General features: G+C 42.4%; 1 protein-coding gene across 3 annotated transcripts; it reads right to left on the minus strand.

Annotated features, from left to right (window-relative positions):
• Positions 1-29,207: 29,207 nt before the first annotated feature.
• Positions 29,208-55,899, minus strand: LOC118965620. Of its 3 annotated transcripts, XM_036986860.1 has the most exons (8): positions 55,780-55,899; positions 54,584-54,676; positions 52,485-52,607; positions 44,750-44,836; positions 31,320-31,449; positions 30,970-31,214; positions 29,358-29,523; positions 29,208-29,297 (listed from the first exon to the last, which is right to left on the minus strand). In XM_036986860.1, the coding sequence occupies exons 2-7, from the start codon at positions 54,656-54,658 to the stop codon at positions 29,374-29,376; spliced, it is 810 nt and encodes a 269-aa protein (XP_036842755.1). In that variant the 5' UTR covers positions 54,659-54,676; positions 55,780-55,899; the 3' UTR covers positions 29,208-29,297; positions 29,358-29,373. The 3 variants fall into 3 exon arrangements, with proteins under 3 accessions (XP_036842755.1, XP_036842756.1, XP_036842754.1); XM_036986861.1 differs by having other exon boundaries at positions 29,287-29,523; positions 52,485-52,604; XM_036986859.1 differs by having other exon boundaries at positions 29,287-29,523.
• Positions 55,900-72,089: the final 16,190 nt, after the last annotated feature.

Below are 72,089 nucleotides of genomic sequence, written 5' to 3' on the forward strand. Positions count from 1 at the left end.
ACTGTATACCTTATACCCTCCATCATATCTACTGTATACCCTCCATCATACCTGCTGTATACCCTCCATCATACCTACTGTATACCCTACATCATACCTACTGTATACCCTCCATCATACCTTATGTACCCTCCATCAAAGCTAATGTATACCCTCCATCATACCTACTGTATACCCTCCATCATACCTTATGTACCCTCCATCATACCTACTGTATACCCTCCATCATACCTACTGTATACCCTCCATCATACCTTATGTACCCTCCATCATACCTACTGTATACCCTCCATCATACCTACTGTATACCCTCCATCATACCTGATTTATTCCCTCCATCATACCTACTGTATACCCTCCATCATACCTGATGTATACCCTCCATCATACCTACTGTTTACCCTCCATCATACCTACTGTATACCCTCCATCATACCTACTGTATACCCTCCATCATACCTACTGTATAGCCTCCATCATACCTACTGTATTCCCTCCATTATTCCTACTGTATACCCTCCATCATACCTACTGTATACCCCCCATCATACCTACTGTATACCATCCATCATACCTACTGTATACCCTCCATCATGCCTACTGTATACCCTCCATCATACCTGATGTATACCCTCCATCATACCTACAGTATACCCTCCATCATACCTACTGTAAACCCTCCATCATACCTACTGTATACCTTATACCCTCCATCATATCTACTGTATACCCTCCATCATACCTACTGTATACCCTCCATCATACCTACTGTATACCCTCCATCATACCTTATGTACCCTCCATCATACCTACTGTATAACCTCCATCATACCTACGGTATACCCTCCATCATACCTTATGTACCCTCCATCATACCTACTGTATACCCTCCATCATACCTACTGTATACCCTCCATCATACTTATGTATACCCTCCATCATACCTACTGTATGTCCTCCATCATACCTACTGTATAACCTCCATCAAACCTACTGTATACCCTCCATCATACCTACTGTATACCCTCCATCATACCTTACGTACCCTCCATCATACCTACTGTATACCCTCCATCATACCTACTGTATACCCTCCATCATACCTTATGTACCCTCCATCATATCTACTGTATACCCTCCATCATACCTACTGTATACCCTCCATCATACCTGATGTATACCCTCCATCATACCTACTGTATGTCCTTCATCATACCTACTGTATAACCTCCATCATACCTACTGTATACCCTCCATCATACCTACTGTATACCCTCCATCATACCTACTGTATACCCTCCATCATACCTACTGTATACCCTCCATCATACCTACTGTATACCCTCCATCATACCTGATGTATACCCTCCATCATACCTACTGTATACCCTCCATCATACCTACTGTATACCCTCCATCATACCTACTGTATACCCTATACCCTCCATCATATCTACTGTATACCCTCCATCATACCTACTGTTTACCCTCCATCATACCTACTGTATACCCTACATCATACCTACTGTATACCCTCCATCATACCTTATGTACCCTCCATCATACCTACTGTATACCCTCCATCATACCTGCTGTATACCCTCCATCATACCTTATGTACCCTCCATCATACCTACTGTATACCCTCCATCATACCTACTGTATACCCTCCATCATACCTTATGTACCCTCCATCATACCTACTGTATACCCTCCATCATACCTTATGTACCCTCCATCATACCTACTGTATACCCTCCATCATACCTACTGTATACCCTCCATCATACCTGATGTATACCCTCCATCATACCTACTGTATGTCCTCCATCATACCTACTGTATAACCTCCATCATACCTAATGTATACCCTCCATCATACCTACTGTATACCCTCCATCATACCTACTGTATACCCTACATCATTCCCACTCTATACCCTCCATCATACCTACTGTATTCCCTCCATCATACCTACTGTATACCCTCCATCATACCTACTGTATACCCTCCATCATACCTGATGTATACCCTCCATCATACCTACTGTATGTCCTCCATCATACCTACTGTATAACCTCCATCATACCTAATGTATACCCTCCATCATACCTACTGTATACCCCCCATAATACCTACTGTAAACCCTCCATCATACCTACTGTATACCCTACATCATACCTACTGTATACCCTCCATCATACCTACTGTATTCCCTCCATCATACCTATTGTATACCCTCCATCATACCTGATGTATACCCTCCATAATACCTACTGTTTACCCTCCATCATACCTACTGTACACCCTCCATCATACCTACTGTATACCCTCCATCATACCTACTGTATACGCTCCATCATACCTACCATATACCCTCCATCATACCTACTGTATACCCTCCATCATACCTACCATATACCCTCCATCATACCTACTGTATACCCTCCATCATACCTACCATATACCCTCCATCATACCTACTGATTAGCCCCCATCATACCTACTGTATACCCTCCATCATACCTACTGTATACCCTCCATCATACCTACTGTATACCCTCCATCATACCTACTGTATACCTTATACCCTCCATCATATCTACTGTATACCCTCCATCATACCTACTGTATACGCTCCATCATACCTACCATATACCCTCCATCATACCTACTGTATACCCTCCATCATACCTACCATATACCCTCCATCATACCTACTGTATACCCTCCATCATACCTACCATATACCCTCCATCATACCTACTGATTAGCCCCCATCATACCTACTGTATACCCTACATCATACCTACTGTATACCCTCCATCATACCTTATGTACCCTCCATCATACCTACTGTATACCCTCCATCATACCTGCTGTATACCCTCCATCATACCTTATGTACCCTCCATCATACCTACTGTATACCCTCCATCATACCTACTGTATACCCTCCATCATACCTTATGTACCCTCCATCATACCTACTGTATACCCTCCATCATACCTTATGTACCCTCCATCATACCTACTGTATACCCTCCATCATACCTACTGTATACCCTCCATCATACCTGATGTATACCCTCCATCATACCTACTGTATACCCTCCATCATACCTTATGTACCCTCCATCATATCTACTGTATACCCTCCATCATACCTACTGTATACCCTCCATCATACCTGATGTATACCCTCCATCATACCTACTGTATGTCCTTCATCATACCTACTGTATAACCTCCATCATACCTACTGTATACCCTCCATCATACCTACTGTATACCCTCCATCATACCTACTGTATACCCTCCATCATACCTACTGTATACCCTCCATCATACCTACTGTATACCCTCCATCATACCTGATGTATACCCTCCATCATACCTACTGTATACCCTCCATCATACCTACTGTATACCCTCCATCATACCTACTGTATACCCTATACCCTCCATCATATCTACTGTATACCCTCCATCATACCTACTGTTTACCCTCCATCATACCTACTGTATACCCTACATCATACCTACTGTATACCCTCCATCATACCTTATGTACCCTCCATCATACCTACTGTATACCCTCCATCATACCTGCTGTATACCCTCCATCATACCTTATGTACCCTCCATCATACCTACTGTATACCCTCCATCATACCTACTGTATACCCTCCATCATACCTTATGTACCCTCCATCATACCTACTGTATACCCTCCATCATACCTTATGTACCCTCCATCATACCTACTGTATACCCTCCATCATACCTACTGTATACCCTCCATCATACCTGATGTATACCCTCCATCATACCTACTGTATGTCCTCCATCATACCTACTGTATAACCTCCATCATACCTAATGTATACCCTCCATCATACCTACTGTATACCCTCCATCATACCTACTGTATACCCTACATCATACCCACTCTATACCCTCCATCATACCTACTGTATTCCCTCCATCATACCTACTGTATACCCTCCATCATACCTACTGTATACCCTCCATCATACCTGATGTATACCCTCCATCATACCTACTGTATGTCCTCCATCATACCTACTGTATAACCTCCATCATACCTAATGTATACCCTCCATCATACCTACTGTATACCCCCCATAATACCTACTGTAAACCCTCCATCATACCTACTGTATACCCTACATCATACCTACTGTATACCCTCCATCATACCTACTGTATTCCCTCCATCATACCTATTGTATACCCTCCATCATACCTGATGTATACCCTCCATAATACCTACTGTTTACCCTCCATCATACCTACTGTACACCCTCCATCATACCTACTGTATACCCTCCATCATACCTACTGTATACGCTCCATCATACCTACCATATACCCTCCATCATACCTACTGTATACCCTCCATCATACCTACCATATACCCTCCATCATACCTACTGTATACCCTCCATCATACCTACCATATACCCTCCATCATACCTACTGATTAGCCCCCATCATACCTACTGTATACCCTCCATCATACCTACTGTATACCCTCCATCATACCTACTGTATACCCTCCATCATACCTACTGTATACCTTATACCCTCCATCATATCTACTGTATACCCTCCATCATACCTACAGTATACCCTCCATCATACCTACTGTATACCCTACATCATACCTACTGTATACCCTCCATCATACCTTATGTACCCTCCATCATACCTACTGTATACCCTCCATCACACCAACTGTATACCCTCCATCATACCTACTGTATACCCTCCATCATACCTACTGTATACCCTCCATCATACCTACTGTATACCCTCCATCATACCTACTGTATACCCTCCATCATACCTACTGTATACCCTCCATCATACCTACTGTATACCCTCCATCATACCTGATGTATACCCTCCATCATACCTACTGTATACCCTCCATCATACCTACTGTATACCCTCCATCATACCTACTGTATACCCTATACCCTCCATCATATCTACTGTATACCCTCCATCATACCTACTGTTTACCCTCCATCATACCTACTGTATACCCTACATCATACCTACTGTATACCCTCCATCATACCTTATGTACCCTCCATCATACCTACTGTATACCCTCCATCATACCTGCTGTATACCCTCCATCATACCTTATGTACCCTCCATCATACCTACTGTATACCCTCCATCATACCTACTGTATACCCTCCATCATACCTTATGTACCCTCCATCATACCTACTGTATACCCTCCATCATACCTTATGTACCCTCCATCATACCTACTGTATACCCTCCATCATACCTACTGTATACCCTCCATCATACCTGATGTATACCCTCCATCATACCTACTGTATGTCCTCCATCATACCTACTGTATAACCTCCATCATACCTACTGTATACTCTCAATCATACCTACTGTATACCCTCCATCATAACTTCTGTATACTCCCCCATAATACCTACTGTAAACCCTCCATCATACCTACTGTATACCCTACATCATACCTACTGTATACCCTCCATCATACCTACTGTATTCCCTCCATCATACCTACTGTATACCCTCCATCATACCTGATGTATACCCTCCATAATACCTACTGTTTACCCTCCATCATACCTACTGTATACCCCCATCATACCTACTGTATACCCTCCATCATACCTACTGTATAGCCCCCATCATACCTACTGTATACCCTCCATCATACCTACTGTATACCCTCCATCATACCTACTGTATACCCTCCATCATACCTACTGTATACCTTATACCCTCCATCATATCTACTGTATACCCTCCATCATACCTACAGTATACCCTCCATCATACCTACTGTATACCCTACATCATACCTACTGTATACCCTCCATCATACCTTATGTACCCTCCATCATACCTACTGTATACCCTCCATCATACCTGCTGTATACCCTCCATCATACCTTATGTACCCTCCATCATACCTACTGTATACCCTCCATCATACCTGATGTATACCCTCCATCATACCTACTGTATGTCCTCCATCATACCTACTGTATAACCTCCATCATACCTACTGTATACTCTCAATCATACCTACTGTATACCCTCCATCATACCTACTGTATACTCCCCCATAATACCTACTGTAAACCCTCCATCATACCTACTGTATACCCTACATCATACCTACTGTATACCCTCCATCATACCTACTGTATTCCCTCCATCATACCTACTGTATACCCTCCATCATACCTGATGTATACCCTCCATAATACCTACTGTTTACCCTCCATCATACCTACTGTATACCCCCATCATACCTACTGTATACCCTCCATCATACCTACTGTATAGCCCCCATCATACCTACTGTATACCCTCCATCATACCTACTGTATACCCTCCATCATACCTACTGTATACCTTATACCCTCCATCATATCTACTGTATACCCTCCATCATACCTACAGTATACCCTCCATCATACCTACTGTATACCCTACATCATACCTACTGTATACCCTCCATCATACCTTATGTACCCTCCATCATACCTACTGTATACCCTCCATCACACCAACTGTATACCCTCCATCATACCTACTGTATACCCTCCATCATACCTACTGTATACCCTCCATCATACCTACTGTATTCCCTCCATCATTCCTACTGTATACCCTCCATCATACCTACTGTATACCCCCCATCATACCTACTGTATACCATCCATCATACCTACTGTATACCCTCCATCATGCCTACTGTATACCCTCCATCATACCTGATGTATACCCTCCATCATACCTACAGTATACCCTCCATCATACCTACTGTATACCCTCCATCATACCTACTGTATACCTTATACCCTCCATCATATCTACTGTATACCCTCCATCATACCTACTGTATACCCTCCATCATACCTACTGTATACCCTCCATCATACCTTATGTACCCTCCATCATACCTACTGTATAACCTCCATCATACCTACTGTATACCCTCCATCATACCTTATGTACCCTCCATCATACCTACTGTATACCCTCCATCATACCTACTGTATACCCTCCATCATACTTATGTATACCCTCCATCATACCTACTGTATGTCCTCCATCATACCTACTGTATAACCTCCATCAAACCTACTGTATACCCTCCATCATACCTACTGTATACCCTCCATCATACCTTATGTACCCTCCATCATACCTACTGTATACCCTCCATCATACCTACTGTATACCCTCCATCATACCTTATGTACCCTCCATCATATCTACTGTATACCCTCCATCATACCTACTGTATACCCTCCATCATACCTGATGTATACCCTCCATCATACCTACTGTATGTCCTTCATCATACCTACTGTATAACCTCCATCATACCTACTGTATACCCTCCATCATACCTACTGTATACCCTCCATCATACCTACTGTATACCCTCCATCATACCTACTGTATACCCTCCATCATACCTACTGTATACCCTCCATCATACCTGATGTATACCCTCCATCATACCTACTGTATACCCTCCATCATACCTACTGTATACCCTCCATCATACCTACTGTATACCCTATACCCTCCATCATATCTACTGTATACCCTCCATCATACCTACTGTTTACCCTCCATCATACCTACTGTATACCCAACATCATACCTACTGTATACCCTCCATCATACCTTATGTACCCTCCATCATACCTACTGTATACCCTCCATCATACCTGCTGTATACCCTCCATCATACCTTATGTACCCTCCATCATACCTACTGTATACCCTCCATCATACCTACTGTATACCCTCCATCATACCTTATGTACCCTCCATCATACCTACTGTATACCCTCCATCATACCTTATGTACCCTCCATCATACCTACTGTATACCCTCCATCATACCTACTGTATACCCTCCATCATACCTGATGTATACCCTCCATCATACCTACTGTATGTCCTCCATCATACCTACTGTATAACCTCCATCATACCTAATGTATACCCTCCATCATACCTACTGTATACCCTCCATCATACCTACTGTATACCCTACATCATACCCACTCTATACCCTCCATCATACCTACTGTATTCCCTCCATCATACCTACTGTATACCCTCCATCATACCTACTGTATACCCTCCATCATACCTGATGTATACCCTCCATCATACCTACTGTATGTCCTCCATCATACCTACTGTATAACCTCCATCATACCTAATGTATACCCTCCATCATACCTACTGTATACCCTCCATCATACCTACTGTATACCCCCCATAATACCTACTGTAAACCCTCCATCATACCTACTGTATACCCTACATCATACCTACTGTATACCCTCCATCATACCTACTGTATTCCCTCCATCATACCTATTGTATACCCTCCATCATACCTGATGTATACCCTCCATAATACCTACTGTTTACCCTCCATCATACCTACTGTATACCCCCATCATACCTACTGATTAGCCCCCATCATACCTACTGTATACCCTCCATCATACCTACTGTATACCCTCCATCATACCTACTGTATACCTTATACCCTCCATCATATCTACTGTATACCCTCCATCATACCTACAGTATACCCTCCATCATACCTACTGTATACCCTACATCATACCTACTGTATACCCTCCATCATACCTTATGTACCCTCCATCATACCTACTGTATACCCTCCATCACACCAACTGTATACCCTCCATCATACCTACTGTATACCCTCCATCATACCTACTGTATACCCTCCATCATACCTACTGTATACCCTCCATCATACCTACTGTATACCCTCCATCATACCTACTGTATACCCTCCATCATACCTACTGTATACCCTCCATCATACCTGATGTATACCCTCCATCATACCTACTGTATACCCTCCATCATACCTACTGTATACCCTCCATCATACCTACTGTATACCCTATACCCTCCATCATATCTATTGTATACCCTCCATCATACCTACTGTTTACCCTCCATCATACCTACTGTATACCCTACATCATACCTACTGTATACCCTCCATCATACCTTATGTACCCTCCATCATACCTACTGTATACCCTCCATCATACCTGCTGTATACCCTCCATCATACCTTATGTACCCTCCATCATACCTACTGTATACCCTCCATCATACCTACTGTATACCCTCCATCATACCTTATGTACCGTCCATCATACCTACTGTATACCCTCCATCATACCTTATGTACCCTCCATCATACCTACTGTATACCCTCCATCATACCTACTGTATACCCTCCATCATACCTGATGTATACCCTCCATCATACCTACTGTATGTCCTCCATCATACCTACTGTATAACCTCCATCATACCTACTGTATACCCTCAATCATACCTACTGTATACCCTCCATCATACCTACTGTATACTCCCCCATAATACCTACTGTAAACCCTCCATCATACCTACTGTATACCCTACATCATACCTACTGTATACCCTCCATCATACCTACTGTATTCCCTCCATCATACCTACTGTATACCCTCCATCATACCTGATGTATACCCTCCATAATACCTACTGTTTACCCTCCATCATACCTACTGTATACCCCCATCATACCTACTGTATACCCTCCATCATACCTACTGTATAGCCCCCATCATACCTACTGTATACCCTCCATCATACCTACTGTATACCCTCCATCATACCTACTGTATACCCTCCATCATACCTACTGTATACCTTATACCCTCCATCATATCTACTGTATACCCTCCATCATACCTACAGTATACCCTCCATCATACCTACTGTATACCCTACATCATACCTACTGTATACCCTCCATCATACCTTATGTACCCTCCATCATACCTACTGTATACCCTCCATCACACCAACTGTATACCCTCCATCATACCTACTGTATACCCTCCATCATACCTACTGTATACCCTCCATCATACCTACTGTACACCCTCCATCATACCTACTGTATACCCTCCATCATACCTACTGTATACCCTCCATCATAGCTACTGCCTACCCTCCATAAAACCTTTACCCTCCAGTGGGACTTTACTGGGCTCACTGGATGACAAATCTTGACAGAAGAGCATGGCTAACACACAGACATACGCATGCACTCACAGGTGAACACAAGCTGAGTGTGTCCTCTCTGTGGAATACGTGTGATGTCACCAGCATTCTTAGTGGATTGACAAATTAGATAACAAGCAGGGCTTGTTTGGGGGAGGGGCTTTATTACTTCTGTATAAGTGGAGAAACATACTCCTCTGTACTTTATGAAATGGCCCTTTATTACTCCAGGAAAGTAGTCCTCAGCTCCCCCCAAAACCCCAAACAACTTCCTGCGGCTATGGGTCAGGGGTCAATTTAGAATCCAATAGTACTTAGCTCATATTAGCAGTTGTCATCATATCACCTATTAGTGATCATGTAGTTATCACTTAGTTATAATTAGGTATCAGGTAGTTATCATTTAGTTATAGATTAGTTATCAGTTAGTTATCAATTAGTTATCATGTAGTTTCATTATAAATAGTCCACTGTAATACACGAGACCAGGGGTATCCAAAACTACCCTGGAGGTCCAGATTGCTGCAGGTTTTCTGTTCTACCTGATAATGAATTGCATCCACCTGGTGTCCCAGGTATAAATCAGTCCCTGATTAGAAGGGAAGAATGAAAAAATGCAGTCAAACTGGCACAAAGGTCCAGAATATAATTTGAGAGCACGAGACCAAAGGTATTTATGTTGTACATTGTCTGCCATCTAGTGTTGGGATTAAACTATTACATCAGTGATAATCATGTCCATGTGCTGCTAACAGGAATGTCTCCAACATTTCCTCATCTTCCAGTAAAACATCATATTACCAATAAATCACTTAACAATAAGTGAGTTATAACATATTTTAAAAAATGTAACTCTTAATTGACGGCTTACCCATTTAATAAAACAGACAGGAAACAGAATTCTTGCTCATGTTTTATTATTATTAAGACCTCACCTCATACAGAGACAGAGAGGATGGAAGAGAGAGAGAACATCTGAGAGGTTTAGACCTCACTTCATACAGAGACAGAGAGGATGGAAGAGCGAGAGAACATCTGAGAGGTTTAGACCTCACTTCATACAGAGACAGAGAAGATGGAAGAGAGAGAGAACATCTGAGAGGTTTAGACCTCACTTCATACAGAGACAGAGAGGATGGAAGAGAGAGAGTACATCTGAGAGGTTTAGATCTCACTTCATACAGAGACAGAGAGGATGGAAGAGAGAGAGAACATCTGAGAGGTTTAGACCTCACTTCATACAGAGACAGAGAGGATGGAAGAGAGAGAGAACATCTGAGAGGTTTAGACCTCACTTCATACAGAGACAGAGAGGATGGAAGAGAGAGAGAACATCTGAGAGGTTTAGACCTCACTTCATTCAGAGACAGAGAAGATGGAAGAGAGAGAGAGAACATCTGAGAGGTTTAGAACTCAAGCAGCTGGTGCACCCTGGTTGGCACGGGTTTCATCCTGTAGGAGACCAAGACCTCTTCTGCCACGCCCCCTCTTCTGATTCTTCTTGAGTGTTTCGGCAACTCTATTGGTAGCACAGCAGAATCTCGCCACAGTTTCAGTAAGTTGATTGGAACCTTGCTATGGACCATTGAAGGAGAGAAAAATCAGGCCAGCAATTCAGAAGGGGCCAACGTTGTACAATTTTTAATTGAATGGAAATGGTGCTGTACTGAAAGACCAGTTTAAAAATGCTGTGAATATGGTCTCTGAGAAGGCAATAGATTTCAGTATGACGCTGTTCAAGTTTTGCCATTTTAAATGGTCATACCCATATTAATCAGGACACACACCCCACCAGATGGGAGCAAACACACCTCAAAGAACATTGAAGAATGGTGCGCACCGTTGTCATTCAGTACAAACCGTTGTGAAACATAGTGAAATGTTTAATTAATTGAATGTGCCTGAGGTTATAAACATAATGCCGTCATGGTTCTAGCTACATTGATGGCTAGCCTTCACCTCATTTAAATATGCTCAGTAATAGATTGATCCATATCCAAAATCCCAAAAAATGCAGTTGTCAAGACAAGAAAGAGAGTTTGTGTTTGATGGAATGGAAGTTCACTACACACTTCAGTTGTTGTATTTTGCCTCTTCAGAGTCTGATTAAATAAATACACATACCTGCAAGCAGACAGCCTCACCGTAGCGAATAGTTGTGGCAATATGCTCACAATTGTTCTTGCCAACATGGTATCTCCCACAATCGTTATTCAGGGTCACAATATCTTGAATCATCTGAACAACCGTTCTGACATCTTTTTGTCCATCTAGATCATTTGCCACCACAGGGGAACTACTGCCTTTAACCACATCGAGTGAATCAAAGGCACATTTTGTAACTGTAGAGAATACTTCACCTGATAGAGAAATGGAAATGAAATCAGACATTTTGGTGACTTTATAGTAATATTTTGGATTGTATAGGCTCATGTTTTATATTGTTAATATTTTAAACTTACCTGGGAAGTGAAAAATATTTTGTCAATTTTTTCTTATATTGGGACTGCCAAACACTTCATCACCCACCCAAATTGCATAGTGGTTGAACCCAGTTCGATCAAATTTGATGATATCCCCAAAATGATACTAAAATATTATGAAATAAATAAATAGAAACATTATAGGAACAAGTAATACCTGAATTGTCTGACGCTAATTGCTAATCTTTGCCTGTAAATCACATAATCCATATCTTTAAAAAAGTAGTTACACTCAGAGCAGGCAACCATTTCACTGTATTCATTGACAATGTATAATGCTAATGCAACTGACAATTATGATACATTTTCACAAAGTGTAAGTGTGTTGGGGTCCCAAGTTATATATTCAGAACAAAAAACGACTTTTCAAATAAAAACATGTTCAGTTAGTAATTTACTGTTAATTACTTCAGAAACTTTTCTCTGAAAAGTGAATGAATAATAATAAACTAAATTAATAATACTACAAATGCTTTATCATAACGATATTACTTGAATAACTAGTTTTTAATTAAATGGACTACCAGCACACAGTATGTCATATTATTCAGTAAATCAATAATGTAGTGTTTGTAGTTCTGGTTGTTTTACCTGTTGAACCGGCCCAGACCCAGTCCCCTGTTCGTAAAACAGAGAGGCAATTGATTCATAACAAAACAGTAACTATTTTCAATAAAAAAAAACATGTTCAATTAGCCAAAGCGTTTCTCACTTTTGTTGGATACCTACTAACGAGACGGTATATATCATACTAGTAGATTAGGAGATGATTTATTTAAAGTCACTTACCCCTCCTTCAACCGAGATGGTCAGTCGAAAAAGCAAAATGGCCAAAGTTAAGGTCTGCTTAATTGTCATCTTCATGGCTGTCCAGGGGAAATGCTGGAAAGGATCAAACAGAGATGCAAATTAAAGAGGAGTCAAGCACATGTTAATTTCAGAGGGCACTAAGTGTCTTCGCATTCAATTTGGCCACTGTAACTATAACTCTTCAAATTACATTTGAATCTCAATAACCCATTTCAGGCTATAGGGTACAGTAGCTTACCACTGGAGTTAATGGAGTTATCTGAGAGTTGTAGGAGCTACAGTATGTCAAATGTCAGACTGACAGTGACTGAAACATGAACGTGTTGCTAAATTTATAGTAATACAACACAACCTCAAAATTACTGGTGAAAATAGATTGTTTTTATAAACAGCCCAAAAACGTTTTTAACACAGGGTTGTGTCCTCAGCCCTCTGCCCAACTCCCTGTTCCACCACCACTGGGTGGCTTTCACCAAATCCATCATCAAGTTTGCTAACGACACCACGACAATAGCCCTAATAACTAACAACAACGAGTCAGCCTATAGGGAGGAGGAACAGGCATTGAGGAACAGGCATCCCTCAACATCTGCAAAACAGACTTGACTTGAGGAAGCAGAGAAGGGAACATGCCCACGATGCACATCAATGGGACTGCAGTAGAGAGAGTCAGCAGTTTTAACTTCCTTATCATCTACACAGTTGTGTAAAGTACTCAAGTGAAAATACTTTAAAGTACTTCTCTAGTAGTTTTTTGGGGGTATTTTTATATTTTCATGTTTTACTTTTACTTCATTACATTCGTAAAGAAAATAGTGTACTTTTTACTCCACAAATTCTCCTTGACCCTAAAATGTACATTTTGAATGCTTAGCAGGACAGGAAAATTGTCCAATTCACGCACTTATCAAGAGAACATCCCTGGTCATCCATACTGCCTCTGATCTGGCAGACTCACTAAACACACATGCTTTGTTTGTAAATGATGTCTGAGTGTTCCTAAAGAAAATAATGTACTTTTTTACTCCACAAATTTTCCCTGACCCTAAAATTTACATTTTGAAAATTGGATGTAAATGATGTCTGAGTGTTGGAGTTTGACCCGGGGACTTTGACCCTTGACCCGAGAGGTGTGGGGGAAGGGTCTTCCCTGTTGAGAGGTGAGAGTGAAGGGTCTTCCCTGTTGAGAGGTGACAGTGATGAGTGTTGAGAGGTGAGAGTGATGGGTCTTTCCTGTGATGGTCAGAGCCTACTGAAGCTGGGAGAGGTGACCCTTTAAATACTGTTCTGACCAGACCTGTGACAATGGACCTTCAGTCTTTCTCCACCTGCTCTGACCTTAACAATTGTAACACTTTAATTAGTTATCAGCTGCTTTGAATATGTTCTGATTTTAGGTCCAGATGCAGAGAGACATGTATCCCATAAAGTCGTTATCAGCTGCTTTAAATATTATTGCTTTTAGGTCCTTTATTCTCCTCCATTTTAGATGGAGAGAGACACTATGGAGAATATGTTGTCAACATCTTGTACATTTCTGTTCAACTGCACAAAAGTTCAAGTAAAACAAAAAAGTAATATTGTATATTTTGGGGGAATGATGCTTCTCATTAGCATAATGCCATGTTAATTTAGGCTACTATACAACTGAACTTTTTACAGGTTTCAATTTTAAATACATTTTAATTCATTATTTTGAAATGGAAGGAATCCCAAACAAATTTCTCAAAATTAAATGGATATTTCTGGTGTTTAGTTAAGTTCAGAGCATACACTTCATTAGACAGGTGTTTTATTATCATTAGCAGACGGGGTAACGGGCAGGAATGGGGGGAGGGGTAGAATACAGAGGAGGGGGGTAGAATACAGAGGAGGGGGGTAGAATACAGAGGAGGGGGGTAGAATACAGAGGAGGGGGGGTAGAATACAGAGGAGGGGGGTTAGAATACAGAGGGGGGGTAGAATACAGAGGAGGGGGGTTAGAATACAGAGGAGGGGGGGTAGAATACAGAGGAGGGGGGTAGAATACAGAGGAGGGGGGTTAGAATACAGAGGAGGGGGGGGGTTAGAATACACAGGAGGGGGGTTAGAATACAGAGGAGGGGGGTTAGAATACGGAGGAGAGGGGTTAGAATACAGAGGAGGGGGGTTAGAATACAGAGGAGGGGGGTAGAATAAAGAGGAGGGGGGGTAGAATACAGAGGAGGGGGGTTAGAATACAGAGGAGGGGGGGGTTAGAATACAGAGGAGGGGGGTTAGAATACAGAGGAGGGGGGTTAGAATACAGAAGAGGGGGGTTAGAATACAGAGGAGGGGGGTTAGAATACAGAGGAGGGGGGGTAGAATACAGAGGAGGGGGGGGGGAGTTAGAATACAGAGGAGGGGGGGTAGAATACAGAGGAGGGGGGGTAGAATACAGAGGAGGGGGGGTAGAATACAGAGGAGGGGGGGGTAGAATACAGAGGAGGGGGGGTAGAATACAGAGGAGGGGGGGGGGGGTAGAATACAGAGGAGGGGGGGTAGAATACAGAGGAGGGGGGGTAGAATACAGAGGAGGGGGGGTAGAATACAGAGGAGGGGGGTTAGAATACAGAGGAGGGGGGTTAGAATACAGAGGAGGGGGGTTAGAATACAAAATAACCAATCATGTATCATGAGAAGGTGGCTGATGCCGGAGAAGGTGGCTGACGTTTTACGTGCACCTAACCAACTGTGATTTTTAAATCGTTATTTTGCGTTGTTTGTAACTTGTTTTTTTGACTTATTGTGTACATAATGTTGCTGCTACTGTCTCTTATGATGGAAAATAACTTTTGGACATCAGAACAGCGATTATTCACCACGGACTGGCAAAAGCTTTTTTTTCCTTTATCGAGTCTGACTAGCCCAACGTGAACGACATACTGCTTTCCCGGGAACAGGACCAAATCCCCATCATTTGCGTGAAGAGAAAACGGAGAAAAAGAGGACATGACATTAAAAACTGTACTATCTTGTGTTTCACGGAGTTGTGGCTGAACGACAACATCATCAACATACAGCTGGCTGGTTATGCGCTGTATCGGCAGGATAGAATAGCAGCGTCTGGTAAGACAAGGGGGGTGGTCTATGTGTATTTGCTCACATGAGGTAGAGTATCTCATGACAAGCTGTAGACCACACTATCTACATAGAGAGTTTTCATCTGTATTTTTCGTAGCTGTCTACATACCACCACAGACTGATGCTGTTACTAAGACCACACTCAATGAGCTAAGCAAACAGGAAACCGCTGAACCAGAGGTGACGCTCCTAGTGGCCCGGGGACTTTAATGCAGGGAAACTTAATTCCGTTTTACCAAATTCCTATCAGTATGTTAAATATTCAACCAGAGGGAAAAAAACTCAAGACCACTTTACCTCCACACACAGAGACGCAGACAAAGCTCTCCCTCGCCCTCCATTTGGCAAATCTGACCGTAATTCTAACCTCCTGATTCCTGCTTTCAAGCACAAACTAAAGCAGGAAGCACCAGTGACTTGGTCAATAAAAAAAGTGGTCAGATGAAGCAGATGCTAAGCTACAGGATTGTTTTGCTAGCACAGACTGGAATATGTTCCGGGATTCCTCTGACACCATATCAGTCATTGGCTTCATCAATAAGTGCATTGATGACGTTGTCCCCACAGTGACTGTACGTACACACCCCAACCAAAAGCAATGGATTACAGGCAACATCCTCACTGAGCTAAAGGCCAGAGTTGCCGATTTCAAGGAGCGGGACTCTAACCCGGACGCTTATAAGAAATCCCGCTATGCCCTCCGACGAAACATCAAACAGGCAAAGCGTCAACACAGGACTAAGATTGAATCGTATTACAGCAGCTCCAATGCTCATTGGGATGTGGCAGAGCTTGCAGACCATTACAGACTACGAAGGGAAGCACAGTCAAGAGCTGCCCAGTGATACGAGCCTACCAGACGAGCTAAACTACTTCTATGCTCGCTTCGAGGTAAATAACACTGAAACATGCATGAGAGCACCAGCTGTTCCGGACAACTATGTGATCACGCTCTCCGCAGCCGATGTGAGTAAGACCTTTAAACAGGTCAACATTCACAAGGCCGCAGGGCCAGACGGTTTACCAGGACATGTACTGTGAGCATGCGCTAACCAACTGGCAAGTGTCTTCACTGACATTTTCAACCTCTCTGTAATACCAACATGTTTTAAGCAGACCACCATAGTGGCTATCGATCTGTAGCACTCACGTCTGTAGCCGTGAAGTGTTTTGAAAGGCTGGTCATGGATCACATCAACACCATTATCCCAGAAACCCTAGACCCACTCCAATTTGCATACCACCCTAACAGATCCACAGATGATGCAATCTCTATTGCACTCCACAATGCCCTTTCCCACATGGACAAAAGTAACACCTATTTGAGAATGCTATTCATTGACTACAGCTCAGCGTTTAACACCATAGTGCCCTGGATCCTGGACTTCCTGACGGGCCGCTCCCAGGTGGTAAGGGTAGGTAACAACACATCCGTCACACTGATCCTCAACACAGGGGCCCTTCAGGAGTGTGTGCTCAGTTCCCTCCTGTACTCCCTGTTGACTCATGACTGCTCGGCCAGGCACGACTCCAACGCCATCATTCAATTTGCCGATAACACAACAGTGGTAGGCCTGATCACCGACAGCAACGAGACAGCCTGTAGGGAGGAGTTCAGAGACCTGGCCGTGTGGTGCCAGGACAGCAACTTCTCCTTCAACGTGATCAAGACAAAGGAGATGATTGTGGACTACAAGAAAATGAGGACCGAGCACGCCCCCATTCTCATCGACTGGGCTGTAGTGGAACAGGTTGAGAGCATTAAGTTCCTTGGTGTCCACATCACCAACAAACTAACATGGTTCAAATACATCAAAACAGTTGTGAAGAGGGCATGACAAGACCTGTTCCCCCTCAAGAGATTGAAACGATTTGGCATGGGTCCTCTGATCCTCAAAAGGTTCTACAGCTGCACCATCAAGAGCATCCTGACTGGTTGCATCACTGCCTGGTATGGCAACTGCTCGGCCTCTGACCGCAAGGCACTACAGAGGGAGGTGCTTATGGCCCAGTACATCACTGGGACCAAGCTTCCTGCCATCCAGGACCTCTATACCAGGCGGTGTCAGAGGAAGGCCCTAAAACTTGTCAAAGACTCCAGCCACCCTTGTCATAGACTGGGCCACCCTTGTCATAGACTTCTCTCTGCTACCGCACGGCAAGCTGTACCGGAGCGCCAAGTCTAGTTCCAAGAGGCTTCTAACCAGCATCTACCCCCAAGCCATAAGACTACTGAACATCTAATCAAATGGCTACCCAGACTGTTTGCATTGCTCCACCCCCCTACTCTCTGTTTTTATCATCTATGCATAGTCACTTTAATAACTCTACCTACATGTACACATTCTCTCAAGTATCTCGACTAACCGGTGTCCCGCACATTGACTCTTTACTGGTACCCCCCGTATAGAGTCTCACTATTGTTATTTTACTGCTGCTCTTGAATTACTTGTTCCTTTTATTTCTTATTCGTATTTTTTAAAACGCATTGTTGCTTAGGGGCTTGTAAGCAAGCATTTCACTGTAAGGTCTACACCTGTGGCATTCGGCGCACGTGACTAATACAACTTGATTTCATTTGACAGACCATACATGGACTTCCCTCTTTCTAACAGGTCACATGAGATTGGCTTAATGCCAATGGGAGCGGACCAATGAAATGAGATATGATATCCACAGTGTGCATAACCAAATGAGTTATTTGATGTCTGAATAGAGAATGGAACATGATTAAACTCTTCTAGTAATACAACTGAGAAATAACATAATGAAATACTAGCAAGGTGAAAATGAATGAACAAAGACATTTGATTAATATTTATGAAATCAGACTTATTAACGTAACGAACACAGAACCTTCTATGCCATAATTGTGGATACACCATTACATTCTGCTGTGGACTGAAGAGGAAGCCATGACATCTTTGGAAAAACTTTTACTTTGAGGTTTTATTTAAATAGATGAGTTAATATGTTCAGGGTCCAGTGTGGTTTAATGTATCAGTTCCTGGTGTTAACCTTCATAGTCCAGGTGAAGAGCTGAAACAGAATCAGACTCTATATACACTATCTATATACACTATCTATATACACTATCTATGCACACTATCTATGCACACTATCTATGCACACTATCTATGCACACTATTCAGGCTGCATCACATCCGGACATGATTGGGAATCCATAGGGCGGTGCACAATTGGCCCAGCATCGTCCGGGTTTTGCCGGGGTAGGCCGTCATTGTAAATAATAATTTGTTCTTAACTGACTTGCCTAGTTAAATAAAAAATTAAAATAATTCATACACAGGTTGTCAGCATACAGAGCAACAACATGTTACTTTGTGTTCTGTTCATCAACACTCTATAACTCTATTGGACACTGGTGTGGTGATATTGATCCTTCACACACTGTCCAGATGAACTTGTTACACCTTTTACTCTAGAGTCAAGAACACAGAGGAACTGATAAAAATACCTGACTCCTCCCCAGAGGTTACAGCTGATTGGCTTGATGCCCATGAGACACAAGTCCCAACCAATGAAATTAGAGTTTATACCCACAGCGATGGTATGCAAATGATAATCATTGCAGTGAATGTGTGAGGGTGGATAGACCATGGGTTTCATAGTGTAGTGTAGTGATACCATGTAGTGTTGGAGGACAGCCACTACAGTATTGATATGAGACACTCATGTCTCTGTCTTCCCTGTACTGTCAGAACCTGTATGTGGAGAGAGGAAGGTGCTGGGTTCCCCTCTCTCTATAGTTCATCTGAGGGTCTTCACTGAGTTTCCTACTGTTCACACTCTGTTTCAAAACGTTTTCTCTATACTGAACACACCCTGGTTTAGTAAATCCTGTTGCTACCCATCAACATGACCAAAGTTGATGAATTTGCTACCATCTAAAAATGAATAATGGAAACTGCATGAGTGATATTCATAAAGGACATAAATGAATGACACCCTGTCTGCTCTTAAGTTGTTGAGCTTTGGGATCAGAAAGTCTCTACAGTCACAATTGCACTATTCACAAAGTCATCTATAAGCTTGGCACATCTAGCCACTGGGATTTTGGCCCATTCTTCAAGTTACAACTGCTCCAGCTCTTTCAAGCTGGATGTGTTATGCACGTGAGTGAGGACCCAAAAGCGGTTTAACAAAAACAGAGTCCTTTAATGTCAAAACACAGGTAAGACATAGATCCTCTTCAAATGTATATGATGGCAAAAATAAACAACCCGCAGAGAGGGCGACAAATGAAACATAAAGTCCTTCTGAATATCACAGAAGAGTCCGCCCCAGAGTCTATCAAGGCACTACAGGAAGCTGACGAACCGGTCCAGCGTAGATGGACCGACAAGGTAGTGCAGGATCTTGAAGGAGAGACCAGAGTAGTAGCGCTCACCAGTAGCCCTCCGCTTACTGATGAGCTCTGGCTTTTACTGGACATGAAGTGACAAAATGACCAGCGGAACCGCAATAGAGACAGAGGCGGTTGGTGATTCTCCGTTCCCTCTCCTTAGTCGAGATGCGGATACCCCCCAGCTGCATAGGCTCAGCACCCGAGCCGGCGGAGGAAGATGGTAGTGATGCGGAGAGGGGGGCAACGGAGAACGCGAACTCCTTTCCACGAGCTCGGTGACGAAGATCAACCCGTCGCTCTATGCGAATAGCGAGTTCAATCAAGGAATCCACGCTGGAAGGAACCTCCCGGGAGAGAATCTCATCCTTTACCTCCGCGCGGAGACCCTCCAAAAAACGAGCGAGCAAAGACGGCTCGTTCCAGTCACTGGAGGCAGCAAGAGTGCGAAACTCAATAGAGTAATCTGTTATGGATCGATTACCTTGACATAGGGAAGACAGGACCCTGGAAGCTTCCTCCCCAAAAACAGAACGATCAAAAACCCGTATCATCTCCTCCTTAAAGTCCTGATACTGGTTAGTACACTCAGCCCTCGCCTCCCAGATTGCCGTGCCCCACTCACGAGCCCGTCCAGTAAGGAGAGATATGACGTAGGCGATACGAGCTGTGCTCCTGGAGTAAGTGTTGGGCTGGAGAGAAAACACAATATCACACTGGGTGAGGAACGAGCGGCATTCAGTGGGCTCCCCAGAGTAACACGGTGGGTTATTGATTCTGGGCTCCGGAGATTCGAAAGCCCTGGAAGTGGCCGGTGGATCGAGGCGGAGATTGTGAATCTGTTCTGTGAGGTTGGAGACTTGGGCGGCCAGGGTCTCAACGGCATGTCGAGCAGCAGACAATTCCTGCTCGTGTCTGCCTAGCATCGCTCCCTGGATCTCGACGGCTGAGTGGAGAGGATCCGAAGTCGCTGGGTCCATTCTTGGTCAGATTCTTCTGTTATGCACGTGAGTGAGGACCCAAAAGCGGTTTAACAAAAACAGAGTCCTTTAATGTCAAAACACAGGTAAGACATAGATCCTCTTCAAATGTATATGATGGCAAAATAAACAACCCGCAGAGAGGGCGACAAATGAAACATAAAGTCCTTCTGAATATCACAGAAGAGTTCCCCTTCTAGCAGCAGAGGAGAATAGCTGGGTTAGAGTCCACTTCTAGCAGCAGAGGAGATTAGCTGGGTTGTAGAGGACAGAGGTACCTGATCACACGTAGCCTCAGATGAACAGGCAGATTCCGACAGGACAGGACAAGGTTGAAGCAAACAAGACGATAGTTTGGTTCTGGCATGAGAAACTCAAACGAGAATCTGACAAAGACAGAAGCAGGAACAGAGAGAGAAATAGAGACCTAATCAGAGGGAAAAAAGGGGACAGGTGGGAAAAGGGTGAACGAGGTAGTTAGAGAAGATGAGGAACAGCTGGGGGAAGGAGGGGAAGAGAAGGTAACCTAATACGACCAGCAGATGGAGAAGGAGTAAAGAGAAAGAACAGGAACAAGACATAATATGACAATACATGACAGGATGGGTTCCGCTGGTGTACAGCAATCTTAAGTCATACCACAGATTCTCAATTGGATGGAGGTCTGGTCTATGACTAGGCCATTCCAAGACATTTAAATGTTTCCTCCATAAATTGCAAATAAATTCATAAAAAATCCTACAATGTGATTTTCTGGATTTGTTTTCTCTAATTTTGTCTGTCATAGTTGAAGTGTACCTATGATGAAAATTACAGGCCTCTCTCATCTTTTTAAGTGGGAGAACTTGCACAATTGGTGGCTGACTAAATGCTTTTTTATCCCACTGTAGATATCTGTTATATATTTACACGATCTAAGGATCAGGAATGACATCGATCCATCGAAGTGCGGATCGAAATCGATCCATCGAAGTGCGGATTGATGTCTTTCCTTTTCCATAAATATAAGGAAACAAATATCTATAAAATTGCTGAACCACAACTTTATAAGAGACATTCAAAATAAACCCCTTCACCTAAAAGGATCTGAAATTTTATGATAGTTTTAAAGGGCAGTGCAGTCAAAAATATATTTCCACACCATGAGGTAAAAAATGACACTTAGAAATTATGATAATGGAATTTTATTGTGAGCTACATATTTTTATTTATTTATATACAGTATTTAAAACATCTGGAATTTCACCCTGTTCAGGTGGGATGGGGTTTTTGGCCCAGAGCATGACATCACAATCTGATCTGATTATTCTGACCAGTGACCAGTCATCTTTTATTTGCATATGTATCCTCCTACTTTGAAGGAATAAATGGGATAGGCTCTAGTCTAGAGTCTAGATGATCCTATTTGCCAATCCGGGCTGTGTATGTATATGTATTTAAATTTGTATCAACACGCCCACATGAAGAGACTGAACATTTCAATGGCAAAAGGAGTGTCAGGGCAATAAATCCCCATTGAGACAGTGTCTGTGCCTCGACCTAGGTTGGGCAAAACGAAACATGGTGGTATTCGCCTTAATTATGTCGACCCCCTACTTTTTCGAACATTCTGTTAAAAATCGTGCAACATTTCAGCGTCCTGCTACTCATGCCAGGAATATAGTATATGCATATGATTAGTATGTGTGGATAGAACACACTCTGAAGTTTCTAAAACTGGTTAAATAATGTCTGTGACTATAACAGAACGTGAACAGCAAGCGAAATCCCAAGAAAAACCTGGTCACAAAAACCACAGAAAAGTATTAATCCGCCAGTCTCTGATTTGTTTATTGCAAGCAAAAATATATAGCCGGGAGATGGCAGTTCCTACAACTTCCACACGATCTCGCCAAAAACGTCATTTTCGTTGACAAAAATCCTTTGTGTAATGACAAATAGATCCTTCATTTCGTCCAGCATACAGGAAGAGAAAGGACAACGTTTTCTTGAGTAGCTGCTATTGAATACAGATCGCCCAGTGATCAATTTGATAGATTATTAACATTTACAAATACCTAAAGTTGGGTTAGAAAAGTAGTTTGAAGTGTTTTGTCAAAGAATATAGGCAACTTATATAATTTAAAAAAATGACGTTGCGTTTTGGAACTGAGCTTTTTCCTGAACCAGACAGGCTATACAAATGGATATTTTGGGCATACATGGACAGATTTAATCGGGAAAAATACCCAATTGTGATGTTTATGGAACATATAGGAGTGCCAACAAAGAATATCATCAAAGGTAATGAATGTTTTATATTTTATTTCTGCGTTTTGTGTAGCGCCGGCTACGCTAATTATTTTGTTTACGTCCTCCTTCAGGTATTTTGGGGTGTTGCATGCTATCAGATAATAGCTTCTCATGCTTTCGCCGAAAAGCATTTTAAAAATCTGACTTGTTGGCTAGATTCACAACGAGTGTAGCTTTAATTCAATACCCTGCATTTGTGTTTTAATGAACGTTTGAGTTTTAACGAGTACATTTAGCATTTAGTGTAGTGCATTTGCATTTCCAGGTGTCTAGATGAGACGTCTGCGTCTCGGGTGGGAGTAAGAGGTTTTAACAATCTCACTGGAATAAAGACCTCCTCCATTCCTGCCATTATTGAAAGAGATTGTGATACCTCACATCTCAAAATAGGGCTACTTAATGTTAGATCCCTCACTTCCAAGGCAATTATAGTCAATTAACTAATCACTGATCATAATCTTGATGTGATTGGCCTGACTGAAACATGGCTTAAGCCTGATGAATTTACTGTGTTAAATGAGGCCTCACCTCCTTGTTACACTAGTAACCATATCCCCCGTGCATCCTGCAAAGGCGGAGGTGTTGCTAGCACAAATTTCAATTTACAAAAAAACAAAATGTTTTGTCTTTTGAGCTTCTAGTCATGAAATCTATGCAGCCTCCTCAATCACTTTTTATTGCTACTGTTTACAGGCCTCCTGGGCCATATACAGCGTTCCTCACTGAGTTCCCTGAATTCCTATCGGACCTTGTAGTCATGACAGATAATATTCAAATTTTTGGTGACTTTAATATTCACGTGGAAAAGTCCACAGACCCACTCCAAAAGGCTTTCGGTCCATCATCGACTCGGTTTTGTCCAACATGTCTCCGGACCTACTCACTGCCACAGTCATATTCTGGACCTAGTTTTGCTCAGTGGAATAAATGTTGTGGATCTTAATGTTTTTCCTGATAATCCTGGACTATCCTGGACTATCCTGGACTACCAACCAAGGGTTGGGGTCTGAGCGACAAAAGTTATAAATTCTCGGACAACCCAAAGATCCCTAATGTCTTTCCAGACTCCCTCCGCCTACCCAAGGACGTCAGAGTATAAAAACCAGTTACCCACTTAAATGAGGAACCCAATTTAACCTTGCACAATACCCTAGATGTAATCGCACCCCTAAAAACAAAAAACATTTGTTATAAGAAACTAGGTTCCTGGTATTCAGAAAATACCAGAGGAACAGAAATGGTGCTACTCCAAACTGGAAGTCTTCCAACTAGCTTGGAAAGACAGTACTGTGCAGAATCGAAGAGCCCTTACTGCAGCTCGATCATCCTATTTTTCCAACTTAATTGAAGAAAATAAGAACATTCCAAAATGTATTTTTGATACTGTCGCAAAGCTAACTATAAAGCAGCAATCCCCAAGAGAGGGTGGCTTTAACTTCAGCAGTGATAAATTCATGAACAACGTTGAGGAAAAGATCATGATCATCAGAAAGCAAATTACGGACTCTTTAAATCTGCGTATTCCTTCAAGCTCAGTTGTCCTGAGTCTGCACAACACTGCCGTGACCTAGGATCAAGGGAGACACTAAAGTTTTTCAGTACTATTTCTCTTGACACATTGATGAAAATAATCATGGCCTCTAAACCTTCCAGCTGCATATTGGACCCTATTCCAACTAAACTACTGAAAGAGCTGCTTCCTGTGCTTGGCCCTCCTATGTTGAACATAATAAACGGCTCTCTATCCACCGGATGTGTACCAAACTCACAAAAAGAGGCAGTAATGAAGCCTCTCTTGAAAAATTCAAACCTTGACCCTGAAAATATAAAGAACTCATCCCATTCCTTTCAGAAAAAGCTGTTGCATCGCAACTCACTGCCTTCCTGAAGACAAACAATGTATACGAAACGCTTCAGTCAGGTTTCAGACCCCATCATACCACTGAGACTGCACTTGCGAAGGTGGTAAATTACCTTTAATTGGCGTCAGACCGAGGCTCGTTATCTGTCCTCGTGCTCCTAGACCTTAGTGCTGCTTTTGATACCATCGATCACTACATTTTTTGGGAGAGATTGGAATCTCAAATTGGTCTACACGGACCAGCTCTGGCCTGGTTTAGATCATATCTGTCGGAAAGATAACAGTTTGTCTCTGTGGATGGTTTGTACTCTGACAAATCAACTGTAAATCCCAGTGCTAGCCTCTCTACACTGGCTTCCTGTTAAGGCAAGGGCTGATTTCAAGGTTTTACTGCTAACCTACAAAGCATTACATGGGCTTGCTCCTACCTATCTTTCTGATTTGGTCCTGCCGTGCCTACACGTACGCTATGGTCACAAGATGTAGGCCTCCTTACTGTCCCTAGAATTTCTAAGCAAACAGCTGGAAGCAGAGCTCCCTTTTTATGGAATGGTCTGCCAACCCATGTGAGAGACGCTGACTCGGTCTCAACTTTTAAGTCTTTATTGAAGACTCATCTCTTCAGTAGGTCCTATGATTGAGTGTAGTCCAGCACAGGAGTGTGAAGATGAACGGAAAGGCACTGGAGCAACGAACCGCCCATGCTGTCTTTGCCTGGCCGGTTCCCCTCTCTCCACTGGGATTCTCTGCCTTTAATCCTATTACAGGGGCTGAGTCACTGGTTTACTGGTGCTCTCTAATGCCATTCCTAGGAGGGGTGCGTCACTTGAGTGGGTTGAGTCACTGACGTGATCTTCCTGTCTGGGTTGGCATCCCCCCTTGGGTTGTGCCGTGGCGAGATCTTTGTTGGCTATACTCTGCCTTGTCTCAGGATGGTAAGTTGGTGGTTGAAGATATCCCTCTAGTAGTGTGGGGGCTGTGCTTTGGCAAAGTGGGTGGGGTTATATTCTGCCTGTTTGGCCCTGTCCGGGGGTGTCCTCGGATGGGGCCACAGTGTCTCCTGACCCCTCCTGTCTCAGCCTCCAGTATTTATGCTGCAGTAGTTTATGGGTCGGGGGCTAGGGTAAGTTTGTTATATCTGGAGTACTTCTCCTGTCCTATTCGGTGTCCTGTGTGAATTTAAGTGTGCTCTCTCTAATTCTCTCTTTCTCTCTTTCTTTCTCTCTCTCGGAGGACCTGAGCCCTAGGACCGTGCATCAGGACTACCTGACATGATGACTCCTTGCTGTCCCCAGTCCACCTGGCCGTGCTGCTGCTCCAGTTTCAACTGTTCTGCCTTATTATTATTAGACCATGCTGGTCATTTATGAACATTTGAACATCTTGGCCATGTTCTGTTATAATCTCCACCCGGCACAGCCAGAAGAGGACTGGCCACCCCACATAGCCTGGTTCCTCTCTAGGTTCTTCCTAGGTTTTGGCCTTTCTAGGGAGTTTTTCCAAGCCACCGTGCTTCTACACCTGCATTGCTTGCTGTTTGGGGTTTTAGGCTGGGTTTCTGTACAGCACTTTGAGATATCAGCTGATGTACGAAGGGCTATATAAATACATTTGATTTGATATTTGGGGAGTTTCTCCCATTCTTCTCTGCACATCCTCTCAAGCTCTGTCAGGTTGGATGGGGAGCGTATCTGCACTGCTATTTTCATGTCTCTCCAGAGATGTTCGATTGGGTTAGAGTCTGGGCTCTGGCTGGGCCACTCAAGGACATTCAGAGACTTGTCCTGAAGCAACTCCTGCGTTGTCTTGGCTGTGTGCTTAGGGTCACTGCCCTGTTGGAAGGTGAACCTTCGCCCCAGTCTGAGGTCCTGAGCGCTCTGGAGCAGGTTTTATCAAGGATCTCTCTGTACATTGCTCCGTTCATCCTTGCCTTAATCCTGACATGTCTCTCAGTCCCTGAAAAACATCCCCACAACATGATACTGCCACAACCATGCATCACTGTAGGGATGGTGCCAGGTTTCCTCCAGACATGATGCTTGGCATTCAGGCCAAATAGTTCAATCTTGGTTTCATCAGACCAGAGAATCTTGTTTCTCATGGTCTGAGAGTCTTTAGGTGCCTTTTGGAAAACTCCAAGCAGGCTGTCATGTGCCTTTTACTGAGGAGTGTCTTCCGTCTGGCCACTCTACCATAAAGGCCTGGCTGGTGGAGTGCTGCAGAGATGGTTGTCCTTCTGGAAGGTTGTGAAAACTTCAAAGGGTGTGAATACTTATCTAAAAAAGTTTTTTAATTTAATACACTTGTCATTATGGGGTATTATGTGTAGATTGATGAGGAATTGTTTTATTTAATCAATTTTAGAACAAGGCTGTAAAAGGACAAAATGTGGAAAAAGTCAAGGGGTCGGAATACTTTCCGAATGCACTGTACAGACGTTTTGTTAGATTACTGATTTACGGGATGCCTCATGGTCTGACCAACATCGCTGTAGCTTTGCCACCTTCCAAGATGAGTAGGCTGCTGTAACACACTAGAGTCCAAAGGTCTTTATGTTGTACATTGTCTGCCATCTAGTGTTGGGATTCAACTATTACATCAGTGATAATCATGTCCACATGCTGCTGACAGTAATGTCTCCAACATTTCCTCATCTTACAGTAAAACACCAATAGAAATATTATCCAGTCCGTTTTAGATTATTATATTTCTATTAACCCCATATTACCAATACAGTACTTTGTTAACCTTTCTAAATTCACACCTGAAATTGTGCGACCATAAACTCAGTAACACTGGATAATCCCTTATTTCTAAAATGTAACAGTTAATTGACAAACCCTTTATAAACTATATGTAGATTCTACCCTAAAGTAAAGTCTGAATATATTCTGCTTCTCTCAGCAGTGTACCGTCTCACTCTAAAACATGGATGTGGATGCAGCCAACAGACAATAAAACAGACAGGAAACAGAATTCTTGCTCATGTTTTATTATTATTAAGACCTCACTTCATACAGAGACAGAGAGGATGGAAGAGAGAGAGAACATCTGAGAGGTTTAGACCTCACTTCATACAGAGACAGAGAGGATGGAAGAGAGAGAGAGAACATCTGAGAGGTTTAGACCTCACTTCATACAGAGACAGAGAGGATGGAAGAGAGAGAGAACATCTGAGAGGTTTAGACCTCACTTCATACAGAGACAGAGAGGATGGAAGAGAGAGAGAACATCTGAGAGGTTTAGACCTCACTTCATACAGAGACAGAGAGGATGGAAGAGAGAGAGAACATCTGAGAGGTTTAGAACTCAAGCAGCTGGTGCACCCTGGTTGGCACGGGTTTCATCCTGTAGGAGACCAAGACCTCTTCTGCCACGCCCCCTCTTATTTGTGAATAGGGGTGAGTTAGCTTTGCACAAGATTTTGGCAAAACATTCGATGAACTCATTGGTATCTTTCTATGGAAGGTTGACAAAGAGACAAAATCAGGTGTTACACAATGTCTCCAGGGTTGGGATCAATTATTTCAATTCAGGAAGGTTACTGAAATTCCAATCACAATTATAATGTATTCTCCTTTAATGACGAAACAGGGATTTTTAGGGGTAATTGACCATAGAATGGACTGGCAGCCATTTTGAGTGTCCCCATGCTAAGAAGTAAAAGCAGGAAGTGTACCCTTCAATCTGTGCTGTGATTTTTTTGAGTCAACTAAACTGACATTACCACAAATACAAGTTTAGCTTAAAAAAAATATATATATAAAATCATATTGTATCACACTGCCTCTCATCTTTCTAAAGATCAACTGTAACTGTATATAATAACATGAATATGTATATATGAATATTGAGTAAATAGTATCTTCGTTGTCTCTTGGTGTCTTTCCAATGTATAACTCTAGAGTTCGATTGGTCTCTTTATCTATAGATACAGTAAAGGAGTCAATTAAGCTCAACCAAAACAATGGAGTTGCCATGGATACTCCTGCGTGAAAGATCCTCAGTCTCGTCATTGCCCCACAGCAAAATCTATCTACATTTAGGCTATTGTTTATAAGTTTATTTCACACTATGTTGAGGTAAAAATCAGAGTATAATGCTTGTTTGGAGTCACTTCTTCTAAACCTGAAAAGGGACAACTTCTGTTACACAGCAAAAACAGACAAATATATCCAAATTGGACTTAAGTAACCACATTGGGGCAACAGGTAGCCTAGTGGTTAGAGCGTTGGGCCAGTAACCAAAAGATTGCTGGATCAAATCCTCAAGCTGACAAGGTAAACATCTGCTGTTCTGCCCCTGAGCAAGACAGTTAACCCACTATTTCCCGGGTGCTGAAGATGTGGATGCCGATTATGGTAGCATCCCACACCTCTCTGATTCAGAGGGGTTGGGTTAAATTCGGAAGACAAGTTTTAGTTGAATGCATTCAGTTGTACAACTGACTAGGTATCCCCCTTTTCCATTGTGGGCATGCTACAACACATAAATATCCACTTCAGATTCAGATAGTTCTGATTCAGATAGTTCAGATTTGTTGATTGTGCCCCAATCTAGTCAATGGAACGGCTGCCTTCCATTGACTACTTTACCGCATCTACTGCGAGTGTACCCATGGGTTTACCGGTAAAATTGCCTTAGATCTTCCAAGCCCATTCTATTCATTCTATTTCTATGGAATGGACTGATTCATGGTTGATAAGGGGTTACCTACATTCACTAACCATCTTATAAGAATTCATATCAAGTAGCCTACAGAGTTAATTTGTTTTTAAATTCCAGTTGATGTTAAAACAATTATCAAAGTCAAATACTTTTGAATGCATTTGGTGGATTATAATAGTGATTTCAAAAGTTACATTGTTGTTGAGTCTCAATATTGGATTAAATAATTAAACGTACCTGTTCGCAGACTGGAGAACCAAATTGAATGAATGTCACAAGATGCTCACAATTAGCAAAAATCACATTGTATTCTCCTCTACAATTATTGTGAAAGCGTTTAATTTGCTCAATCATGCCGGCCTCTGTTCTTCTAGGCAAGTGTACAACAGCCCATTCTGTTTGTACCACAGGAGTGCTGTCTTTTGTAACATCCGCCAGACTGTCAAACACACAATCTGCATTTCCTGGATCAGTAATTTCACCTGATGAATGAAAAAGACAGGTATTTGACATGATTAAGGGAGTAGAAATGTTTAACATAAAGGATTTAAAAGGCTTAAGTTTTATTTAAACTTTTGTAAACTTACCTGAGAAGTGAAAAATATCCTGTTCAGGTTTTTTACCTGTGATATCATGGTTGCCCACATAAATAGCATAGTGGTTATATGGTATGGTACCCTTCTTCCGATTAAATCTGATGATATCCCCAAATGTATACTGTTGAATAGGTGACACATCATTAGTTATTTTGAGCAATCCAATATTGGCTCTCATTCAGGCAAATGAGAAATAAGTGCACTCAGGCTATCTGGATGGCCATTATTCATGTACTGTAGCTTACCCTTCTAACTATGTAGCTAACATGTATTTTTACCTGTGCAATTACATGGTAACTAGAGTGCAATGGATTGTTGTTCAATCTTTACTAACGACATGCCACTGGCTTGTCAATGTGTCTGTATGCGGATGACACAACACTATACACGTCAGCTACTACAGCGACTGAAATGACTGCAGCACTTATTAACAAAGAGCTGCAGTTACTGTAGTTTCAGATTGGGTGCAAGGAAAATCGTTAGACCTAAATATAAACTGGGGGGGGGGGATTGTCACGCCCTGATCTGTTTCACCTGTCTTTGTGCTTGTCTCCACCCCCCTGCAGGTGTCGCCCATCTTCCCCATCATCCCCTGTGTACTTATAGCTGTGTTTTCTGTTTGTCTGTTGCCAGTGTGTTTTTTTTGTCAAGCTTCCCAGACTTTTTTCGTCTGTCAGCTCCTGTCTTTTCCCAGCCTCTTTTTCTCACCCTCCAGGTTTTTGACCCTTGCCCGTCCTGACCCTTAGCCTGCCTACCCCTATCTGGATTTCCGACCTCTGCCTGACCTGACTCTGAGCCTACCTGCCGCCCTGTACCTTTGCCTTTGTTTGCAGTAATAAACATTGTTACTTCGAAACGGTCTGCACATGGGTCTTATCTGATTCCTGATACACACAAAGGTACAAACACACGCATACACACACAAGCTTTAGCACACTGACTCTACACACACGTACATTGTAATATTGTTTTATGGCGGAATTATACAATTTGTATTGTAGATACAGTTGAAGTCGGAAGTTTACATACCCTTAGGTTGGAGTCATTAAAACTCGTTTTTCAACCACTCCACACATTTCTTGTTAACAAACTATAGTTTTGGCAAGTCGGTTAGGACATCTACTTTGTCCATGACACAAGACATTTCTCCAACAATTGTTAACAGACAGATTATTTAACTTATAATTCACTGTATCACAATTCCAGTGGGTCGAAAGTTTACATTACGTTACGTTGACTGTGCCTTTAAACAGCTTGGAAAATTCCAGAAAAGAATGTCATGGCTTTAGAAGTTTCTGATAGGCTAATTGACATAATTTGAGTCAATTGGAGGTGTACCTGTGGATGTATTTCAAGGCCTACCTTCAAACTCAGTGCCTCTTTGCTTGACATCATGGGAAAATCAAAAGAAATCAGTTAAGACCTCAGAAGACAAAAAAAGTGTAGACCTCCACAAGTCTGGTTCATCCTTGGGAGCAATTTCCAAACGCCTGAAGGTACCATGTTCATCTGTACAAACAATACTATGCAATTATAAACACCATGGGACCCCACAGCTGTCATACCACTCAGAGAGGAGATGTGTTCTGTCTCCTAGAGATGAACGTACTTTGGTGCCACCAGTACTTTGGTGCCACCAGCTCTGTCAGGAGGAATGGGCTCCCCAAAACGTTTATCCCAAGTTAAACAATTTAAAGGCAATGTGACCAAATGCTAATTGAGTGTATGTAAACTTCTGACCCCCTGGGAATGTGATGAAAGAAATAAAAGCTGAAATAAATCATTCTCTCTACTCTTATTCTGACATTTCACGTTCTTAAAATTTAGTGGTGATCCTAACTGATTTAAGACAGGGAATTTGTCAGGAATTGTGAAAAACTGAGTTTAAATTAATTTTGCTAAGGTGTACGTAAACTTCCGACTTCAACTGTGTGTAGTGGTGTAATAATATGATGTACTGTTTTATTTTTTGTTTTATATGTAATTTGTTTTATTTGTAATAAGTGCCTTAATGTGTTGGGATCTCAGGAAGAATAAATACAAACATAAATACAAATATAAATGGCAGCTTTACTCTTTTCAAAGTATTACATTTTCATCCAAATATCAGATGGGTACTGTTACGGATACAGGTATCCTGTGTGTGTATTTGTTTTCTCTCCTTCTCCCCTATTCACAGGTGGCAATCATCGTTCCCTAATCAGTCGCCAATCAGTCGCTAATCAGAAGACACACCTGCTCCTTTTCCCTTACCCAGTCACATCCCCTTACCCTTGGTTTAAAAGTATCCCAATCAGTTCTCTCTTTTGTACTTGTACCTACCTACATGTCACTTTGTCCGTTAGCCTGTGTGTATTGTATTGTATTGTTATGGTGTATGACTGTTTGTTGGTGGGAAACGGGGATAACCAGCCAAGTCGCCCATGGGCCTACATTACCCATAGGAAAACAGTGTCTAAATACCCTGGTTAGAACTGGGCGGACCACCCACTGTATTTTCAATGGGGACAATAAAAGGACACTCTAAATTGTACAGTTTTGTCACACAACACAATGCCACAGATGCCTCAAATTTTGAAGGAGTGTGCAATTGGCATGCTGACTGCAAGAATGTCCACCAGAGCTGTTGAGAGAGAATTTAATATTAATTTCTCTACCATAAGCCACCTCTAACGTCATTATGGAGAATTTGGCTGTACGTCCAACTCAAACCGCAGAACACGTGTAACCATGCCAGCCCAGGACCTCCACATCCGGCGGCTTCACTTGTGGGATCGTCTGAGACCAGCCACTCAGACAGCTGATGAAACTGTGGGTTTACACAACTGAAGAATTTCTGCACAAACGGTCAGAAACCTTCTCATGGAAGCTCCTCTGCGTGTTCATCGACCTCACCAGGGTCTTGACCTGACCGCAGTTCAGCGATATAACCGACTTCAGTGGGCAAATGCTCACCTTCAATGCCCACTGGCACACTGGAGAAGTGTGCTTTTCACAGATGAATCACGGTTTCAACTGTACAGGGTAGATGGCAGACAGCATTTATGGCATCGTGTGGGCAAGCAGTTTGCTGATGTCAACGTTGCGGACAGAGTGCCTCATGGTAGGGTAATGGTATGGGCAACTAGTTTCTGCCAATATCTAGCAACTTCGCACAGCCATTGAAAAGGAGTGGGACAACATTCCACAGGGCAAAATCAATGGCCTGACCCACTCTATGCAAAGGAGATGTGCGCGCTGCATTAGCCAAATGTTGGTAACACCAAATACTGACTGGTTTTCTGATCTAATCCCATACCTTTTTTAAAAGGTACATTACATGGCCAAATGTAGGTGGACACCCCTTCAAATTAGTGTATTTGGCTATTTCAGCCACACCAGTTGCTGACAGGTGTGTAAAATCCAGCACACATTCCATGCAATACCTATAGAAAAACATTTGCAGTAGAATGGTCCGTACTGAGGCGACAGGTACCCTAGAGGTTAGAGCGTTGGACTAGTAACCAAAAAGTTACAAGATTGAATCCACGCGCTGACAAGGAACTGTCATGACGTTGGCCTGGGGGTAGGTTTATGACAGTCATAAATACGTCTTCCCCCCTTTTTCCTCTCTCTACCCTACTGATGTGACATTAGAAAACCCCTTGGTTAACATAGAGATTCTGGGAACATCAGAAGGTGGGGGGAAATTAACTATATTCTGGTAATCCGACCAATTGAACATATGCGGTGATACTTAATGAATATGATGTCAGTTCGGTTGTCATCTGAGACATTCTCATCAATGATAAGATGACAAACTCTACAGTGGAAAGTCTACACATCAGAGTTATCAGACTCACATGGAATTGTTGTTCAATTTAAATGTTTGAATATGAAATTATTTGTGATGGGATAAGTGAATTAGGCCCGACTCAGTGGCCCGCCCACGTGAAGAGACATAGGTTGTAAACTATGAAACACACCCCTTTTCTCCCTCCACTAAACTAAGCCCTTGACGAAAATGTAACCTCCTGTTCCAAGTACGTGAGGTCTGCAGCCTCTGCGTTAAAAGGACTAACATGTCAACTACAGAACTAAACCTACCTCAGCGTGAGCTTTGGTTGCGAATGGTATGAACTTTGAACTCTTATTCACTACAGAAGTGATACCTCCTAGCCGTTGAGATAGCAACAGCAGCTGCAAACGAGGGCTAGGAAAGAACAGACAGAGTATCCCGTCTACCACACAAAGACGTTACTACAACGTATTCAATTTACCACCATAGACATTCTTCAAAGGATTCGGTTGGGCAACACGGTCTTCCATCGACCACCAACCTACTGAAGCTCAGAGTAAAGAGTAAATATTTATTGCATTTTCCTTTTCCAAATGGGCGGTAATTTAGAATGCATAATATATTGTATTTACGATAGCACAGCTTCTCCCTTTGGTCCTCAGTCTTCCTGCATTTCGCTACACTCGCATTAACATCTGCTAACCATGTGTATGTGACAAATAACATTTGATTTGATTTGATTTGCTCTTTCACTCAAACCCAGCCTCTTTTGTTTAACCAGCTGTCATATCTGTTCCGCCCGCTAGGGACGTTTTACTTTATGACGTAATTTGTAATCAAGTTATAATTCATTCTGTGTATATGTAATTCTGTGTGATTAGTTAGCTATTTAGTAAATCAATAATTGAACCCAATTTTGTATTGCTGATTCAACTTGTTAGCCAGGGTTCGTGAAGACAACCAAGAATTTACAACTTTCAGATGAGACTGAATTAAGGTGACGATTAATATTGACTGCTATTGATGTAAAATATTACTAGGTCTTTAAGAGTTTATTCAGAAGATAACAGCTCTATAAATATTATTTTGTGGTGCCCCGACTCTCTAGTTAATTACATTTACATGATTAGCTCAATCAGGTAATATTAATTACGGGAAAAGGATTTTATAGAATAGCATGTCATATCACTTAATCCGGCATAGCCAAAGACACGACAGTACAAATCTGTTGTTCTACCCCTGAACAAGGCAGGTAACCCACTGTTCCCCGGTAGGCCGTCATTGATAATAAGAATTTGTTCTTAACTGACTTGCCTAGTTAAATAAAGAATGTAAATCTGAGGAGCTCAGTGACTTTCAACGTGGAACTGTCATAGGATGCCTGACCGGTTCACCAGACATGCTACCTTGTCCCGGACATGCTGAATGATCGGCTATGAAAAGCCAACTAACATTTACTCCCGAGGTGCTGACCTGTTGCACCCTCTACAACCACTGTGATTATTATTATCTGACCATGCTCGTCATCTATGAACGTTTTAACATCTTGGCCATGTACTCTTATAATCTCCACCCTGCACAGCAGGAAGAGGACTGGCCACCCCTCATAGCCTGGTTCCTCTCTAGGTTTCTTCCTCGGTTCTAGCCTTTCTAGGGAGTTTTTCCTAGCCACCGTGCTTCTACGTCTGCATTGCTTGCTGTTTGGGGTTTTAGGCTGGGTTTCTGTATAGCACTTTGTGACATCGGCTGATGTAAGAAGGACTTTATAAATACATTTGACTGCTTGATTGATCCACCTTTCCAACATTTTAGTTTGTCAAATGTCTGCTCTGTTAGGGCTGAGGTGAAGTGGAAATGTCTAGGGGCAACAACGTCTCAGCCATGAAGTGAAAGGCCACACAAGCTCACAGAACGAGACCATTGAGTACTGAAGCGCGTAGTGCGTCAAAATCGTCTGACCTCGGTTGCAACATTCACAACCGAGTTCCAAACTGCTTCTAGAAGCAAAGTCAGTACAATAATTGTTTGTCTGGAGCTTCATGACCACAAGCCTAAGATCACCATGCACAATGCCAAGCATTGACTTGAGTGGTGTAAAGCATGACGGCATTGGACTCTGGAGCAGTGGCAACGCGTTCTCTGGAGTGATGAGTTATGCTTCACCATCTGGCAGTCCGATGGATAAATCTGGGGTTGGTGGATCCCAGGAGAACACTACCTGCCCCGATGCATAGTGCCAACTGTAAAGTTTGGTGGAGGAGGAATAATGGTCTGGGGCTGTTTTTCATGGTTCGGGTTAGGACCCTTAGTTCCAATGATGAGATATCTTAACACGACAGCATACAATTACATTCTAGATGATTCTGTGCTTCCAAATTTGTGGCAACAGCTTGGGGAAGGCCCTTTCCTGTTTCAGAATGACAATGCCCCTGTGCACAAAGCGGGGTCCATACAGTAATGGTTTGTCGAGATGGAAGATCTTGACTGGCCTGCACAGGGATGAACTGGAATGCCGACTGCGAACCAGGCCCAATCGCCCAACATCAGTGCCCGACTCACCAATGCTCTTGTGGCTGAAAGGAAGCATAATCTCTTCCCAGAAGATTGGAGGATGTTATAGGATCAAATGGGGGACCAACTCCACATTACTGCCTATGATTTTGGAATGAGATGTTCAACGAGCAGATGTCCAGATACTTGTGGTCATGTAGTGTGTAATAAAAAGCCTTTGACGACACCAGCACACAGTAGCGTAGCCAATTTACAGGAAAGGAAGCTGTGATACAAGTGTGCATTTTCGATTCGGTCTTTCAGGTGACCAGGGTGTGGCCTAACAGGGTGAACACACAACATAACCAGTAGTGGTTGTAGTTCAGGGGCCTGACCAGGTTACACAACTATCTGGTCTTTCTTGGGTACTGGTTGTAGTTCAGGGGCCTGACCAGGTTACAAAACTAACTGGTCATTCTGGGGTACTGGTTGTAGTTCAGGGGCCTGACCAGGTTGCACAGCTAACTGGTCATTCTGGGTTCATTCTGGTCATTCTGGGCAAGCTGCAGTGACAAGGGCAGTATCCTTCCTGCATGACTGGCGGAGTATTCAGGGCTGTGTGGCTTCCATTTCTACAACAGTTGGGTGCAGGCACTCAGCAGATGTAGCTTGCATGCTAATGAGACCGATTGACTAAGTGGAATGTTATCTCAGCCTGAATGATGCTGGGATACTCCAGTGGTGGAATGGTTGGTTTGTCAAGGAGAGTTGTCACAAACAGACCTGCCCTTAGATCTTTCCAACTCCTAATTGGCCTGTAGTTTCTGTGTTGAATGTGGCAGATCACATCCTACATATTCCTTTGGAAGTTGGGGTAGGATGATAATTTGGTTGATATTTACTGTAGTTGGTAGGATGGGATTACAGTCTGGAGCTGAGGAGAGTGACCGAACCCTTAGGTTACTTAGACGTTGGTGAGAGCGTAGGTCATAGACTACGACTAAGAAGCCTTAGTTTCAGGTTGTGATGGTTCATTGTGATGAACACCTGCCTTATGCGCTTGTCATTATGTGGTTGCATCCTCCTTATACAACATAATGTCACAACATACATCAACATACAGTGCATTTGGAAAGTATTCAGACCCTTTGACTTTTTCCACATTTTGTTACATTACAGCCTTATGGGCTCCCAAGTGGTGCAGCGGTCTAAGGCACTGCATCTCAGTGCAAGATATGTCACTACAGTCCGTGGTTCAAATCCAGGCTGCATCACATCCGGCTATGATTGGGAGTCCCATAGGGTGGAGTACAATTGAGGTGACTCGGTTGGGGTAAGCTGTCATTGTAAAAAATAATTAATTAATTAACTTAATTAACTAATTAACTTAACTGACTAGTTAAACAATTACATTTATTCTAAACCTTTTTTTTATCCCGCTTATCAATCTACACACAAAATGCGAAAACAGGTTTTCAAAATGTTTGCAAATGTAAAAATAAAAAATATCGTATTTACATGTACATAAGTATTCAGAACCTTTGCTATGAGGCTCTAAATTTAGCTCCGGTGCATCCTGCTTCCATTGATCATCCTTGAGATGTATCTACAACTTGATGGGAGTTCACCTGTGGCGAATTCAATTGGTTAGACATGATTTGGTGAGGCACACACCTGTCTATATAAGGTCCTGCATGTCAGAATAAAAACCATGCCATGAGGTTGAATGAATTGTCCATAGAGCTCCGAGACAGGATTATGTCGAGGCACAGATCTGGGGAAGGGCACCAAAAAATGTATGCAGCATTGAAAGTCCACAAGACCACAGTGGCCTCCATCATTCTTAAGTGGAAGAAGTTTAGAAACACCAAGAATCTTCCTAGAGCAATCGTGGAGAAAGGCCTTGGTCAGGGAGGTGACCAAGAACCTGATGGTCACTTTGACAGAGCTCCATAGTTCCTCTGTGGAGATGCAAGAAACTTCCAGAAGGACAACCATCTCTGCAGCACTCCACCGATCAGGCCATTATGGTAGGGTGGCCAGACGGAAGCTACTCCTCTGTAAAAGGGACATCACAGCCTGCTTGGAGTTTGCCAAAAGGCACCTGAAAGACTCTCAGACCATGAGAAACAAAATTCTCTGGTCTGATGAAACCAAGATTGAACTCTGGGTTGTGCGGTGGCGGACATCTTAGCGGGCTATACTCAGCCTTGTCTCAGGATGGTAAGTTGGTGGTTGAAGATTACCCTTTAGTGGTGTGGGGGCTGTGCTTTGGCAAAGTGGGTGGGGTTATATCCTGCCTGTTATATCCTGCCTGTTTGGCCCTGTCCATGGGTATCATCGGATGGGGCCACAGTGTCTCCTGACCCCTCCTGTCTCAGCCTCCAGTACTTATGCTTCAGTAGTTTATGTGTCGGGGGCTAGGATCAGTCTGTTATACCTGTAGTATTTCTCCTGTCTTATCCGGTGTCCTGTGTAAATTTAAGTATGCTCTCTCTAATTCTCTCTTTCTCTCATTCTTTCTCTCTCTCGGAGGACCTGAGCCCTAGGACCATGCCTCAGGACTACCTGGTATGATGACTCCTTGCTGTCCCCAGTCCACCTGGCTGTGCTGCTGCTCCAGTTTCAACTGTTCTGCCTGCGGCTATGGAATCCTGACCTGTTCACCGGACGTGCTAACTGTCCCAGACCTGCTGTTTTCAACTCTCTTAGAGACAGCAGGAGCGGTAGAGATATTCTGAATGATCGGCTATGAAAAGCCAACTGATATTTACTCCTGAGGTGCTGACTTATTGCACCCTCTACAACTACTGTGATTATTATTATTTGACCCTGCTGGTCATTTATGAACATTTGAACATCTTGGCCGTGTTCTGTTATAATCTCCAGAAGAGGACTGGCCACCCCTCATAGCCTGGTTCCTCTCTAGGTTTCTTCCTAGGTTCTGTCCTTTCTAGGGAGTTTTTCCTAGCCACTGTGCTTCTACACCTGCATTGCTTGCGGTTTGGGGTTTTAGGCTGGGTTTCTGTATAGCACTTTGATATATCAGCTGATGTAAGAAGGGCTATATAAATTAATTTGATTTAATTTGATATTGAATGCCAAGCATCACGTCTGGAGGAAACCTGGCACCATCCCTATGGTAAAGCATAGTGGAAGCATCATGCTGTGGGGATATTTTTCCGTGGAAGGGACTGGGAGACTAGTCAGGATCGAGGGAAAGATGAATGGAGCAACCTGCTCTAGAGTGCTCAGGAACTCAGACTGGGGCAAAGGTTCACCTCCCAACAGAACAACGACCCTAAGCCCATAGGCAAGACAACGCAGGAGTATCTGAATGTCCTTGAGTGGCTCAGGCAAAGCCCGGACTTGAACCCGATCGAACATCTCTGGAGAGACCTGAAAATAGCTGTGCAGCAACGCTCCCCATCTTACCTGACAGAGCTTGAGAGGATCTACAGAGAAGACTAGGAGAAACTCTCCAAATTCAGGTGTGCTAAGCTTGTAGCGTCATTCCCAAGAAGACTTGAGGCTGTAATCGCTACCAAAGTTCCATCAACAAAGTACTGAGTGAAGGGTCGTAATACTTATGTAAATGTGACATTTGTTGTTTGTTTTTTTAATACATACGCAAAATGTTCTATACTTGTTTTTGCTTAGTCATTATGGGGTATTGTGTGTGTATATTGATGAGGGGGAAAAAACTATTTAATGAATTTTAGAATAAGGCTTAATGTAACAGTGGAAAAAGTCATGGGGTCTGAATACTTTCCAAGTGCACAGCAGGGCTGACAGTCAGGATGGTGGACATCATTTTCTGGAAGAAGCAATGTGCCAGCTCAACCCAAACACGATAAGAGTGCAAAGGAACATTCCAATGTGCATCACAAATGTAGTGGGCCAGCAGAAGGTCATGTTGAATTCAGGCAGTCAGTCATATTAGACTAGCAATGAATGCAAGCTTAAATATAAATAAGGAGGTGACTTGATAGCCCAATCCTGGAGGCGCAGGTTATACCACCAAGTTGTATAGCTAGGGAGCGAGAGTCTGAGTACAGGGTTGGATTTTATTTAATATCATTGATCCTCAAAGAAGCTTGTGACTTAAAGAGATTCTCTGGTACTTTTTTAATACTTTTTAGCCAATAGGTCTGATAATAGCACTCACAAGCCAAAAGTGGTCCTCGAAAATTACGTACCACGTCACATATGTGCACCATATCATTGCTATCTCTCTCTGCTGTGTGTGCATCTTGCTAACTGTCACTAATTTGGCAACAGGCTGAAGCTCATTGGCTGAAACTCGAATTGCTAGGTGGCAGAAACACATGGGGATAATGTAGGGAAAATGACACAGCACAATTTCCAGAAAATAGTTTCCTTTCTAATTGAGGTAAACAGTAAATCTGCTCATAGACTATGCATATATGAACTAACTACATATTGACAAATCCAGCCCAAAGCGTGAGGTTTAAAAAATACTTAGTAGTTGCATGTCTTTAAAATACTTGGTGTTGCCATGACAAGCAGTCTCCTTTATTTTCTATATCAAGACAAAGGTGTATGAGTGTAATTATGGCATATTGGATTCCCAACGTCATTGAGATACATCAGAATAGTCTTGACTACAGGTCATAAGTACAGTACACAAATCTGAAAGATGTCTCTCGTTTAAAACATGTAGAGCTGATTTGCAGGTTTTAACCACCATTTAATGGTATTGTGGCAGCTATATTGGATTGGGGACACCATATTCAATTTGGAGTCAAATCTAGGGGGCCCCCTAACATAATTGTACGAGTAGGGGCTGAACATAAAATCTACAGAGGAAAAAACGTGTTTTCTGTGTCTGAGCGTGTAACTATGTATTTTTGTCAGGCTGGACTATACAGCAGTGAATGATAAGATATTTGACTTGGAAAGTTGTCTATTAATCAGCTACCAAAAAGTGAATCTTACATTCATCATAAATATTCATAGTTGATATTGCAGCCTAATATTCATAGTTGATATTGCAGCCTAATATTCATAGTTGATATTGCAGCCTAATATTCATAGTTGATATTGCAGCCTATTGTGTGTCTGTGTACATAGGTTTATATTTTTAAGATTAATTAAGATATCCTAATGCTGTTTGTTTGTGTATGTTTTGCAGACAACATGTTATATGAAATATATCCTGACCATCTTCTCTACTTGTTCCAGGGAATTTTGTGTCACCCACATAAATGGCATAGTGTTTGTTGATATATTCTATTCCGTTGCATGTATGAACAGGTAAACGTGGGAAGGCAATCATATCACCAAATTCATACTGTACACATGAAATGAAGCAATGTTAACAACTTTATTTCTCTTTCCCTTCAGTGTCCATTTTTGCCCTGAAAATAAATATTTAGGAGGATTATTTTGGAATTTAAACTGTTTTAACTTCTTTGCAGGAGTTTCTGGTTCTGTCTGATGGAATCCCCTGTTTTTTCTAAAACAGAAATTTACTTCATACAGTATAAAATATATATAAAATATATATATATATATATAAAAACAAGTTCACTCGGATATCTGCAATATACAGACAGGCGTGTAAGTGACTGCAATGGCATTTTCTGGGCTGGTCAGCATGTGAAGTGTCCTCGGGTAAGACCATTTTTTGGTTTCCTAAGTCCATCAGTTAAGCACCTTTTCCCTTTTTTTAAAGTGGGTACACTAATTCTACACTTCATAACGTATATTAATATGTGTTCACTATTATACAATGTAGAAAATCGTTTTTAAAAACTGGAATAGCTGTGTTCCAACTTTTGACTGGTACTATATAATTATATGAACAGTTGACATTCCCTAGTTGTCAGACAAACCTTCTGATGTATTTTTTGGCCATGTATGAATGTGTTATGCATTTCTATGGGCTATAGTAGTAAAGGCGAATTGAATATTTTATATATATTTTTTATGCCTAAAGGGGTCCTAAAATTCTAAATCAAATAGCTAAATGATCCATTGTATGACCATCTGAAAACAATTCCATATGTTAGATGAAGTTATTGTACGAAGAGTGAATCCATTCAATTCATGTGATTCGTTAAGCACATTATTTACTGCTGAACTTGCCATAACAAAGGGGTGGAATACTTAATTTAATCTTAATGTTTTATTTGTAAACATTTTGAAATACATAATTCCACTTTGACATTATGGAGTATTGTGTAGGCCAAAACATCTAAATGTAATAGATTTTAAATTCAGCCTGTGACAACAAAATGTGGAAAATGTCAAGGGGTGTGAAGACTTTCTGAAGGCACTGTAGCAAACGAAATAAACTAGCTACCTAGCAATGCTGCCCCAAGTTGGTGAGCTTCATACTCTGGCTAGTGGTTTGCTTCAGCAATCAAATACGAAAACTGTCATATCAAATGCAGCTGTATTCAGACAATGACACCTAGATAGGTAACTAACTAGCTATACTGGAAAAGATCATGTCATTTTGCAATGTTTTTGTTGATTTCTTGTGGATAAGAACCATGTTTGCATCTGTCAACGGCAGTTTCAGAGCGTGGGGAAGTCTGTGTCTGCCTTGTGCATAAGCAGCAGGTGGGGAAGTCTGTGTCTGCCTTGTGCATAAGCAGCAGGTGGGGAAGTCTGTGTCTGCCTTGTGCATAAGCAGCAGGTGGGGAAGTCTGTGTCTGCCTTGTGCATAAGCAGCAGGTGGGGAAGTCTGTGTCTGCCTTGTGCATAAGCACCAGGTGGGGAAGTCTGTCTGCCTTGTGCATAAGCAGCAGGTGGGGAAGTCTGTGTCTGCCTTGTGCATAAGCAGCAGGTGGGGAAGTCTGTCTGCCTTGTGCATAAGCAGCAGGTGGGGAAGTCTGTGTCTGCCTTGTGCATAAGCAGCAGGTGGGGAAGTCTGTGTCTGCCTTGTGCATAAGCAGCAGGTGCGTGAGACAAAACTCAAAGCAAACTAAGCAGTGCACTGTGACATATGCATTACTAGTCATAGTGTACTCACAATGTAAAAAGAATATGTACGTGTTCAATTATTAAGTGATGGACATGCAGTGATTTTCAAGTCCTGGTTGGTCAAAAGGCTTTCTCGACACTTCAATTGGTCTTTAGTGTTATTTGACATACAGTATCAGATAACAAGACTGGTACTGACCGAAACGGCGATAGACGGGGCAGCAGGAGTAGAATTCTGGTGGCTAGGAGCAGGTGTCCGGCAAGGATCAGCACAATGTTTCGTTTTCTGGTGGGGAAAAGGAGGATTTTGCTGTGAATTAAGAATATGCAGTTGAAGTCGGAAATTTACATACACCTTAGCCAACTACATTTAAACTCAGTTTTTCACAATTTAATCCTAGTTAACATTCCCTGTTTTACGTCAGTTAGGCTCACCCGTTTATTTTAAGAATGTGAAATGTCAGAATAATAGTAGAGATAATTATTTATTTCAGCTTTTATTTCTTTCACCACATTCCCAGTGGGTCAGAAGTTTACATACGCTCAATTAGTGTTTGGTAGCATTGCCAAATGTGAATTTTGTCCCATTCCTCCTGACAGAGCTGGTGTAACTGGGTCAGGTTTGTAGGTCTCCTTGCTCGCACACGCTTTTTCAGTTCTGCCCACACATTTTCTATAGGATTGAGGTCAGGGCTTTGTGATGGTCACTCCAATACCTTGACTTTTTTGTCCTTTTTTGGCCATTTTTGCCACAACTTTGTAGTATGCTTGGGGTCATTGTCCATTTGGAAGACCCACTAGCGACCAAGTTTAACTTCATGACTGATGTCTGAGATGTTGCTTCAATATATCCACATAATTTTCCATCCTCATGATGCCATCTATTTTGTAAAATGCATCACTCCCTCCTGCAGCAAAGCACCCCCACAACATGATGCTGCCACCCCCGTGATTCACGGTTGGGATGGTGTTCTTGGGCTTGCAAGCCTCCCCCTTTTTCCTCCAAACGATGGTCATTATGTCCAAACAGTTCTATTTTGTTTCATCAGACCAGAGGACATTTCTCCAAAAAGTACGATCTTTGTCCCCATGTGCAGTTGCAAACTGTAGTCTAGCTTTATTATGGGGGTTTTGGAGCAGTGGCTTCTTCCTTGCTGAGCGGCCTTTCAGGTTATGTTGATATAAGACTCGTTTTACTGTGGATATAGATACTTTTGTATCTGTTTCCTCCAGCATCTTCACAAGGTCCTTTGCTGTTGTTCTGGGATAGATTTGCACTTTCTCTAAGAGACAGAACACGTCTCCTTCCTGAGCGGTATGACGGCTGCGTGGTCCCATGGTGTTTATACTTGCGTACTATTGCTGGTACAGATGAATGTGGCACCTTCAGGCATATGGAAATTGCTCCCAAGGATGAACCAGACTTGTGAAGGTCTACATTTTTTTTCTGAAGTCTTGGCTGATTTCATTAGATTTTCCCATGATGTCAAGCAAAGAGGCACTGAGTGTGAAGGTAGGCCTTGAAACACATCCACAGGTACATCTCCAATTGACTCAAATGATGTCAGTTAGCCTATCAGAAGCTTCTAAAGCCATGACAGCATTTTCTGGAATTTTCCAAGCTGTTTAAAGGCACAGTCAACTTAGTGTATGTAAACTTCTGACCTACTGGAATTGTGATACAGGGAATTATATGTGAAATGATCTGTCTGTAAACAATTGTTGGAGAAATGTCTTGTAGATGTCTTTGTCCTGGACAAAGTAGATGTCCTAACACACTTTTAATTTTTTATTTCACCTTTATTTAACCAGGTAGGCCAGATCACCTTTATTTAACCAGGTAAGCTAGTTGAGAACAAGTTCTCATTTGCAACTGCGACCTGGCCAAGATAAAGCAAAGCAGTGTGAACAGACAACTTGGAGTTACACATGGAGTAAACAATAAACAAGTCAATAACACAGTATAAGAAAATAAAAAAAGAGTATATACATTCTGTGCAAAAGGCATGAGGAGGTAGGCGAATAATTACAATTTAGTAGATTAACACTGGAGTGATAAATGATCAAATGGTAATGTGCAGGTAGAGATACTGGTGTGCAAAAGAGCAGAAAAGTAAATAAATAAAAACAGTATGGGGATGCGGTAGGTAAATTGGGTGGGCTATTTACCGATGGACTATGTACAGCTGCAGCAATCGGTTAGCTGCTCAGATAGCAGATGTTTAAAGTTGGTGAGGGAGATAAAGGTCTCCAACTTCAGCGATTTTTGCAATTCGTTCCAGTCACAGGCAGCAAAGAACTAAATGACGAATATGTAGCGAGGACCAGCCGACTAGAGCATACAGGACGCAGTGGTGGGTGGTATAAGGTGCTTTAGTAACAAAACGGATGTTACTGTGATAAACTGCATCCAGTTTGCTGAGTAGAGTATTGGAAGCTATTTTGTAGATGACATCGCCGAAGTCGAGGATCGGTAAGATAGTCAGTTTTACTAGGGTAAGTTTGGCGGCGTGAGTGAAGGAGGCTTTGTTGCGGAATAGAAAGCAGACTCTAGATTTGATTTTAGATTGGAGATGTTTGATATGAGTCTGGAAGGAGAGTTTACAGTCTAGCCAGACACCTAGGTACTTATAGATGTCCACATATTCTAGGTCGGAACCATCCAGGGTGGTGATGCTAGTCGGGCGTGCGGGTGCAGGCAGCGAACGGTTGAAAAGCATGCATTTGGTTTTACTAGCGTTTAAGAGCAGTTGGAGGCCACGGAAGGAGTGTTGTATGGCATTGAAGCTCGTTTGGAGGTTAGATAGCACAGTGTCCAAGGAAGGGCCAGAAGTATACAGAATGGTGTCGTCTGCGTAGAGGTGGATCAGGGAATCGACCGCAGCAAGAGCAACATCATTGATATATACAGAGAAAAGAAAATTTAACCCTGTGGCACCCCCATAGAGACTGCCAGAGGACCGGACAACATGCCCTCCGATTTGACACACTGAACTCTGTCTGCAAAGTAGTTGGTGAACCAAGAAAGGCAGTCATTAGAAAAACCGAGGCTACTGAGTCTGCCGATAAGAATATGGTGATTGACAGAGTCGAAAGCCTTGGCCAGGTCGATGAAGACGGCTGCACAGTACTGTCTTTTATCGATGGCGGTTATGATATCGTTTAGTACCTTGAGCGTGGCTGAGGTGCATCCGTGACCGGCTCGGAAACCAGATTGCACAGCGGAGAAGGTACGGTGGGATTCGAGATGGTCAGTGACCTGTTTGTTGACTTGGCTTTCGAAGACCTTAGAAAGGCAGGGCAGGATGAATATAGGTCTGTAGCAGTTTCGGTCCAGGGTGTCTCCCCCTTTGAAGAGGGGGATGACTGCGGCAGCTTTCCAATCCTTGGGGATCTCAGACGATATGAAAGAGAGGTTGAACAGGCTGGTAATAGGGGTTGCGACAATGGCAATGGTTGCGATAGTTTCAGAAATAGAGGGTCCAGATTGTCAAGACCAGCTGATTTGTACGTGTCCAGGTTTTGCAGCTCTTTCAGAACATCTGCTATCTGGATTTGGGTAAAGGAGAAGCTGGGGAGGCTTGGGCAAGTAGCTGCGGGGGGGGGGGGGGAGCTGTTGGCCGAGGTAGGAGTAGCCAGGAGGAAGGCATGACCAGCCGTTGAGAAATGCTTGTTGAAGTTATCGATTATCATGGATTTATCAGTGGTGACCATGTTACCTAGCCTCAGTGCAGTGGGCAGCTGGGAGGAGGTGCTCTTGTTCTCCATGGACTTTACAGTGTACCAGAACCTTTTTGAGTTAGAGCTACAGGATGCACATTTCTGCTTGAAAAAGCTGGCCTTTGCTTTCCTGACTGACTGCGTGTATTGGTTCCTGACTTCCCTGAACAGTTGCATATCAGGGGGCTATTCGACGCTATTGCAGTCCGCCACAGGATGTTTTTATGTTGGTCGAGGGCAGTCAGGTCTGGAGTGAACCAAGGGCTATATCTGTTCTTAGTTCTGCATTTTTTGAACGGAGAATGCTTATCTAAGATGGTGAGGAAGTTACTTTTAAAGAATGACCAGGCATCCTCAACTGACGGGATGAGGTCAATATCCTTCCAGGATACCCGGCCAGGTCGATTAGAAAGGCCTGCTCGCAAAAGTGTTTTAGGGAGCGTTTGACAGTGATGAGGGGTGGTCGTTTGACTGCGGACCCGTAACGGATCCAGGCAATGAGGCAGTGATCGCTGAGATCCTGATTGAAGACAGCAGAGGTGTATTTGGAGGGCCAGTTGGTCAGGATAACGTCTATGAGAGTGCCATTGTTTACAGATTTAGGGTTGTACCTGGTGGGTTCCTTGATGATTTGTGTGAGATTGAGGGAATCTAGCTTAGATTGTAGGACTGCCGGGGTGTTAAGCATATCCCAGTTTAGGTCACCTAACAGAACAAACTCTGAAGCTAGATGGGGGGCGATCAATTCACAAATGGTGTTCAGGACACAGCTGGGAGCTGAGGGGGGTCAGTAGCAGGCGGCAACAGTGAGAGACTTATTTCTGGAGAGTCATTTTTAAAATTAGTAGTTCGAACTGTTTGGGTATGGACCTGGAAAGTATGATATTACTTTGCAGGCTATCTCTGCAGTAGACTGCAACTCCGCCCCCTTCGGCAGTTCTATCTTGACGGAAAATGTTATAGTTGGATTTGGAAATCTCCGAATTTTTGGTGGCCTTCCTAAGCCAGGATTCAGACACGGCAAGGACATCAGGGTTGGCAGAGTGTGCTAAAGCAGTGAGTAAAACAAACTTAGGGAGGAGGCTTCTGATGTTGACATGCATGAAACCAAGGCTTTTTCGATCACAGAAGTCAATAAATGACGGTGCCTGGGGACATGCATGGCCTAGGTTTACCTCTACATCACCAGCGGAACAAAGGAGGAGTAGTATGAGAGTGCGGCTAAAGGCTATCAAAACTGGTCGCCTAGAGCGTTGGGGACAAAGAATAAAAGGAGCAGATTTCTGGGCATGGTAGAATATATTTAGGGCATAATGCGCAGACAGGGGTATGGTGGGGTGCGGGTACAGCGGAGGTAAACCCATGCACTGGGTGATGATAAGAGAGGTTGTATCTCTGGACATGCTGGTTGTAATGGGTGAGGTCACCGTATGTGTGGGAGGTGGGACAAAGGAGGTATCAGAGGTATGAAGAGTGGAACTAGGTGGTCCATTGTAAACTAAAACAATGATAACTAACCTGAACAACAGTGTACAAGGCATATTGACATTGGAGAGAGACATACAACGAGGCATAAAGTAATCGCAGGTGTTGATTGGGAGAGCTAGCCAAAACAACAGGTGAGACAACAACAGCTAATCAGCTAACACAACAACAGCAGGTAAAATGGCGATGACTAGGCAGAGAGGGCCGGATTAACTACACACAGAGCCTGAGTTCGCGGCTGGGGCCAACAGATAAAATATAAATAAAAATAATGGAGTACCGTGATTAATAGACAGTCCAGCAGGGATCAGCTATGTAGCCAAGTGATTATAGTGTCCAGAGGGCAGCAGTAGATGGAACAGGGGAGCAGCCACTACGCTAGCACTCGGGCGACACAGCGTTTAAAGTTAGTAGCTTCTGCTCCGACGGAGGTCGGATGAAGGCACAGCGGATGGAGTATTCGTCGGCAGACCAGTCGTGGTGGTGCGGCGTGGCGCCGTGTCGACAGAGAATCCAAGCCAGATGGCGAAAGAGGTATTGTAGAATTTTAGTTTGTTAGCCGGGAGATGCGCCTGGCTCACGGCTAACTGGTGCTAGCTTCGTGGCAGTGGCGTTAGCCACTGTAGCCAATCGGTAGCAGCGGTGAACCGGTGCCAAGGTCCAGAGTTTACAGCAAGGATCCGGTGGAGTATTGGGCTCTAGCCGTGTATGAGTGGGGTTCGGATGAACAGCTGAGTAGGCCGGGAGGTGGGCCTCAGGGATAGCTTCTATACTGGATGCCACGGTGAGTTTAAACTAGCTGTGAGCTAGCTAGCTGCAAGCTGTGAGCTAGCTAGCTGCAAGCTAGCCGTGAAGATCAGAAGTAGTGGTCCAGGGATTACGGCAGGAATCCGGCGTTGTTGTGGAGAGACAGTCCGACACTGGTAGACTGGCGAGTATTATCCAGGCTAAAAACAGGGCTGGTATCTGTGCAGAAGGTAAAAGCCGCTAGCAGTGTCTAACAATGACTAATAAATAGCTTGTAGCTAATTAGCTGGTTAGCTTCTGGAGGTTCTAGAATGTGTTCTAAAGTTTTAAAAAATTAAAAATAATAGCGATACCGTATCACATTGGGTGAGGCAGGTTACCGTAAGGTGTAATCAAATTAAAAATCGAAAGGAGATTGAAAATAAAGTTGAAATATAAATACGAAAAATACAAAAAAATTCACAGGACACAAACAAAAGACTTCTTCACTGCTACGCTATCTTGGACTTGCCAAAACTATAGTTTGTTTTCAAGAAATTTGTGGAGTGGTTGAAAAACGGGTTTAATTTACAGCGAAAGCAATCCAAGCGTTTGTGTAAATTAATCGATCACTAGACAAAACATTATGAACACCTAGCATCAAGTAGCTTGGTCACGAAAATCAGAAAACAATCAAATTAATCGTTTGTTGATGATATTCGGATGTTTTCACTCACGAGACTAAGATTATTTTTATATCCAAAATACCTCTGTTTGTTTGGTGCTTTATGTTCAGAAATCCACAGGAAAGAGCGATCCCGACAACACAGACGAAAATTCCAAATAGTATCCGTAATGTCCACAGAAACATGTCAAACGTTTTTTATAATCAATCCTCAGGTTGTTTTTAAAATATATAATCAATAATATATCAACCGCAACTGTCTTTTTCAGTAGGAGAGGGAAAGGCAATGGCTGCCCAAACTCTGTTGCGCGAGCAAAACTCATGCGAACACCTAACGCGATGTTATCTTTCTCGCTCATTTTTTCAAAATAAAAGCCTGAAACTATGTCTGAAGGCTGTTGACACCTTGAGGAAGCGATAGGAAAAGGAATCTGGTTGATATCCCTTTAAATTGAGCAAAGGCAGGCTATGGAACATGGAGTTTTCAAAATAGAAGCCACTTCCTGGTTTGATTTTCCTTAGGGTTTCGCCTTCAGTATCAGTTCTGTTATACTCACAGACAATATTTTGACAGTTTTGGAAACTTTAGAGTGTTTTCTATCCTAATCCGTCAATTATATGCATATTCTAGCATCTGGTCCTGAGAAATAGGCCGTTTACTTTGGGAACGTTATTTTTCCAAACATATAAATAGTGCCCCCTAGCTTCACTTCCCAATCCTCTAAGATCTCCACAAGATAGTTTATACAGTATGTTTTTTAGTACACTTTATAGGCTTACGGTTGATAACATTCAAAAGTGTGAATAACAAATAAACTTACCTGGTTGCAGACTGCCTTATCATAGCGAATGTATGTTGCTATATGCTCACAATTCCTTTTAAGGAGCTTATACAATCCATCAATCGCTTCTTAATTTTCTCAGTAATCTGTTCCTGTACTGTGAAGCCTTGTAATTGCTTTCCCATGTTGTTTTCAGTATTACTTTAGTGCCTTGTTGCAAACAGGATGCATATTTTGGAATATTTGTATTCTGTACAGGCATCCTTTTTTCACTCTGTCAATTGACAGAATTGTGGACTAACTACAATGTTGTTGATCCATCCTCAGTTCTCCTATCACAGCCTTTAAACTCTGTAACTGTTTAAGTCACCATTGGCCTCATGGGGAAATCCCTGAGCAGTTTCCTTGCTCTCTGGCAACCGAGTTAGGAAGGACACCTGTATCTTTTTAGTAACTGGATGTATTTATACACCATCCAAAGTGTAATTAATAACTTAACCATAATCAAAGGGATATTCAACAAGACAGATACTGACCGAACCGGTGCTAGACAGGGCAGCAGGAGCAGAATTCCGGCGGCCAGGATCAGGTGACCGGCCAGGAGGAGCATGATTCAGGTTGGCAGGAGCAGAATTCCGGCGGGCAGAAGGAGGATTCTGCTGTGAATTGAGAATATAGATTTACAAGGCTGTAAAGCACTTTACATACGATCATTGCATGATAATAATATGTGCGCTAAAGATTCAGTTTGTGCAACATTTTAAAATAAAATCACAGAATAAAACACCGTCTTGAAAGCAACTAATAATATTACAGTTGAAGAGAGGAGAGTCTCAACTTTCTGTAGTAGTTATCAAAATGATTAAACTGTCAACTGTCAATATTGAGTGAATGGCAGCGTTTTTCATCCTGTCACGACTTCCGCCGAAGTTGGTCCCTCTCCTTGTTCGGGCGGCGTTCGGCGGTCGAAGTCATCGACCTTCTAGCCATCGCCGATCCACTTTTAATTTTCCATTGGTTTTGTCTTCCATCACACCTGGTTCCAATTCCATCAATTACATGTTGTGTATTTAACCCTCTTTTCCCCCCCATGTCCTTGTCTGTAATTGTTTCTCATCGTGCTTGTGCACGGTATACTATTTATTACCGGGTTTTGTTTGACCCATTTCATGTATTGTTTTGTTGACTGTGGTTTATGTTTATTAAACAACACCGTTGTAAATCACTTTTCCTGCGCCTGACATCTCTGCCGCCAGTACGCACCTCACTACATATCCAAAGTATCCGTTATTGCATTGAGAGAAATGCAGATGCAGAGAGTCATATTACATTTAGGACATTACATTTGCTGTTAGATTCATGAATTACACAGACAAAGGTAAAGGACATTGGTTGAAGAAATCATTTAAGATGTGCTGTGAAAAATAATATACATTTACAACCCAGGCCCTGTCCAGAAACAAACCTCAGCCCCTAACCTCTAGTTACATGGTAATCTGAGAGGGTTTGATGGGTGATGATGTAGTGATACCGTCACCTACCCTCTAATCTGCTAGGTGGAATTCTGGTCCTATTGCTTAAACCTTCCCAATCCTCTTAAGATCTCCACAAGCGTCAAGGGGTTGTTTCTGAACAGAGCCCCACAACCTTGTAAGTTTGTGGCAAGCCTCCATCACTACTGCTGCAGAGAACGGCATCGGCAGTAAGCAGGTTTAAGCACTAGCTAGCTAACTAGAGTTTAGTTGTCCAATTGATGAAGTCACTCTGGTAGCAAGTTAACTTCATGATAAGTACAATATCTTAGCTGAAGCTTATGTTTAACCTTCCAATATGAAGATTGTTTCCTTCTGCTGCTGCTGCTATAGATCCTGCAGCTGTTTCTGCACAGTTAACTGAATTTCCTGGTTTATATAAACTTCTGGGTTAAACTTCAATTGGAACATAAAAAAATAGAGAAAAAAAAGTTGTATTTTTATATGTAATTTACGTCACACTTCTTGTCTTTCCTATTACCACACAGATTGGGAAAGGGAATAGCCGTGAGGTACATGGACCATGAGTGTACACAGAGACAATTATTTCATAACAAAACAGTAGTGGTTACTGGCCCTAGTTCTGGGAGCCATAACCTACCCAATCATATCTCTTTCATACAGTATGAAAACAATAGGAAGCCTGTGAGAAGGTCTGTGAGTGGGATTTGTGCATACATGAACAGTCATGTATCCTTTTTTACATAATGGTTAATAGGAAGACTAAACCGGTATAATGATATGTCTTCCTCATGTCAATATCAAATATGAAATAAATCAAATATTAATATAATATAGTACTATCAATATTGTTGCCCACAACTGCTAGCAAGACATTAGGCCAAATACAGACATTATAACCAGGCACAATTCACATAACTAAAGTGTTTTCAATGTTTGTAATGTTTAATTTTTTCCTGTTTGTCTGCCTGTTGAGCTGGCCTAGAAGATGACAACTGTTAGTATAACAGAGAGATAATTGGTTCAATGACTTGCAATAAAACACTTTTGTTGACACACAAGGTGGTAAATATCAAACTGGTAGATTAGGAGATTAACTCCTGAATTGTGTGTTTTAAAAGCATTTATTTGAAGTCACTTACCCCTCCTTTAACAGAGATGGTCAGTTGAAAAAGTAAGATGGCCAAAAGGAAGGTCAGCTTCATTCTCATCATCATGGCAGTCCAGGGGAAATGCTGGGAAGAAACATATCAGTGAATGTGACTCTGCTGCACTGTTCCTTCAGAAGTGTGTTTGGTTTTCACCAATTATTTTATAGATTGTGTGAATTTACAAGGACCGACGCTGGAGTCGAGAAGCAGGTATGGGGAGTTGACGTTTAATTAAGAACAGACAAAGAGCAAGCCAGAACCAGCATCAGTACATGGATACACAATGACAAACGACAATCAATGTAGCAGCGGAGAACAGAGCTTAGGAACTGACAAATCATTTTAGGTCAGTACTGAACTTGTCACACAATGGGACAATCTATTTCTAAATCAAGTGTAAACATCCCAGAAACACTGCTGTTCAAATCAAACACACTTCTGAAATTATAGTGCGGAAAAACATCTGTTATGGTTGAATTCCGACTTCAGACTTCAAAGCCATAACAACATCCAGAGAAGTCATGAACATTTTATTCTTGAAAGGCCACTGATGAGGACGACATGTCTTAGTATTCATTCAGGCTAATGTATCTCTACTGGTATCTCTTCTATATGGCTTTCGTATCTCAAGAGGCAATTTCAGTGTTTAAACACTTGTTTTCTAACTATAGGGTAGGTTGCCACTGGAGTTGGTTAGCTGAGAGATCAACCATAGCAGCTTTGTTAAATGTCAGACAGACATTGACTAAAACAGGAATAGAATATTTAAGTTCATCACAGATATACAACACAACCTCCCAAATCAATGAGTAAATAGATAGTTTTTACAAACAGAGAATAACTTTTTAAAACGTTTTCATACCTATAATAATTTAATGCTCCATGTATTTGGACCCAGGTTCGTTTGGTACTAGAGGCATTTGTAATGTTTCAAACAGACAAATTCAAATTGAAAATACACATACAAATACTTCAATAATGAAATGTTTTATTTAACAAGTCAGTTAAGATCAATGACGGCCTACCCCTGCCTAACCCTAATGACGCTCGGCCACTGAGATGCAGAGCCTTGGACTGCTGTGCCATTCGCGAGCCCCATAAGGATGTATTTGTTCCCAGGTCTGCAGCTGAGACAGACCGATGAAGAGACCACTGTCTCTTCTGATAAGATATGAAGTATCACTTACCTCCGGAGAGAAAGACAAGTGGACGTTGAGTTGAGAGGTGACAGTGAAGGGTCTTTCCTGTGATGGTCAGAGCCTACTGAAGCTGGGAGAGGTGACCTTTTAAATACTGTTCTGACCAGACCCGTGACAATGGAGCCTCAGACTTCCTCCAACTGCTCTGACCTTAACAATTGGAACACTTTAAATAATTATCAGCTGCTTTGAATATGTTCTGATATTAAACCCAGGTGGAGAGAGACATGATGGTGCAGGTGGAGGCCTAGGTGGAGAGAGACATGATGGTGCAGGAGGAGAGAGACATGCTGGGGCAGGTGGAGGAACAGGTAGAGAGAGACATGATGATGCAGATGAAGGCCCAGATGAAGAGAGACATGATGAGGCAGGTGGAGGTACAGAGGGAGAGAGCACTGATGGTGCAGGTGGAGGCCCAGGTAGAGAGAGACATGATGATGCAGATGGATGCCCAGATGAAGAGAGACATGATGTGGCAGGTGGAGGCCCAGGTGGAGAGAGAGATGATGGTGCAAGTGGTGGCCCAGGTGGAGAGAGACATGATGGTGCAGGTGGAGGCCCAGGTGGAGAGAGACATGATGGTGCAGGTGGAGGCCCAGGTGGAGAGAGACATGATGGTGCAGATGGAGGCCCAGGTGGAGAGAGACATGATGGTGCAGGTGGAGGCCCAGGTGGAAAGAGACATGATGGTGCAGATGGAGGCCCAGGTGGAGAGAGACATGATGGTGCAGATGGAGGCCCAGGTGGAGAGAGACATGATGGTGCAGATGGAAGCCCAGGTGGAGAGAGACATGATGGTGCACTCTAATAAAGAATATGCTGTATGTTGTCAAGGTCTTCTACAGTTATCATCAAGTCAATAACAACATGTAACAATTTGTCTTTTGGAATGATATATCTTGTCATTATTATATTGACATTAGTCCTTCATATTCTGTATAACTGAACATGTTGCAACTTTCATTCTTGGGTTGAAATAAAGATATTGTGATATTTTTTTTTAGATTAAAGGAGTTCAAAACAAATATTTTCAAAATTACAGTTATATTTCTGGTATATAGATACGTTTAGACACATTCTGTGGAACACTGTACTAGGCAGGATTTTCACAGGCAGACAGAGTAACGAGCAACGAGATGAAGGAACTCATGGACATAGAAAAAGGAAGTAACAGATTGGCCTAATGCCAATGATGTGGACCAATGATATGAGAGTTGATATCCACAGCGGGCGTATCCAAATAAGAACAGAATCTGAATCATAACATTATGAAACACTTCTAGTAGTAAAACTCAACAGATATAGAAAATGAAATACCAGCAAGTTGTTAAATGAACAAAGAGCTTGTATAGACATTTAATTAACATTTATTCAAATCAGACGCTTTAACGTTAACGAACACAGAACCTTCCTTCCATGCCATTACATTCTACTGTGGACTGAAGAGGAAGCCATGACATCTTTGAAAAACCTTTTAGTTTGAGGTCTTATTTAAATAGATTAGTTAATATGTTCATGGACCAGTGTGGGCTGTTTAGTGTATCAGTTCCTGATGTTAACCTTCATAGTCCAGGTGAAGAGCTGAAACAGAATCAGACTCTATAACCACTATCTATACACACTATCTATGTACACTATCTATAACCACTATCATACACAGGTTGTCAGTATACAGAGCAACAACATGTTACTTTGTGTTCTGTTCATCACCACTCTATAACTCTATTGGACATTGGTGTAGTGATATTGATCCTTCACATACTGTCCAGATTAAATTGTTACACCTTTCACTCTAGAGTCAAGAACAGGAATGGAATGGATGTGAAGGGATTCAGGAGGAGAATGGGAATTGACAAGATGAAGCCAAGGACTGTATATGATGGAACCAGGGGGTGGACTGTAGAGTTTGGGCCTGGATTCTTGGTCAACATCATCATCAGGCCATGGTAGGTAGGTAGGCTGCTGCTGTGATGATAACGACGATGATGATGATGATGATGATGATGATGATGATGATGATGATGATGATGATGATGATGATGACAGTCCCCCTCAGGAGGAACTAAAGGTGGAGGAGGAGGGATGTTAGTTTGGTCAGGTTTAAGTAGCGGTGGCTGTGGTGTTTAACAAAAGTGAGGACAGGTGTGGAGGATGATTGGCAGTTAGTAGCAGCTGGTGCTTGTTGAGTTGATGGAAAAGCTACGTTCAATGCAACTAGTTGAAAGAGTTGCTTTCAGGTCTGGTCCTCTCTCCTGAATTTAAGTAAACATTTAACTCCATTAAACACATAAAGATGCAATATTTTCGAATGAATGTAATTCTAAAAGTATGTTTAAAAATGGAAGTGATCTTTCTGTTGTCTAGGTATACAGTGGGGCAAAAAAGTATTTAGTCAGCCACCAATTGTGCAAGTTCTCCCACTTAAAAAGATGAGAGAGGCCTGTAATTTTCACCATAGGCACACTTCAACTATGACAGACAAAAGGAGAAAAAAAATCCAGAAAATCACATTGTAGGATTTTTAATGAAATTATTTGCAAATTATGGTGGAAAATAAGTATTTGGTCAATAACAAAGGTTTATCTCAATACTTTGTTATATACCCTTTGTTGGCAATGACAGAGGTCAAACGTTTTCTGTAAGTCTTCACAAGGTTTTCACACACTGTTGCTAGTATTTTGGCCCATTCCTCCATGCAGATCTCCTCTAGAGCAGTGATGTTTTGGGGCTGTTGCTGGGCAACACGGACTTTCAACTCCCTCCAAAGATTTTCTATGGGGTTGAGATCTGGAGACTGGCTAGGCCACTCCAGGACCTTGAAATGCTTCTTACGAAGCCACTCCTTCGTTGCCCGGGGGGTGTGTTTGGGATCATTGTCATGCTGAGAGACCCAGCCACGTTTCATCTGCAATGCCCTTGCTGATGGAAGGAGGTTTTCACTCAAAATTTCACGATACATGGCCCCATTCATTCTTTCCTTTACACAAATCAGTCGTCCTGGTCCCTTTGCAGAAAAACAGCCCCAAAGCATGATGTTTCCACACCCATGCTTCACAGTAGGTATGGTTTTCTTTGGATGCAACTCAGCATTCTTTGTCCTCCAAACACGACGAGTTGAGTTTTTACCAAAAAGTTATATTTTGGTTTCATCTGACCATATGACATTCTCCCAATCTTCTTCTGGATCATCCAAATGCTCTCTAGCAAACTTCAGACGGGCCTGGACATGTACTGGCTTAAGCAGGGGGAGAAGTCTGGCACTGCAGGATTTGAGTCCCTGGCGGCGTAGTGTGTTACTGATGGTAGGCTTTGTTACGTTGGTCCCAGCTCTCTGCAGGTCATTCACTAGGTCCCCCCGTGTGGTTCTGGGATTTTTGCTCACCGTTCTTGTGATCATTTTGACCCAACGGGGTGAGATCTTGCGTGGAGCCCCAGATTGAGGGAGATTATCAGTGGTCTTGTATGTCTTCCATTTCCTAATAATTGCTCCCACAGTTGATTTCTTCAAACCAAGCTGCTTACCTATTGCAGATTCAGTCTTCCCAGCCTGGTGCAGGTCTACAATTTTGTTTCTGGTGTCCTTTGACAGCTCTTTGGTCTTGGCCATAGTGGAGTTTGGAGTGTGACTGTTTGAGGTTGTGGACAGGTGTCTTTTATACTGATAACAAGTTCAAACAGGTGCCATTAATACAGGTAACGAGTGGAGGACAGAGGAGCCTCTTAAAGAAGAAGTTACAGGTCTGTAAGAGCCAGAAATCTTGCTTGTTTGTAGGTGACCAAATACTTATTTTCCACCATCATTTGCAAATAAATTCATTAAAAATCCTACAATGTGATTTTCTGGATTTTTTGCCCTCATTTTGTCTGTCATAGTTGAAGTGTACCTATGATGAAAATTACAGGCCTCTCTCATCTTTTTAAGTGGGAGAACTTGCACAATTGGTGGCTGACTAAATACTTTTTTGCCCCACTGTATATACTCATATTTAAAATTGTTTGCCACTCATAAAACAAAAACGTCTAGTGAGGTGATAAAGTATGTGAACCACTGCACAGTTTTCACTTCATTTTGTTGTTTTAGAGTCTGACGTGTGGAAACATGTTATTTATATTTTCTTATGATCAATACAACCTACCCAAGTGGCAGAAAAAACACTTTTTCTGAGGCTGCAATTCTTACATGATCAGATATTGTTTGATACAGTACGTGCCATCCCTATACTATTATGGCTGGTGCACTAAACAACAATATTTTATAATTCGATTTTGCTTTTAGAATTCCATGTTTTATCTCACAACTGTCAGTTGGGATAAAAATGGACGCCTCTATAGATGAAACTGCTTTAGGTTCTCTCTCATGAGACCCCTCTATAGATGAACCTGCTTTAGGTTCTCTCTCATGAGACCCCTCTATAGATGAAACTGCTTTAGGTTCTCTCTCATGAGACCCCTCTATAGATGAAACTGCTTTAGGTTCTCTCTCATGAGACCCCTCTATAGATGAAACTGCTTTAGGTTCTCTCTCATGAGATCCCTCTATAGATGAAACTGCTTTAGGTTCTCTCTCATGAGACCCCTCTATAGATGAAACTGCTTTAGGTTCTCTCTCATGAGACCCCTCTATAGATGAAACTGCTTTAGGTTCTCTCTCATGAGATCCCTCTATAGATGAACCTGCTTTAGGTTCTCTCTCATGAGACCCCTCTATAGATGAAACTGCTTTAGGTTCTCTCTCATGAGACCCCTCTATAGATGAAACTGCTTCAGGTTCTCTCTCATGAGACCCCTCTATAGATGAACCTGCTTTAGGTTCTCTCTCATGAGACCCCTCTATAGATGAACCTGCTTTAGGTTCTCTCTCATGAGACCCCTCTATAGATGAACCTGCTTTAGGTTCTCTCTCATGAGACCCCTCTATAGATGAAACTGCTTTAGGTTCTCTCTCATGAGACCCCTCTATAGATGAACCTGCTTTAGGTTCTCTCTCATGACACCCCTCTATAGATGAAACTGCTTTAGGTTCTCTCTCATGAGATCCCTCTATAGATTAACCTGCTTTAGGTTCTCTCTCATGAGACCCCTCTATAGATGAACCTGCTTTAGGTTCTCTCTCATGAGACCCCTCTATAGATGAACCTGCTTTAGGTTCTCTCTCATGAGATCCCTCTGTAGATGAAACTGCTTTAGGTTCTCTCTCATGAGACCCCTCTATAGATGAACCTGCTTTAGGTTCTCTCTCATGAGACCCCTCTATAGATGAACCTGCTTTAGGTTCTCTCTCATGAGACCCCTCTATAGATGAACCTGCTTTAGGTTCTCTCTCATGAGATCCCTCTATAGATGAACCTGCTTTAGGTTCTCTCTCATGAGATCCCTCTATAGATGAACCTGCTTTAGGTTCTCTCTCATGAGACCCCTCTATAGATGAAACTGCTTCAGGTTCTCTCTCGAGATCCCTCTATAGATGAACCTGCTTTAGGTTCTCTCTCATGAGATCCCTCTATAGATGAACCTGCTTTAGGTTCTCTCTCATGAGATCCCTCTATAGATGAACCTGCTTTAGGTTCTCTCTCATGAGACCCCTCTATAGATGAAACTGCTTTAGGTTCTCTCTCATGAGACCCCTCTATAGATGAAACTGCTTTAGGTTCTCTCTCATGAGACCCCTCTATAGATGAAACTGCTTTAGGTTCTCTCTCATGAGATCCCTCTATAGATGAAACTGCTTTAGGTTCTCTCTCATGAGACCCCTCTATAGATGAAACTGCTTTAGGTTCTCTCTCATGAGACCCCTCTATAGATGAAACTGCTTTAGGTTCTCTCTCATGAGATCCCTCTATAGATGAAACTGCTTTAGGTTCTCTCTCATGAGACCCCTCTATAGATGAAACTGCTTTAGGTTCTCTCTCATGAGATCCCTCTATAGATGAACCTGCTTTAGGTTCTCTCTCATGAGACCCCTCTATAGATGAACCTGCTTTAGGTTCTCTCTCATGAGACCCCTCTATAGATGAACCTGCTTTAGGTTCTCTCTCATGAGATCCCTCTATAGATGAACCTGCTTTAGGTTCTCTCTCATGAGATCCCTCTATAGATGAACCTGCTTTAGGTTCTCTCTCATGAGATCCCTCTATAGATGAACCTGCTTTAGGTTCTCTCTCATGAGACCCCTCTATAGATGAAACTGCTCCAGGTTCTCTCTCGAGACCACTCTATAGATGAACCTGCTTTAGGTTCTCTCTCATGAGATCCCTCTATAGATGAACCTGCTTTAGGTTCTCTCTCATGAGATCCCTCTATAGATGAACCTGCTTTAGGTTCTCTCTCATGAGACCCCTCTATAGATGAAACTGCTTTAGGTTCTCTCTCATGAGACCCCTCTATAGATGAAACTGCTTTAGGTTCTCTCTCATGAGATCCCTCTATAGATGAAACTGCTTTAGGTTCTCTCTCATGAGACCCCTCTATAGATGAACCTGCTTTAGGTTCTCTCTCATGAGACCCCTCTATAGATGAACCTGCTTTAGGTTCTCTCTCATGAGATCCCTCTATAGATGAAACTGCTTTAGGTTCTCTCTCATGAGACCCCTCTATAGATGAACCTGCTTTAGGTTCTCTCTCATGAGACCCCTCTATAGATGAACCTGCTTTAGGTTCTCTCTCATGAGATCCCTCTATAGATGAAACTGCTTTAGGTTCTCTCTCATGAGATCCCTCTATAGATGAACCTGCTTTAGGTTCTCTCTCATGAGACCCCTCTATAGATGAACCTGCTTTAGGTTCTCTCTCATGAGATCCCTCTATAGATGAACCTGCTTTAGGTTCTCTCTCATGAGACCCCTCTATAGATGAACCTGCTTTAGGTTCTCTCTCATGAGATCCCTCTATAGATGAAACTGCTTTAGGTTCTCTCTCATGAGATCCCTCTATAGATGAACCTGCTTTAGGTTCTCTCTCATGAGATCCCTCTATAGATGAACCTGCTTTAGGTTCTCTCTCATGAGATCCCTCTATAGATGAAACTGCTTTAGGTTCTCTCTCATGAGATCCCTCTATAGATGAAACTGCTTTAGGTTCTCTCTCATGAGACCCCTCTATAGATGAACCTGCTTTAGGTTCTCTCTCATGAGACCCCTCTATAGATGAACCTGCTTTAGGTTCTCTCTCATGAGATCCCTCTATAGATGAAACTGCTTTAGGTTCTCTCTCATGAGACCCCTCTATAGATGAACCTGCTTTAGGTTCTCTCTCATGAGACCCCTCTATAGATGAACCTGCTTTAGGTTCTCTCTCATGAGATCCCTCTATAGATGAAACTGCTTTAGGTTCTCTCTCATGAGATCCCTCTATAGATGAACCTGCTTTAGGTTCTCTCTCATGAGACCCCTCTATAGATGAACCTGCTTTAGGTTCTCTCTCATGAGATCCCTCTATAGATGAACCTGCTTTAGGTTCTCTCTCATGAGACCCCTCTATAGATGAACCTGCTTTAGGTTCTCTCTCATGAGATCCCTCTATAGATGAAACTGCTTTAGGTTCTCTCTCATGAGATCCCTCTATAGATGAACCTGCTTTAGGTTCTCTCTCATGAGATCCCTCTATAGATGAACCTGCTTTAGGTTCTCTCTCATGAGATCCCTCTATAGATGAACCTGCTTTAGGTTCTCTCTCATGAGATCCCTCTATAGATGAAACTGCTTTAGGTTCTCTCTCATGAGATCCCTCTATAGATGAAACTGCTTTAGGTTCTCTCTCATGAGACCCCTCTATAGATGAAACTGCTTTAGGTTCTCTCTCATGAGATCCCCAGTTGGTTGCATCATATCTAGTCTTCTTTGATTCATTTTTTGTTTTTAAACTCATTTTTATTAAATAGGTTATTCAACGTGCTTTTCTACCTCTTTTGTATATTTTATTTTATTTTTTATCATTCAGTAATAAACATCACATCATTACATTTTATTTTATTTTTTATCATTCAGTAATAAACATCACATCATTACATTTTATTTTATTTGTTTATCATTCAGTAATAAACATCACATCATTACATTTTATTTTATTTTTTATCATTCAGTAATAAACATCACATCATTACATTGAGCTAGAAACATGACATTGTAACTCTTATAGATGCATATTGTTAAACATTTAAATCCAACAGAAAACCGCCACAGAGGAGAGAATAGGTGATAGTGTCATTTTACTATTCCGTTTGAAAACTCTTAAAATTAACATAACATAAAATCTAACTATGTGTAAACATTCAGATGATAAACTCTCCAGAAGTATGAATGGTGAGTCAAGTGTGACAAATGGTTTCAGTAGATTGGTGGCTGTAAACCCAACTGAAAAACGATAGCAAATATGCAGGACGGTAAATGTTATAGCAGACAGTAGAAGGTCAAATATAGACAGTTGTAATGATAGTGAAATGAATAGCAGGCTTTTCCATCATGTTGGATATTGAAATCAGCCTTATGGCTCCAAATGACTTTACACACTTGGGCATACAGTATGTTAGATTTCCGTGTCTTGTACAGTGAGAGCTCTTATCGGTAGACATGTTTAAGTTGTTTAGAAACATCAGTTCAAGGGAATACTTTAGCTCCCCTAAGCCTGATGTTTCTATTGAACCAGTAGGTTGCTCTCCTGCACACACTCCGACTCCTTTTAGAAGCAAGAGTTATTTTATACCTCCAGCCAATCACAATCACTCTATCGAGACATATTGCAGACTTGTTGAAAAAGATGTTGTTCATCTCCTTAAGAACAAACAGGAGTCCAAATCTTTCCATAATTTACCAGGCTTTGCTTGATTTACAATCCGAAACGTCAGTCCTTATTCGTCCTGCTGATAAGGGCGGGTCGGTGGTACAATCCGATACGTCAGTCCTTACTCGTCCTGCTGGTAAGGGCGGGTCGGTGGTACAATCCGATACGTCAGTCCTTATTCGTCCTGCTGATAAGGGCGGGTCGGTGGTACAATCCGATACGTCAGTCCTTATTCGTCCTGCTGATAAGGGCGGGTCGGTTGTACAATCCGATACGTCAGTCCTTATTCGTCCTGCTGATAAGGGCGGGTAAGTTGTACTCATGGATAGGACAGTTTATGTACATGCGTGTCATAGACAGCTGCTTGACAACACCTTTTACAAGAAACTCAGAAGTGACCCCACTTCCCAATTTCAGAATACTATCTTTACTGTCCTAGATGGGTATTTAAGTTCTAGTCAGATAACCAAAAAAATAACATGACTTTTTGGCTATTCAACACCCTAAAATTGCCACTTTCTATACTTTGCCAAAATCACACAAGAATGTTACACAACCTCCAGGGCGCCCTATTGTAGGGGGCATTGATACAGTAACAGTTCCTATTGTAGGGGGCATTGATACAGTAACAGTTCCTATTGTAGTGGGCATTGATACAGTAACAGTTCCTATTGTAGAGGGCATTGATGCAGTAACAGCCCCTATTGTAGGGGGCATTGATACAGTAACAGTTCCTATTGTAGAGGGCATTGATGCAGTAACAGCCCCTATTGTAGTGGGCATTGATGCAGTAACAGCTCCTATTGTAGAGGGCATTGATGCAGTAACAGCCGCTATTGTAGAGGGCATTGATGCAGTAACAGTCCCTATTGTAGTGGGCATTGATGCAGTAACAGCCCCTATTGTAGTGGGTATTGATGCAGTAACGGCCCATATTGTAGTGGGTATTGATGCAGTAACGGCCCCTATTGTAGAGGGCATTGATACAGTAACAGTCCCTATTGTAGAGGGCATTGTTGCAGTAACAGCTCCTATTGTAGAGGGCATTGATGCAGTAACAGCCGCTATTGTAGTGGGTATTGATGCAGTAACAGTCCCTATTGTAGCTGGCATTGATGCAGTAACAGCCCCTATTGTAGAGGGCATTGATGCAGTAACAGTCCCTATTGTAGAGGGCATTGATGCAGTAACAGCCGCTATTGTAGTGGGTATTGATGCAGTAACAGTTCCTATTGTAGAGGGCATTGATGCAGTAACAGCTCCTATTGTAGAGGGCATTGATGCAGTAACAGCCCCTATTGTAGAGGACATTGATGCAGTAACAGCCCCTATTGTAGAGGGCATTGATGCAGGAACGGACCCTATTGTAGAGGGCATTGTTGCAGTAACAGTCCCTATTGTAGAGGGCATTGATGCAGTAACAGTCCCTATTGTAGTGGGCATTGATGCAGTAACAGTCCCTATTGTAGAGGGCATTGTTGCAGTAACAGCCCCTATTGTAGAGGCCATTGATGCAGTAACAGCCCCTATTGTAGCTGGCATTGATGCAGTAACAGCCCCTATTGTAGTGGGCATACAGTAACAGTCCCTATTGTAGTGGGCATTGATACAGTAACAGTTCCTATTGTAGAGGGCATTGATGCAGTAACAGCCCCTATTGTAGGGGGCATTGATACAGTAACAGTTCCTATTGTAGGGGGCATTGATACAGTAACAGTTCCTATTGTAGGGGGCATTGATACAGTAACAGTTCCTATTGTAGTGGGCATTGATACAGTAACAGTTCCTATTGTAGAGGGCATTGATGCAGTAACAGCCCCTATTGTAGGGGGCATTGATACAGTAACAGTTCCTATTGTAGTGGGCATTGATACAGTAACAGTTCCTATTGTAGAGGGCATTGATGCAGTAACGGCCCCTATTGTAGAGGGCATTGATGCAGTAACAGTCCCTATTGTAGAGGGCATTGATGCAGTAACAGCTCCTATTGTAGAGGGCATTGATGCAGTAACAGCCCCTATTGTAGAGGGCATTGATGCAGTAACAGCCCCTATTGTAGAGGGCATTGATGCAGGAACGGACCCTATTGTAGAGGGCATTGTTGCAGTAACAGTCCCTATTGTAGAGGGCATTGATGCAGTAACAGTCCCTATTGTAGTGGGCATTGATGCAGTAACAGTCCCTATTGTAGAGGGCATTGTTGCAGTAACAGCCCCTATTGTAGAGGCCATTGATGCAGTAACAGCCCCTATTGTAGCTGGCATTGATGCAGTAACAGCCCCTATTGTAGTGGGCATACAGTAACAGTCCCTATTGTAGCTGGCATTGATACAGTAACAGCCCCTATTGTAGAGGGCATTGATGCAGTAACAGCCCCTATTGTAGAGGGCATTGATACAGTAACAGTCCCTATTGTAGAGGGCATTGATGCAGTTGCGGCTCCTCTATCGACTTTTGTTGACTTTTTTATTAGACCACTTGCAGAACAGCTCCCCTCCTTTGTAAAGGACACCAGCAGTATGATCTCAGAACAGCTCCCCTCCTGAAGGACACCAGCAGTATGACCTCAGAACAGCTCCCCTCCTAAAGGACACCAGCAGTATGATCTCAGAACAGCTCCCCTCCTTTGTAAAGGACACCAGCAGTATGATCTCAGAACAGCTCCCCTCCTAAGGGACACCAGCAGTATGATCTCAGAACAGCTCCCCTACTAAAGGACACCAGCAGTATGATCTCAGAACAGCTCCCCTCCTTTGTAAAGGACACCAGCAATATGATCTCAGAACAGCTCCCCTCCTTTGTAAAGGACACCAGCAGTATGACCTCAGAACAGCTCCCCTCCTTTGTAAAGGACACCAGCAGTATGATCTCAGAACAGCTCCCCTCCTTTGTAAAGGACACCAGCAGTATGACCTCAGAACAGCTCCCCTCCTTTGTAAAGGACACCAGCAGTATGATCTCAGAACAGCTCCCCTCCTAAAGGACACCAGCAGTATGATCTCAGAACAGCTCCCCTCCTTTGTAAAGGACACCAGCAATATGATCTCAGAACAGCTCCCCTCCTTTGTAAAGGACACCAGCAGTATGACCTCAGAACAGCTCCCCTCCTTTGTAAAGGACACCAGCAATATGATCTCAGAACAGCTCCCCTCCTTTGTAAAGGACACCAGCAGTATGACCTCAGAACAGCTCCCCTCCTTTGTAAAGGACACCAGCAGTATGATCTCAGAACAGCTCCCCTCCTTTGTAAAGGACACCAGCAGTATGACCTCAGAACAGCTCCCCTCCTTTGTAAAGGACACCAGCAGTATGATCTCAGAACAGCTCCCCTCCTAAAGGACACCAGCAGTATGATCTCAGAACAGCTCCCCTCCTTTGTAAAGGACACCAGCAATATGATCTCTATCATTGAATCTCTTGATCCTCTCCCTGAGAATACCTTGTTTGTGACTTTCGATGTTGAGTTGTTATACACAAATATTCCACAAGAGGGCGGTGTTGAAGCAATGGAACATTTTCTTCTGCAACGTGACCCTAATGAACTACCTTCCAGTGCATGCACTACGACACTGGCTGAAATAGTACTCGTACACAACTACTTCATGTTTCTAAATTATTTCTTTATTCAGACGATGGGTACTGCCATGGCTCCTAACTGTGCTAATTTGTATCTTACATGGAGAAACATTATATTTTAAATCCTCTCCAAAATGTTTTCTTGCCTCACATCATTATTTGGAAACGGTATATTGGTGATATTTTTGTTCTATGGAGGGGTGATGCAAAACAGCTCCAGGCTTTTTATGCTTTTCTTAACTCCTGTTCTGAACATCTGAGATTTACTATGCAATCTGATACACGTCAAATCAGTTTCCTTGATCTTGTGTGAAGATAATGTTCTATACACTGATCTTTACAGGAAGCCTACTGATCGTAACAGTTTGTTGAGGGCTGACAGTTGGCACCTACTTCCATTGAAAAATAGTTTGCCCTACAGCCAATTCTGTCCAATCAAAAGAATTTGCAAAAAACAATGTGTTTGGTCATATTCTCACAGGGCAGAAATCTCAGAGACCAATTGGTACACTCTGATTTACCACCCCAAGATATTGCTGAACAATGTGTATTTTTATCTTTATTTAACCAGGCAAGTCAGTTAAGAACAAATTCTTATTTTCAATGACAGCCTAGGAACAGTGGGTTAACTGCCTGTTCAGGGGCAGAACGACAGATTTGTACCTTGTCAGCTTGAACTTGCAACCTTCCGGTTACTAGTCCAACGCTCTAACCACTAGGCTACCCTGCCACCCCAGGGTAGCCTTTGCACCCCTACTGGATGGAAACTGCAAGTGTAATGGCTGTGCTCATTGCAATGGCACTCATAAATGTAGATCCTTCAAACACCCTCAAACAGGGAAACAGATACCAGTCCAAGGTGTTATTACGTGCTCCACTAAGGCAGTTATTTATCTTATAACTTGTCCTTGTGGTAATGATGTGGGTAAAACAAAGTTATTTATCTTATAACTTGTCCTTGTGGTAATGATGTGGGTAAAACAAAGTTATTTAAGCCTGATGAAGACAGCTTGTCTGTCGAAACGTTGGACATTACATTTTTGCATCTGAGCTCCTAGAGTGTGGAGCTCTCCTTTATTTTCTAGTTTTCTACTCAGCACCTCGCCTTAATAGGTGTGCGTTTCTTTTTCTTCCAGGTTGATTGGTCTGTCAGACACTGTCCCTCATCTTATGGCAGGCAGCAATGTAGTGTGCTGCCAACTCACAGCTCTCTGCGTCCTCCCCCAACAGGACGGGTAGCCTATCCTCATCAGAGTGGTCTTTTGTGTGTGGGAGCAGAGCGATGTTCTGTGTCTGCGTGTTTAGCGAGTCCTCCCACTCAGCACAGACTAGAGTTAGAGGTATAGACACAGAGCGCTCTAGTCTATTTCAGGTTCTGGATGTGCGACCTGCGCAGCACTGCACACACTGGGACCAGAGTGACTCACCCACTCCTCCACACAATCATACTGCTGCAGGCACCCAGAGGAAGGCAGAAATCACACTATTAACTTCCACTATTCTCTCTCTCGCCATCTCTCTCTTTTGCTCTCTCTGTGTATCTCTCTGTCTCTGTCTCTCTCTCCTTCTCTCTCCATCTCTTTCTTTCTTTCTTCCTTTCTTTCTTTCTTTCGTTCTTTCTTTCTTTCTCTCTCTCTCTCTCTCTCTCTCTCTCTCTCTCTCTCTCTCTCTCTGTCTCTCACTCTGTCTTTGTTTCCCTCTCTGTCTCTCTCTCTGTTTCTGTCTCTCTCTCATCTCTTTGACTCCCTATATCTCTCTCTCTTTGTCTCTCTCTCCCCTTCCCTCTGTCTCTCCCTGGTACTATCTTTCTGCCTCTCTCTCTCCATCCTGTCTGTAAGAAACACATTAGGAACTAAAGAGGTCTAAATGCATTTGAAAGAAACATTGAAATAGGGTCAGAGCTAATCAGGGTCTGAGGCTCGACCATGTCTGCTTTACTAAAGCTATACGTAAAGGTCAGGATCATCACTAGGGAACAGGATTTTAACCCTCGTGTAAAGCGTTTTCATCATGCTGTCCCCCTTTTGTTTATGGCAGATGGTCCAGCAAACCAGTGCAATTCTCATGTCTGGAAAAGGCTTCAAATACCAGATCCAATCTAGCCATGTCACATTAGATAGATGAGATACTTCTTATTGACTGATTTTTACAGGTATTTGCTTTAGGTACAAGAAGATGCAGTGCGACACGGTGAGAGACATGGGTCAAACATCAAAAAACAAAGCTAGAATGACAGTATGACAGTTTCAGGACTCTTACCCACAAATACTCAATATTACACAATTACACATCCCCTTAATGTCTGAGGTCCCTGAGTGTTGTACATAATGTTATTATACATCCCCTTAATGTCTGAGGTCCCTGAGTGTTGTACATAATGTTATTATACATCCCCTTAATGTCTGAGGTCCCTGAGTGTTGTACATAATGTTATTACACATCCCCTTAATGTCTGAGGTCCCTGAGTGTTGTACATAATGTTAATATACATCCCCTTAATGTCTGAGGTCCCTGAGTGTTGTACATAATGTTATTACACATCCCCTTAATGTCTGAGGTCCCTGAGTGTTGTACATAATGTTATTACACATCCCCTTAATGTCTGAGGTCCCTGAGTGTTGTACATAATGTTAATATACATCCCCTTAATGTCTGAGGTCCCTGAGTGTTGTACATAATGTTAATATACATCCCCTTAATGTCTGAGGTCCCTGAGTGTTGTACATAATGTTATTACACATCCCCTTAATGTCTGAGGTCCCTGAGTGTTGTACATAATGTTAATATACATCCCCTTAATGTCTGAGGTCCCTGAGTGTTGTACATAATGTTAATATACATCCCCTTAATGTCTGAGGTCCCTGAGTGTTGTACATAATGTTAATATACATCCCCTTAATGTCTGAGGTCCCTGAGTGTTGTACATAATGTTAATATACATCCCCTTAATGTCTGAGGTCCCTGAGTGTTGTACATAATGTTAATATACATCCCCTTAATGTCTGAGGTCCCTGAGTGTTGTACATAATGTTAATATACATCCCCTTAATGTCTGAGGTCCCTGAGTGTTGTACATAATGTTAATATACATCCCCTTAATGTCTGAGGTCCCTGAGTGTTGTACATAATGTTATTACACATCCCCTTAATTTCTGAGTTCCCTGAGTGTTGTACATAATGTTATAACACACTCATTTTAATATCCATGATTGCATTATTATTTTACACAGTTAGTTACATTTCACTATTGCACATTTCCAGAATGAGTGAGTCCATCCCCATGCCCTTAATGTCGTCCTTCATTTTGTTCATTAGGGTCAGTGCATGTGGCACAAATGGGTTTTTGTACATTATTGAGCAATGATACAAGGAAGAAGTGAAAGAATGAATCATTGAAAACATTCACATTTGCCCTCCACTGGTTACACCAACCACATCCTGTGTAAAAACATAGAGAGGAAGTAGGAAAGGGTGACTTCCTGCTACTAAATCTGTTATCTGAGACTAAATCTCTCAGACTGGGCCATGTCAGAAGACTTGCATGGATAGTGTCTTGTGCCTGATTCACACAACAGGACCTAACTGTACTGGGTTGGTTCTGGTGTTTTCTTTTCACGTTGTCCTCTCCAGCATGGTGCCAGTCTGGTGGATGCGTAAGCAGGCCTGCCCAGTTCGGCTCGGCTTGAACCGGTTTGGCTTGATTTGGCCCGGTAGTGTAAATCAGGCATTGTTGAACTCAACATGCAGAATCAGTATTGAATTAGTACAGATACAAATATTGGACACAAAAATGGGAGATGAGTCACGTTAAATACTTTCCCCCTGGTAATTACATTTTCTAAGACACTTGTAATGAAAATGGGTTCCACTTGATCTCCATCTTAACCTCATGAGCACAACATAATTATTTTTTGTTAAACTGTAAGTCATGTCTCATTGCTTTCACA

This window comes from Oncorhynchus mykiss, chromosome 8 (genome assembly GCF_013265735.2).
Source record: "Oncorhynchus mykiss isolate Arlee chromosome 8, USDA_OmykA_1.1, whole genome shotgun sequence".
Classification (NCBI taxonomy): domain Eukaryota; kingdom Metazoa; phylum Chordata; class Actinopteri; order Salmoniformes; family Salmonidae; genus Oncorhynchus; species Oncorhynchus mykiss.

What these genes read in the sequence shown, in the direction of transcription:
- LOC118965620 (XM_036986860.1), bottom strand. Translation starts at nt 54,658, where the DNA reads ATGATGATGAGAATGAAGCTGACCTTCCTTTTGGCCATCTTACTTTTT. An exon ending in CCCTGTCTAGCACCGGTTCG is followed by an intron (nt 44,837 to 52,484) that starts GTCAGTATCTGT and finishes TTTCCCCACCAG; the next exon opens with AAAACGAAACATTGTGCTGA. An exon ending in GTTCTCCAGTCTGCGAACAG is followed by an intron (nt 29,524 to 30,969) that starts GTACGTTTAATT and finishes AACCTTCCATAG; the next exon opens with AAAGATACCAATGAGTTCAT.